The sequence below is a fragment of the Urtica dioica genome, chromosome 3 (genome assembly GCF_054948205.1).
Source record: "Urtica dioica subsp. dioica isolate 48M chromosome 3, U.dioica_male_clone48M_v1_H2, whole genome shotgun sequence".
Classification (NCBI taxonomy): Eukaryota; Viridiplantae; Streptophyta; class Magnoliopsida; order Rosales; family Urticaceae; genus Urtica; species Urtica dioica.
Genome location: NC_142758.1, coordinates 39,366,493 through 39,438,581, shown reverse-complemented (window position 1 = coordinate 39,438,581; position 72,089 = coordinate 39,366,493). Strand labels below are relative to the sequence as shown.

Sequence of the window (72,089 nt, the reverse complement as noted above, 5' to 3'; positions counted from 1 at the left end):
TAAGTAAATGACACATCATTAATGTTTACAAACAACAAGTATAACCCTCCCACTTAGTTTTTGGAGTTGGCACATCGTATCTATATGTTCGAAAATTAATTTCCTAGTTATAGAGCAATAGAGTGGACTACTAGAAAGGAATCCTAGATCTTCATGTTCAAGGAACAGCAGTGTTAGTGCAAAAAGGCACAAGGTACATACTCGGACATTTTCCTATTTTCTATTCGGGAAAGTGCATGAGGGAAGTGTGAACTTCAACTCACTTGAACACTTGAAAGTTTGAGATTACACATCATTTATTTTTCGGCTTGCCTACGAGGAGACCTCCCACTCAAATTTTCAAGATCATATAGATTTTAAACATATGTGATATATATATAGTTTTGAAAACATTTTGAAAACTTATTCGATTTGGATAACAAAATATTTTCAAGTGGTTTTTCAAAATTCAAACTAGTTTTGTAAAAATTCAATTTCAATTAAACTTTCAAAAATCAAAACATTTTAATCTTTAACATTATGTTTATTATCTTATAAAAAACAATTTTTCTCAAGGAATTTTTCTCATTAGAATTCTATAACTCATGGTAGTGGGGTTGAAAATCCGGAATTATAAAAAACTGGACTTTCAGAACAGCCGCGCACCTCGGAGTAAAATCACCATAATTGGCGGCTCCGATGTCCTTTTGACCTAAACCTAATTGCATTTGAAAGAAAACAAACATACCTTTAATTTGAGTCAAGAATCATTACATTTCAATTTCTGAGCTGAGCGTTATGACACTTTTACTGCGGATTTTCTCGAGCTCGAAGAAAACTTAAATACTGCGAAAAAAAGAATCGAGTGTAACGGAACGTTTTAGGAATTTGTTAAAGCTTTTATATGTTTTTTATTAACATGGTAATAACATTGTATAAAAGATAATAACAACAAACATAAAACGCAACGAGTAAATAAACGAAACTAGCAAGGCAATATAACTAGTCACAAAATTACTCGAAATTTTCTCAAACTTAAAAACATGTTTTTCATTATAAAAAATTAAAAACTTTTAGAACTGATTCTAATGTGTTTTAAAATCATCCCAAACTCATAGAAAATTAACATGATTTTTAATTTAAAGGCATGATCAATAAATTAAAAAAATCTAAGAAAACAGTTCTAACATGTCACAAAATTAGTAAACTTTCGAAAACGATTTTCAAGCTCATAGTTTTAATTACATGTACATGCATATCTTTTACCATAGCTCTGATACCATTTGTAGGAATTGATATAAGGTGAAGAAAAGATTTAACGCTTCGAGCAAGCGGCGGAATTTAAAATTTTTCTTTTAAACAAGTAAAACGATTTTACTATCCTAGACAAAGAGCAAGTACATATAAATAAAAAATACTAAAGAGCATTATTTATTTACTAACCTTTGTGAAGCTTGAACGTTGAGAAGCCTTAGGAAGGTTGAAACGTTCGTCTCCCCACGCAGCTCATCTCTCTTATTTCCTCGGGAACTCGAGCAACCACGAAAGTTTCAATCACAAGAATCACTCGAGAAAGAAAGGAATCAGTGTGTGTGCACTTTTAAACACGACGTCTCAAGAACAAGTCTAAGAGTCGAAGAGCTAAAACACTAGGTCAAATGTGGACCTAGGTACCATAACAAAAACAAAAATAACTAGAGAGAGATATAGAGGTTTGGGCGGCCACAATGTCTGGAGAGAGAGAAGCTCTCAATCTCTAACTTATGTGGAATGAGAAAAATGAGAAGAATAAGGGCTCTATTTATAGGAGAGGTTTTAGCTTAAATAAGGTTGTTTCCTCTTCTATAGAATATCACATATTCATGAGCAAATATTATTTCCTTATTTTCTACCTCATGGACGTCCAAGCTAGTCTTCTAGAAGACCTTGAATTTGTTTCATTTTTTGTTTGGTCATTGTTGGCCACCCAAATACATTCCTCATAGAGGAAATTTGTTCCGTCTTTTTTCTTTTGGCAAGTATCTACATACATTAATGCACAAAATAAACTCTCTTTAACACTATGGCATGATCGAAATTCAACCTTCTTTTCCTTGGGTTGGACGTGCAAGGCCTCTAGAAGGAGCTTCTAGATTTTTCTTCATTTGTTCATGACAACATAAGAAAAGCTCATTAAGAATTTTCAAATAAAATTCCATGAAATGAAATTAATCCTCAATGCCCTATAAACTGTTCATGGCCGAGTGGTTTAAGTTTCATTTGTCATCATATGACAATGTCAAAAAATTTATTGACATTCATTTCGTTCTATATCCAAAAAGACAAAAATACCCTTTAGACAATTTTCGTAAAACTTGTCTCGTTTTTATTTTGACTTAGCTTCTAGTTTAACTATTCCTACTCTATATGATTTGTGACAGTGACCTCATGGATCCAAATGAACAAAGCTTGAGCTAAAATACTTGGACTCAAAAGTTCACAAACCTTTTCCAAGTTTAGCTTAATGTCAACTGACTCCACTACAGAGTTCACATTGAGAATCTCTCGGTTCAAATGAATTTATTTTCTAATCGAGAATTCAACTAAATTGGGATGAGTGGATAACTACTACAAAACAAAGATTCTACAACGCTTAAAAACCGTTGTGGAATGATTCTACAACGCTTGTCAAGCGTTGTAGAATCCTGCGTTGTAGAAGCTTCTACAACGCTTAAATATCCGTTGTAGAATCCAAGGGGCTTCTACAACTCTTCAACATCCGTTGTAGAATACAAGAGGTTTCTACAACGCTTAAATATCCGTTGTAGAATCCAACTTTCTACAACGGATATCTAAGCGTTGTGGAACCTCCTACAACGGTATACAACCATTGTGAAATTTCTAAATAATTAAAAAATCCCCGCCGCGGCGACATATAATTTTCGCCGCGGCGAGAGTTTATACAACGGATATTATATCCATTGTAGAATCAACTCGCTGCGGCGAATATTACACTTCGCCGCGGCGGGATTTCGCCGCAGCGACGTCAAATCTTAGCCGCGGCGACATGATTCTACAACGGATAATTATGCGTTGTAGGAAGGTGGTGATTTTTTTTAAAAAAACTCGCCGCGGCGAAGAAAAAATCTCGCCGCGGCGAGACTAAGATTTCTGATTTGCCTGCTCTCGGTATCTTTTCTCGCCGCGGCGAACAATATTTCTCGCCGCGGCTCGAATTACTTGCCGCGGCGAGAAGTATAGTTCGCCGCGGCGAGACAGATTTTTTTTCAATCCAAAATCTGTTTTTACACGATATACCAGCACGTGAAAATAATCTTCAATACCAAAAATAATATCCTCATCTTCAAAACATTCAAAATCTAATATATACATCTACAACCAATCCATAATTCAATAAAAAAAACTAGCTAATCATCACAGTTAATAAATGTTTGTACATAACTTACCCATTCTTCCCTAACTCTCTCTAAATCCTCATTTGTATAGGATTTCTTATTTTCTAATTTTTCTACACCTCCTACGACTATATCACGCATATAAGAAATCACAAAATACCCGCATTCCGTGTTTCCCGTTTGTCTCGGAGCGTCCCAAGCCTTGATGTACGTTGATTTCCCGTTACTATGGGCGTTTTGATGCTCGAGCTTGAAATAAAAAAGAACCCTATATAACACGGAGATTATAAGAGAAAAAAACATCTAGAACAATTTATAATAAAAATTATTTAAGAAATCAAAATATTACCTTTTTATCAATCGATTTAAATCGATTGGGATATTATTTCTCAACGGGTCAAAGAACTGTTGTCAATGGTGCCCGAAAGAAGAGTAGTAGTGTGTATTTATGTACATTTGATGTCATATAGTCTTACGAAGACTCTTGCTTGTAATTGCTTATTCATTAATAAAGTTGAAACGTTCATTCATTCTTTCTTTGTTTGAAGCTTTATGATAAAACCTTAGTCTTTTAGTCCGTAAACAAACTTAACAACTTACGAAGAGACAAATGTAGATTTGCATGAACAAACTCTTCGTAGTTTGCTTAAAACGATATATTCGCAATCTTAGGGTCAAAGGACTATTGACCTCAGTATGATTGTTAGAAGAATCTATGATGTCTGGTTATGAGGCATTGAGAGTTGGGGACTCTATAGTTCTTCTAGGTATCTTCCGAAGGCTCTGAATTGACCAGTGCACTTCTAGAGACAATATAAGAACAAACCATTTAACCTCTTATGTCTCGAAGTCACTATGTATGAATTGCGTCATGCTTACCTTAATCCTGAAATGAGACATGCCATTTCACACCTTAGTATCCTCATTTGAGAAAGTCAAAGTTCGGACTCACTATGTGATTTCGAACAAGGCCTATTGGTGAAGTACTAAGTTGTGAGTCTGTCATGAGTAACTTTGTGAAGTTCTCATAGATATGGAATTCATGTACAAGATTGCTGAAATGCAATGTATGTCACCTCATGCTTTGTTCCTTGGAGTGTGAATAAATGAACTGGCCAGTGTCCAAATTGAGTCCTGACTCTTTTGGATGAAACAATGTGACTTGTTAGCTCCTCGTCAATACATTGTTTCTAACTTATTCACAAGCGACAAAGGAGTTGAGGAAATAACAGCTAGAAGGGTAAAATGGTAATTTAGTAAATCCCGACTAGCTGATGACATTCATGAAGGGTAAACATAGATAATATTCAGTGGATCCGCTCATCATAATTAGGTCGAATTCTTGAGTAGAAAACAAATTCATTTGAACCGAGAGATTTTCAGTGTCAGCTCTTTAGTGGAGTCAGTTGGCATTAAGCTAAACTTGGAAAAGGTTTGTGAACTTTTGAGTCCAAGTGTTTAGCTGAAGCTTTGTTCATTTGGGTCCATGAGGTCACTGTCACGAATCACATCGATAGGAATAGTTAAACTGGAAGCTAAGTCAAAACAAGAACGAGACAGTTTTACGAAAATTGTCAAAAGGGTATTTTTTGTCTTTTTGGACATAGGACGAAAAGAATGTCAATAAATTTTTTTGACATTGTCATATGATGACAAATTAAATAAATATTACTTAGCCATATTAGTGTAATTGGGCCTTGAGGATTAATTTCATTTCATAGAATTTTACTTGAAAATTCTTAATGGGCTTTTCTTATGTTGTCATGAACAAATGAAGAAACATCTAGAAGCTCCTTCTAGAAGCTCAAATTTCGTCCAACCCAAGGAAAATAAGGCTGAATTTCGTTCATGCCATAGTGGGAAAGAGAGTTTATTTTGTGCATTGATGTATGAAGATACTTGCGAAAAGAAAAAGGGGAAACAAATTTCCTTAAGAAGGAAAGTGCATTTTCGGCCAACTAAGAGGAAATCAAATGAGGAAACAAATCCTAAGCCTTCATGAGGCATGTTGGACGTGCAAGTCAATAGGAAAATAGGAAACTACCTTTTGAAGGTAATCCTCCTCCTATAAATAGGAGCCTCATTCCTCACATTTCATTCATCCTAAGTTTAAGAGATTGAGAGACTCTCTCTCTAGAACTTGGCCGAAAATCCTCTCTCTCTCTCTCTAGTTTATTTTCGATTTTTTCTTGTCTTGGCACCTAGGTCCTCACTCGACCTAGTGTTTAGCTCTGCGACTTCGAGACTCGTTCTTAAGTCGTAGTGTTTAAAAGTGCCCACTCACTGATTCCTTCTTTTCGAGTGATTTAGTGATAGAAACTTTCGTGGTTGCTCGAGGTGCCGAGGAAAGAAAGAGAGACGTGCTGCGAGGGGAGACGAGCGTTGCAAACTTTCCAAAAGCTTCTTCAAAGTTCAAGCTTCAAGAAAGGTTAGTAAACTTCTAGCTCATATTGGTTTTTAATTACATGTACTTGCACTTGTCTAGGTTAGTAAAAACTGTTTTACTTGTAAAAGAAAATTTTTAAAATTCCGCCGCTTACCGAAGCGTTAATTATTTTCTCAAACCCTAGATCGATTCCAACAAATGGTATCAGAGCTATGGTCAAAGATTAGCATGTACATGTTTTTAAAATTATGAGCTTGAAAATCGTTTTCGAAAGTTTACTAATTTTGTGACAAGTTAGAATTGTAATCTTAGATTTTTTTTTAATTTAATGCTCTTGTCTTTAAATTAAAAAGCATGTTGATTTTCTATGAGTTTGGGATGTTTTTAAAACACATTAGAATCAGTTCTAAAAGTTTTTAATTTTTTATATTGAAAAACGTGTTTTAAAGGTTTGAGAAATTTCGAGTAAAATTTTGTGACTAGTTTTGATATCTTGCTAGTTTCTTATTTTTACTTGAATCGTTTTATGCATGTTGTTATTTCTTTTATTCTATGATATTACCCTGCTAATAAAACACAAATAAAAGCTTTAAACAACATCTTAAAACGTACCGTTACACTCGATTCTTTTTCGCACCTAAAAAGGATCAAGCTTTAATTTATTTCTTTTTCTTCGAGCTGGAGTAAACCCGCATTAAAAGTGGCATAACTCTCTGTTCCGAAATCGAAATTTAATGATTCTTGAATCAAATTAAATCTCTGTCTGTCCTCTGTCCAATGCCACCAGTTTCGGCTCAAAAGGACATCGGAGCCGCCAGATATGGTGATTTTACTCCGAGGTGCGCGGCTGTTCCGAAACTCCAGTTTTTTAGAAATCCGGATTTTCAAACCCCACTACCATGAGTTATAGAACTCTAATGAGAAAATTTTCTTGAGCAAAAATGTTTTTCATATGATTATAAACATGATGTGTAAGATTAAAAGTTTTGATTTTTGAAAGATTAATTGAAATTGAATTTTTACAAAACTAGTTTGAATTTTGAAAAACCGTTTTCACTTTCAAACTTGAAAAATATTTTGTCATTCAAATCAAATAAATTTTCAAAATGTTTTCAAAACTATATCTATATCACATATGTTCAAAATCTATATGCTCTTGAAAATTTGAGTGGGAGGTCTCCTTGTAGACAAGCCGAAAAATAAAAAGATGTGTAATCTCAAACTTTCAAGTGTTCGAGTGAGTTGAAGTTCACACTTCCCTCACGCACTTTCCCGAAATAGAAAATAGGAAAAGATCGAGTATGTACCTTGTGCCTTTATGCACTAATACTACTCTGAACATGTCGATCTAGGATTCTCTTCTAGTTGTCCGCTCTGTCGCTCTCTAACTAGGAAATCTGTTTCCGAACTTATAAGAGTCGATGAACCAACTCCAAAAACTAAGTGGGAGGGTTATACTTGTTGTTTGTAACCCACGATCCCCAACACTAATGAAAAGTGCAAGTGTCGCCAGACTAAGAGTCACCCTCGTGGCCCTCTCTTAAATGAGAGTACTCAAGGGCGCTTTGCTCTGATCATTGCTCAATGAGCTACGTCCGAGAGTGAGACGATGATGGCAAGGCCTCCCCTCGGTGGATTGTTTTTCAAAGTCGATCTCTTGGACTAAGTGGTTGGTTACACACTTAGACTCAATCCCTAGTAATCCTCCCTCGAGGCCCTACGAAAGGATGTGAGTGATCAAACCAATTTACAAGGTGGCTAGTCAATATTGATGTATTGACATCTTGGCTAAGCATTAATGATGTGTCATTTACTTATAAATGGAGATTTTTTGCGGCCTTCCCTCGAAGGAGTAAATTATCGTTTGGTTTATAACACCTTTGGATTTTATAAAGTCTTAAACAAACTTAAATCCTAAACCAAAGACTAATCATAAACTTGTTTCAACTTTTCTAGGCAATATGTCTCCCAACTCTCTCTCTTTCATTCTTTCCTCGAACAAACTCGAAAACGAAAACTACATAGACTCGAAACGTAACCTCGACATAATACCTACCGTTAACAAGCACAAATAGGTACTCACCACCCCATGACGAATAATGATTCAACTCAAGAGGACAATGACGCCTTAGCGGCCTGGCTTCGATCCGATGAGATTGTGAGGTGCTATATCTTGGCATCTATGAACAATATGCTGAAAGAGCAACATCGTGACTTCGAGACTGCCGCTGACATGCTCTACAATCTCCTTGAGATGTTTGGAGGGCAAAGGCGTCAAACAAGGCTACAAGCAGTCCAACAGTTTATGAACTGTCATATGCAGGCTAGGACTCCTATTGGAGACTTTATGATATTGATCATTAGTCATCTGAGTAAAATGGAAATCCTAGGATCTGAGATTGATGGGAAGAATGTCATAGATGTGATCTTAGAAACTCTCCCCGCATCTCTTGATACCTTCAAGATGAACTACTCCATTAACAAGCTAGAGTACACTGTTACCAAGCTTATGGAGGACCTTCACACTGCTGTAGGTTTCACTAAGAGAAATAGGAATCAAGGAGAGGCACATGCTACTGAGCAAAAAGCCTCCGCCTCTGGAACTGTGAAGAGACCTTACAAGGCCGATAAAAAGAACTGTCCCGCCTATCTCAAAGCAAAGGAACATAGTATTGTACTAGTTACCGAAGCATGCTTAGTAGCTGATAATGTATCATCGTGGATTATTGACTCCGCTGCTACTAACCATATTTGTTGTTCCTTGAATGGTTTCAAGAAAACCAAAAGCTTAGAGGAAGGCGAGTTCTGTTTCAAATGGGGTGATGGGAGCCTGGTGTCTGCAAAGGCTGTGGGATCCGTGACGCTGTCTTTTGAAGACCGCACTTTAAACTTGAATAATGTTTATTTTGTTCCTACCTTTGGGAAGAACTTAATATCCGTTGCTCGTCTTCGTGAGCAAGATTATTGTTTAAAGTTCATTAAGAATGGAATTCGTATTTCGTTTCCTGATAATTCTTTTGTCACTGATGCATGTATGAAGAATGCTCTTTTCTACATCTATCCCACTCAACCTTCTGGTTTAGACACCGAAATAGACAATGATCTAATTAGGGAGCCAAAGAGGATCAAACTTTCTGAATCCTCCGATCTAACAAAATCAACACACCTATGGCACTTAAGACTTGGTCATATCAGTCTAGAAAGGATTAAGAGACTTGTGAGGGATGGTCCACTCCAAGCCTCTGCAATAGGTTCACTACCTACTTGTGAATCCTGCATAGAAGGAAAAATGACTAAGCGGCCTTTCTCTGATAAAGGTCGAAGAGCCACTGAGTTGCTGGAACTAATACATTCTGATGTATGTGGTCCGCTCAGCCAACAGGCACGTGGAGGCTACGAATACTTCGTTACCTTCACTGATGATTACTCACGATATGGGTTTGTCTATTTGCTCAAACACAAATCCGAGACCTTTAACGTATTTAAGGTCTTTAGGGCTTTAGTGGAAAAGCAAACTGGCAAAGTGATCAAAACCCTTCGATCTGATCGAGGTGGTGAGTATATGTCTGGAGAGTTCGATGACTTTCTTAAAGAAGAAGGTATTGCTTCTCAGCTTACCGCACCTGGCACACCTCAACAAAACGGAGTGTCAGAGAGAAGAAACCGAACTCTTATGGAGATGGTTAGATCGATGATGAGTTACTCATCACTCCCGCTTTCCTTTTGGGGATATGCCCTCGAAACAGCCGCTTACATTCGGAACCAAGTTCCGTCTAAAACGGTTCCTGGTACTCCTTATGAAAGATGGACTGGCCGTAAAGTAAGTTTGGGCCACATCCGAATTTGGGGTTGCCCTGCACATGTGCTAAGGCAAAAGACTAGCAAGTTGGCTAGTAGGTCAGAATTGTGCCTGTTTGTGGGATATCCAAAGGAAACTAAAGGTTTTACTTTCTATAGTCCCGAGGACGATAAGACTTTCGTTAGCACGAATGCTCGTTTCCTTGAGGAGGACTTTATGAAGGATGCGAAACCTAGAAGCAAAATTATGCTTGAAGAAAAGTTGGGTGAGGAAGCTTCTACCTCATCTGTAAGAACTGTTCTTACCCCAACTGAAACACAACCTAACTCATCAGAATCTCGTCAAGTAGTACTTCGACGTAGTGGGAGGGCTACTCAAAAGCCTGACAGGTACATGTCTTATGGAGACTCTCTTGTAGCCGTCTCCGACATGGATGACCCTGTTTCCTATAGCCAAGCGATGGCTTGTTCTGAATCAAACCTTTGGCTTGACGCCATGAAAGTTGAAATGCACTCGATGTATGTCAACAAAGTCTGGAAACTTGTAGACCTTCCTGAAGGGATTAAACCCGTAGGGTGTAAGTGGATATACAAGAAGAAAAGGGGTCCTGATGGGAACGTCGAGACGTTCAAAGCACGACTTGTGGCGAAGGGTTATACCCAACAAGAAGAGATTGACTATGAAGAAACCTTCTCGCCAGTCACGATGCTTAAATCCATCCGCATACTCCTATCCATAGCTGCAGCTCTCGACTATGAGATCTGGCAAATGGATGTCAAGACAGCCTTTCTGAATGGCAATCTTGACGAGCGCATTTACATGGCTCAACCAGACGGTTTCGTGGATAAAGGTCAAGAGACCAAGGTTTGTGAGTTGCTTAAATCCATTTATGGACTAAAGCAAGTGTCTAGGTGATGGAATATTAGATTCGATGAAACTGTAAAGAGCTTCAGCTTTGAACAATCAATAGATGAGCCTTGTGTTCACAAGTTAATACACGAAGGCAAAGTTGTGTTTCTGGTACTATATGTCGATGATATACTACTCATTATGGGAATCCGATATGAAGGATCTAGGAGAAGCCGCATACATTATGGGAATCCAAATCTTTCGAGATAGGAAAAACCGGACCCTGTCGCTCTCTCTCAAGCATCTTATATTGATAAGGTTATGGATCGCTTCTCGATGCAAGACTCCAAGAAGCGCCAAACACCCTTTAGGCATGGAGTTTCACTCTCTAAGGACCAGTCTCCCAAGACTGCACAAGAGATTGAAGACATGATGAAAATTCCTTACGCCTCTGCCGTAGGAAGCCTCATGTATGCTATGCTTTGCACTAGACCTGACATTTGTTTCGCCGTTGGCGTAGTTAGCCGTTTCGAATCCAACCCTAGACCCGAGCACTGGATTGTTGTTAAGCATGTTCTTAAGTATCTTCGAAGAACTAGGAACTTGATGCTTACATACTCAGGTACTGACCTGACTATGACGGGATATACCGACTCCGATTTTCAAGCGGATAAGGATTCCAGGAAATCCACTTCGGGATCTGTGTTCATCCTTAATGGTGGAGCTGTTGTGTGGAGAAGTATTAAGCAATCTTGCATTGCTGACTCCACAATGGAAGCAGAATATGTGGCTGCTTGTGAAGCATCCAAAGAGGCTGTATGGCTTAGAAAATTCCTTAAGTATTTGGAAGTTGTTCCAAACGTCGACGAGCCCATGACCCTTTATTGTGATAATAGTGGGGCTGTCGCTAACTCAAAGGAACCTAGAAGCCATAAGCGCTCTAAACATATTGAGAGGAAATACCATTTGATTCGAGAGATCGCACAACGCGGAGACGTGGAGGTGAAGTAGATCTCTGGCAGATCCATTCACCAAGGCCCTAGCGAACATGGTCTTCGACCAACTTCGAGAGGGATTAGGCATGTAGGACTACTCACATCTTCTTTGAGTCAAGTGGGAGTTTGTTGTCAATGGTGCCCGAAAGAAGAGTAGTAGTGTGTATTTATGTACATTTGATGTCATATAGTCTTACGAAGACTCTTGCTTGTAATTGCTTATTCATTAATAAAGTTGAAACGTTCATTCATTCTTTCTTTGTTTGAAGCTTTATGATAAAACCTTAGTCTTTTAGTCCGTAAACAAACTTAACAACTTACGAAGAGACAAATGTAGATTTGCATGAACAAACTCTTCGTAGTTTGCTTAAAACGATATATTCGCAATCTTAGGGTCAAAGGACTATTGACCTCAGTATGATTGTTAGAAGAATCTATGATGTCTGGTTATGAGGCATTGAGAGTTGGGGACTCTATAGTTCTTCTAGGTATCTTCCGAAGGTACTGAATTGACCAGTGCACTTCTAGAGACAATATAAGAACAAACCATTTAACCTCTTATGTCTCGAAGTCACTATGTATGAATTGTGTCATGCTTACCTTAATCCTGAAATGAGACATGCCATTTCACACCTTAGTATTCTCATTTGAGAAAGTCAAAGTTCGGACTCACTATGTGATTTCGAACAAGGCCTATTGGTGAAGTACTAAGTTGTGAGTCTGTCATGAGTAACTTTGTGAAGTTCTCATAGATATGGAATTCATGTACAAGATTGCTGAAATGCAATGTATGTCACCTCATGCTTTGTTCCTTGGAGTGTGAATAAATGAACTGGCCAGTGTCCAAATTGAGTCCTGACTCTTTTGGATGAAACAATGTGACTTGTTAGCTCCTCGTCAATACATTGTTTCTAACTTATTCACAAGCGACAAAGGAGTTGAGGAAATAACAGCTAGAAGGGTAAAATGGTAATTTAGTAAATCCCGACTAGCTGATGACATTCATGAAGGGTAAACATAGATAATATTCAGTGGATCCGCTCATCATAATTAGGTCGAATTCTTGAGTAGAAAACAAATTCATTTGAACCGAGAGATTTTCAGTGTCAGCTCTTTAGTGGAGTCAGTTGGCATTAAGCTAAACTTGGAAAAGGTTTGTGAACTTTTGAGTCCAAGTGTTTAGCTCAAGCTTTGTTCATTTGGGTCCATGAGGTCACTGTCACGAATCACATCGATAGGAATAGTTAAACTGGAAGCTAAGTCAAAACAAGAACGAGACAGTTTTACGAAAATTGTCAAAAGGGTATTTTTGTCTTTTTGGACATAGGACGAAAAGAATGTCAATAAATTTTTTTGACATTGTCATATGATGACAAATGAAATAAATATTACTTAGCCATATTAGTGTAATTGGGCCTTGAGGATTAATTTCATTTCATAGAATTTTACTTGAAAATTCTTAATGGGCTTTTCTTATGTTGTCATGAACAAATGAAGAAACATCTAGAAGCTCCTTCTAGAAGCTCAAATTTCGTCCAACCCAAGGAAAATAAGGCTGAATTTCGTTCATGCCATAGTGGGAAAGAGAGTTTATTTTGTGCATTGATGTATGAAGATACTTGCCAAAAGAAAAAGGGGAAACAAATTTCCTTAAGAAGGAAAGTGCATTTTCGGCCAACTAAGAGGAAATCAAATGAGGAAACAAATCCTAAGCCTTCATGAGGCATGTTGGACGTGCAAGTCAATAGGAAAAGAGGAAACTACCTTTTGAAGGTAATCCTCCTCCTATAAATAGGAGCCTCATTCCTCACATTTCATTCATCCTAAGTTTAAGAGATTGAGAGACTCTCTCTCTAGAACTTGGCCGAAAATCCTCTCTCTCTCTCTCTAGTTTATTTTCGATTTTTTCTTGTCTTGGCACCTAGGTCCTCACTCGACCTAGTGTTTAGCTCTGCGACTTCGAGACTCGTTCTTAAGTCGTAGTGTTTAAAAGTGCCCACTCACTGATTCCTTCTTTTCGAGTGATTTAGTGATAGAAACTTTCGTGGTTGCTCGAGGTGCCGAGGAAAGAAAGAGAGACGTGCTGCGAGGGGAGACGAGCGTTGCAAACTTTCCAAAAGCTTCTTCAAAGTTCAAGCTTCAAGAAAGGTTAGTAAACTTCTAGCTCATATTGGTTTTTAATTACATGTACTTGCACTTGTCTAGGTTAGTAAAAACTGTTTTACTTGTAAATGAAAATTTTTAAAATTCCGCCGCTTACCGAAGCGTTAATTATTTTCTCAAACCCTAGATCGATTCCAACAAGAACATAGCGCTATTTCTCCAAAGGTCGAGGACAACGAGCATCCAATGCGCACCTTTGTTATACGGCATCAAAACTAGTTCACCAAATTTGCAATGTCGTACCACGTTTCCAACGTCCTTGACTCGTTTTGACAAATAAGCCTCCTCGTCGTCATTTTCGATGTACGAACTTAAGCTCAGATTTATAAAAAAATAATTTCGAGTCTTCTTCGCCTTTTCTAGCCTCGAGCGTAGATAGCTATGACAAACGAATATTTACTTGATCAAAACACTAAATATTGAATATTGATATAAAGAAACGCATATAAAGAAAACTCTTACTCCATATAAACCGTTATGCTCCCCGCGCCAATTTCCAAGTATTGCCAAAAATCGGAAACGTCTTCAAATGACACCGGAATCGGGATAGCCGCGAGACTTGGACTAACATCGACCATAATCACATCCCCTTCCGGTAACATTACTTTGTTGGCATGTTGAGCGAGCAATCGATACTTGGGATTAATCACCTTGTACGGAATCTTCTTAGCATCATCGATGCTAGCTTCACTCTCAAAACCGAGCTTTGAGAGTTGTTTGACAACCGGACCGCGACTCTCTATTCCCGTGTCCATTTCCATGAGTCTCTTCGGCCACGAGACAAACCTGCCTATAGCATCTTCAATGGTTTGAGCTTCTTCGGTGGGAATTGGCAATTATTCTTTTTTAATCAAAACCCCCAAAACGGCCACGCGTAAATTTCCTTCCTCCAAAGGTGAGAAATGAACTACGCCTCCATTCATGTACGCTCGCCCATTTGCAACATGAATTGTGCCTCCTTTCACAACATCATCAATGAAAAGAAGACACTCGACGCTTTCATCCGAACTCGGTGTCACCGGCGTGGTTGGATTCAAAGAGCAACTAGAACGAACACTATTGGGTTTTTCCACAACGACATGATCGGTCTTCGGACAATCATCAACGATGTTAGGATCGATCTTCGGACGATCGCCAACATCGTCGTGTTCTAAGCAAATCACGAATATATATCAATATCTTAATACCAAAATATTTAACTTTCTAGATAAAAAAAAATAATGAACATACCTAAAGAGACCGCGTCATTAACGTGTTCTTCAACGTTTGCCATCTCTTCATCATCAACAACCTTGTCCTTGAGATTCTCTTCCACACGCTCGACACTAGGCGACTCGATATTAGCATCTCCGACATTAATGCTACCATTTCCACTGAAGGCTTTCATCACCAAAGATTTCAACTTGCTCATCTCCCGACGCATCCTAATTAATTCTTCGTTCGGCGTTGGAGGAACAAAGTACTTGAAACGCGAAGTGTGTTTGGATTGACCACAAACTCGCGACGTTCCCAAAGCTTCTTGCAAAATGTTCTTTCCCGATTCCGGCACCCATGTCCCTTGCGTTGCTTGTTGTGATAACGTTTTCTACACAAAATTATTTTCAAATAAAATTACAAGATTAATTGTTATAACAAATGTAAAGTACTTACGATTTTTTCTGCCATTAGTTTGTCTTTCTCATCCTTGTAGTTATCTACGTCTTTCATTCGCGAGTCAATCCAAAGTTCCTCTTTCGTAGGCCATTCCCCCGTTTCTTCGTGCTAGTAAGAAATAATTATACAATAATTGATAAACAATGGCAAATTTGGAATAACTAAAAAAAATAAATGAACCTAACCTTTTCTTGATCAAGCTTTCGATATCCATTTCGGCCCGTTCGAGATTTGTACACACTTTTTCCGGTATTTGCTTTCCCATGTTCCGATGTTTGTTTGAACACTTCGGATCGTCTATACTCAACAAATGCTATCCAATCTTCTTCGGTGACACTTGTGTAGAATTTCAAAACACAAGCCGGTCTCTTTAAGGCGATTGGATCGTTGATGATATCTTTGAGTAGATCGTTGTATAGCTCATGAATAAATAACCTTGCCGCTTCTCGGACTCTCATAAGGCAGCCATGCTTTTGTTCAATAGGAATCGTAAATCCTTCTAACATTTCGTTCCAAATCCGTTCTTTAATTTGATTATTCTCTTTAGATCTCCAATCGCGCATCAAAAGTGAAACGTATTCTCTCGCTAGCACGCCAAAGTAACTCGACAACTCATCACCCTCCTTACCAATTGGTTGTCCCTTTTCATCAAATTGTACCGGAATTTTTTTACCTAGAGTTTTGGCCTTATTAACCCGACTCATAAGAGTGTTTCTTCTTTTTCCTTTTTCATCGGAATTTAGTGCTAGTTGTCTTCTAATTTTTCTTTTACCACTATCACTAGAAGTAGTAGTAGTGGACGACATTAAATCTAATAAACAAAATTCAAAACATAATCTCAATTTCTAACTCAATCCAATCCGATTCCAACTTAAATACAACTTCAAATCAATATCAAACTCAAATACAACGAATTCAAATCCAATATACTAAAATCCAATAACATAAATCAAATTAAATTCAAAACAAGTTGGGAAATAACATACCCGGTGAAGGCAAGGACGTGGCGAGCGAGAGGCGAGGTCGAGGCCGGGCTGGGCGAGGTGGAGGCGGGGCTGGGCGACGTGGAGGCGGGCATGGCGAGGTGGAGGCGGGGCTGGGCGAGGTGGAGGCGGGGCAGGGCAAGGTGGAGGCGGGCTCGACGAGGTGGAGGCGGAGCTGGACGAGGTGGAGGCGGGGCTGGGCGAGGTGGAGGCGGGGCTGGGCGACGTGGAGGCGGGCTGGGCGAGGTAGAGGTGGGGTAGGGGCGAGGTGGAGGCCGGGCTGGGCGATGTGGAGGCGGGGCAGGGGAGAGGTGGAGGCTGGGCGGGGTCAAGGCTGAGGCAATGAGTGAGGGTGAGGACCGGAGAGAGAGGGGCGGGAAAAAGAGAGTATGAGGGCCGGCGAGAGAGGGGCGGCGAGAAGAAAGGGTGGTGGCCGGAGAGAGAGCGACGGCGAGAAGAGAGAGGGGCCGAGAGAGAGTGTGGTGGCGAGAGAGGGGCGGGGCGGCAAGAGAGTGGCGGAGAGAGAGAGAGGGACGAGAGAGATGAGTAGTGGAGAGAGAGATGAGAAGAAATGAAGTAGAATAAGGAATGAGAATGAGGGAGATTAGAAGAAAATTGAAAAAAAAGCGCTAAGTATAGAATATGAAATGGGCGGGTAGTTAAAAAAATTTGAAATGTCCTCAGCGGCGAAAATTGAAAAAAAAAGCGCTAAGAATATAATATGAAATATGAATGAGGAATGAGAATGCGAGTTACCCAGAAAAGTCTCGCCGCGGCGAAAATGTGCCATCGCCGCGGCGAGGTAACCCTAGATGTCCTCGCCGCGGCAGTATACAATTTTCGCCGCGGCGACACCTTTCTACAACGCTTAAACAAGCGTTGTAGAATCCTCGCCGCGGCGAAAGAGAATTCTCGCCGCGGCGAGGAGTACATTCGCCGCGGCGTAAAATGTATGATGCCGCGGCGAGACTATATGTCTGGAACATGGTGCTCTCGGTAAGATTTTCGCTACGGCGACGACGTGTTCCCGCCGCGGCGCATGACATTCTACAACGGTTATGGAAGCGTTGTAGAATGTTCTCGCCGCGGCGAAGTAGAAATGTCTCCGCGGCGAGTGACACGAGACTGGTTATATAAATTCTCATTTCTCGTCTTTTTCACTTTGAACTCTCTCATAACCTCACTCGAAAAAATATTTCAAGTACCTTTCCTACTCATTCTAGAGCGTCCTCGTTTACTAGTCTCATCTACACATTCAAATCTTGTAAGTTCTTCTTTAACTTGTTCTAATTGTTGTTCTCTTGATAGTTTACTAATTAGAATGGGCAATTTTTTTGTATAATTAGGGTTTTTATATGAAGATGAGAAAGTGGATGTGGGAGAATAGATTGAATGAGATATATCGGAAAGGTGTAGATGAGTTTTGTGATTTTGCTAGAGAGAACATGGTAGATGTGAAATCTATTCGTTGTCCTTGTATTAAATGTGGAAATCATACACATTTTTCGATTGATGTCGTTCGGACCCATTTGTTTGCATATGGAATAATGACCTCGTATCAAAGATGGTTCTACCATGGTGAGGTTTTTCGTTCTACGGCAAATGAGGATGATGTTGAAGATGATATTGATGATATGTGCGGAATGATGAATGATTTGGAGGACGATTTTGTTGAGCGACCGGAATTGTTTGAGTCCATGATGAATGATGCGGAGACACCATTATATGAAGGGTGTACAAGCAATTCTAAGTTCTCATTTTTAGTTACATTATTTCATTTGAAGGGGTCAGGGGGTTGGACAAACACTAGTTTTACTCTATTGTTGGAAACACTGAAAGAAGCATTTCCGAAAGACAATAAAGTACCTTTAAGTATGTATGAAGCAAAGAAGACTTTGGGTACATTAGGCATGAAGTACGAGAAATTCCATGTGTGCCCAAATGATTGTGTTTTATATAGACACGAGTATGAAGATCTAGATGAATGTCCGACGTGCAAAGAGTCACGGTGGAAGAAGGGTAAAATTCCATGTAACGGGGTTTAAGGAGTTCCAGTTAAGGTACGTACATTTTCATCACTTGATTAGGAAATACATGTAGCTCATATTCATTATTTATTACTGATTTTCGTTAAATATATTTCAGTCGTTATGGTACATTCCTCCAATGCCGCGCTTTCGTCGAATGTTTAATAGTGTCAAACACGCGAAGAACATGGTTTGGCACTCCGAAAAACGTATCGATGATGGTATGTTGAGACATCCTGCTGATGCTGCACAGTGGAAATCATTCGATTTAGAGTATAAGGATTTCAGTTTTGATACTCGAAATTTGCTCCTTGGTCTAGCTTCTGATGGAATGAACCCGTTCAGCATGATGAGCAGTAAATACAGTGTTTGGTCGGTTATACTTGTGAACTACAATCTCCCTCCAAAGCTATGTATGAAGAGAAAGTTCTTGATGTTAACGCTTTTGATTTCAGGACCAAATCAACCAGGAAATGATATTGATGTCTATTTGGCACCGTTGGTCGATGATTTGAAGATGTTATGGGAGAAAAGGATGGAAGTTAAAGACGCTTACCGTGGAGATTCGTTCAACTTAAGGGCAATGTTAATGTGGACTATTAACGATTTTCCGGCCTATGGAAACTTGTCAGGATACTCTGTGAAATGCTCGATTGGTTGTCCAATTTGCATGAAAGACACATCTTCCATCCGTTTGAAGCATGGTAAGAAAACTGTTTTTCTGGGTCATAGAAGATTCTTACCAAGAGATCACTCGTATAGAAGATTGAAACAAGCATTTGATGGAAATTCAGAAGAACGACCCCCTCCTAGAATTTTGTCTGGTGAAGATGTCTATGAGATGGTTTAAAACGTCAATGAAGTGCTTGGGAAAAGAAAGTGGAGTGCTAGTACTAAAGAATCGTTCAAAGAGAATCCTTGGAAGAAGAAATCGATTTTCTACGACCTTCCTTATTGGAAGACACACTACGTCCGGCATTGTCTGGATGTTATGCACATCGAGAAAAATGTTTGCGAATCGCTTATTGGTACACTTCTCGATGATCCAAATAAATCGAAAGACGGAATAAAATCTCGATTGGATCTCAAAGAGATGAATATAAGAAGCATTTTGCAGCCCGAGGAGGGGGGTGAGAAAAAAACAAAATTACCACCGGCAAAGTACACTCTAGATCGAAAGGAGAAAAAGAAATTGTGTAACTGGTTTGCTTCTATTAAAGTCCCCGAAGGTCATTCGTCAAACTATAAGAGGTTCGTGTCTTTGAAAGATTTGAGACTTATTGGAATGAAGACGCATGACTGTCATGTGCTGCTACAACAAATGTTGCCTCTTGCTTTGCGAGGAATTGTGCCAAAAGATGTGAGGTTTGCAATATCAAAGATATGTGTATTCTTTAACTCGATTTGCTCGAAGGTCATCGATCCAACTCGATTGGATTTAATGCAATCAGAATTGGTGAAAACTCTGTGCTTGCTCGAAAAGATCTTTCCACGTTCGTTTTTCGACATAATGATCCACTTAACCGTCCACTTGGTACGTGAAGTGAAATTAGGAGGGCCCGTGTTTTTACGGTGGATGTATCCAATCGAACGTTGTATGAAAGTGTTGAAAAGCTACGTGAAGAACTACAATAGGCCGGAAGGAAGCATAGTTGAAAATTACATAGCAGAAGAGTCGGTTGAGTTTTGTTCTGAGTATTTAGCTAAAACAGACGAACTTGGGTTACCCAAGAATACCAATTTTGATTCAAAAGCTCTATCTACAGGTATTTTTTTAACACTTTATCTGTTTATTTAAATTATATATGAACATTATTTTTAAGTGTTTTTTTCATTATAGGTACTTATTCGATCGTCAACCGAAAAGAATGGGAGCAAGCAAGTCTCCATGTGCTACACAACGTTTCCAAGGTCGCGCCATTTGTGGATATTCATTTGAATGAGTTGAGAGTGAATAATCCAAAGAAGGGTAGAAATGAAAAATGGTTGCAAGAAGAGCACAACCGTTTGTTTCAAAACTGGCTTGGAAAACGCTTATTTAAAGAGGCAGGACATTCATCTACGTTGAGTAAACTATCTGGCGAGCCTTCCTCAATGGTTACAAGGTACACTGCTTGGTCTGTTAATGGTTTTACATTTTACACAAGAGAACGAGACAACAAGCATCCCGTACAAAATAGTGGTGTTACATTGTTTGCCGAAGCTTTACATGTTTCGTCAGCAAAAGATAAGAATCCAAAACATGCTTTTATGAAGTATTACGGATACATTGAAGACATTTGGGAACTTGATTATTGCGGGTTGCGAGTCGCATTATTCAAGTGCAAACGGGCAGACAATAATCACGTTAAAGTTGATAATGAAGGAGTTACAATTGTCGACTTTAGACGGATTGGCTACGAGAATGATTCATTTATTTTGGCTTCGCAAGGAAGTCAAGTGTTTTATGTTTAGGATCCTGCAAATCCTGAGTTATCGTTAGTGGTTCATATGAAAGCGAGAAACGGTAACGAAGAAGAAGACGAAGACATGTCTAGCATTCCTTCGTTCACATCAGGATTACCGCCAATTGATCAAGAGATGGATGATTTTGATGATGACGATGTTTCACATCTACTTCGTAAGGATATAGATCCTATTTTTGTTTGATATTGAACATTTAGATAATGTATTTTAATTTTAGATTTTATGTTATTCTCCTGTGGACAACGTTATTTTTCATTCAAAATTTCTTTATACAATGTCATTTACATTTCTCCGACCTCGCCGCGGCTGAGTACAACTCTCGCCGCGGCAGGATAATCTCGCCGCGGCAGTATACAAATCCTGCCGCGGCGAGGACCTTTCTACAACGCTTAACAAGCGTTGTAGAAACCTCACCGCGGCAACGTATAGTCCATGTCGCGACGAGGATAGTTCGCCGCGGCAAGAATATCACCTCGCCGCGGCGAGACAAGTTCTTAAAAAACACACTCTCGGTATAAAAAAATCAAAATCTCGCCGCGGGAGTATACAAATCCTGCCGCGGCGAGGACCTTTATACAACGCTTAAACAAGCGTTGTAGAAACCTCGCCGCGGCAACGTATAGTCCATGCCGCGGCGAGGATAGTTCGCCGCGGCGGGAATGTTACCTATCCGCGGCGAGATAAGTTCTTAAAAAACACAGACCCTCGGTATAAAAAAATCAAAATCTCGCCGCGGCGAATTAATATTTTAGCCGCGGCGTAGACCACTCGCCGCGGCGGGGACTATACGGTGCCGCGGCGAGAAGAGTCACACCGCGGCGAGAAAGGTACCTAGCCGCGGCGAAGAAGCACTCTACCACCTAATCATTCACTTTTTTTCCAATATTTAACCTGTTCTCCAACTAAAAATGATCATTCAATTAAAATTTCTACAATCAATAAAACAAACCAAACTAGTCTTAAACATATAACATCAAGTTTCAAACATATATGAAATAAAACACACCAAACGAGTCTCAAACAAAGACTGAAGTCTCAAACACACAAATAAAACACAGTAATCTAGTCATAAACACAAACAAACCAAGCGAGTCTTAAACTGAAACTTAAATTTAAAAAGAGTTTGAAATTTCTATGGAAGAGTTGGTGTTGTTGGTTCTTGAAATTTACTCGTCATTCGGTGGTGGTGGTGGTGGGTTCGCCGGATATTGAGGAGGCATATGCGGTGGCCACTGTGGTGGTGCGTACGGATAGTCGGAGTACTGAGGATATGGAGGAAATAACACCTGATTCTCTTGGTTGATGTCCCACCGAGAGTAGAGATCGTTCAATTGATTGATGTGAGAGGCGCCATACTCCGCTTGTTGGTGCATGTACTGTGGCGTGTGTTGGAACCCGCCGACGAGATAGTAGGAGCAATGAGCAATGTAGTCGATGGTGGCGGGGTCGATTACCGGAGGTGCTGGTAAGCGCAATAGGGGCTCCGCTACCCCCTCTTCCCCTTCTTCCTCTGCTTCCTCCGCTTCTTCCGCTTCCTCCGCTTGTGGATCGTCCCTAATCTTGTACCGCTCGATAATGGAATCCGTAATAGGCCCCATTGGACTGTTGATCGTATCCCTTTTCGAGCGTGGTACCCTCGCATTTGTACAAAGGCCGGTAATGATCGACGGATATGGCAAACTGTGTCGTTCATTAGTATAGTCGAGTTTCTTCATCCAATTATAGATGAATCGACCGACGTTAATGGAAAGGCCTTTAACAATGCAGAACAACACCTGTATACGATCATCGTCGAGAGTGGTGAAGTGCTTGATCGGATAGAGACGAGCGCAAACAAAGAAAATCCACGCTTTAGCGATCCTGGTGAGTTGGTCACGCTTGAGTACCCGTTTTCCTTTTTCAGTGACCCAATCATCTCCCGGAATGCACAACGCCTGCGACATCTCCTGATGGCTGCAACTTCTTAGCCATTCTCGATAGCCCTCGTTCTCGAAAGGCACATCTGGGATCCCAAGAAGATCGTTGATAGCTTCGACACTCATATCGACCGTTTTCCCACGGACCGTCACAACATAACCTTGGGAGTCCGGCAAGTTTGCGTAGAATTCGTACACGAAGTTGACGTTCGAATCGACCTCGGGTATAGCACAGTACCTCCCCCAATCATGACCAACTATGCTGTTGCGGATTTGCTTTCCTATATCCGACGTATTGCTTACATTGAATCCTCTCTCATGGATGATGTTATGCGGCAAGATTCTGTCGTAGCGTTCCTCCGCGACCTTGCTAGTAAAGATACTCGAGTTGTATTCCTCTTCGGGAGACTGTTGACGAGGTCGCTGCTTTTTCCTTTACTCTGACCCCTGGAAGAGCTCGGAGACTTGGAGCCCGCTGTGTTTTTAGTTCGATGCATTTTCAAGCTCCTACAAAACATAATCATAACAATTCTACAATTAACCTATGTAACAATATGTCAAACACAATCCGGACATTTCAATTTAACTCAAATTCTCATTCAAATTCATTCTAAAATAAATTCATTCATTCAAATTCCACTAACCTAAATTCACTCATTCAAATTCCACTAACCTAAACCCTAATTTCTTGTTCTAAAAAGAGAAAATCAAACAAAACCCTAAATTTGTTAATTAAAAAAATTAAACTATATGCATATCGGGTAAACAACAAGAAATCCATATCAACAACACGAAATTAAATCAATAACTACCTTAAAAAACTTTTAAAATCATACCTTACAATGAGGCGGCAAGAGAGAGAGAGAGAGAGAGGCACGAGAGGAAGCACGGCGAGGACTCGGCGAGGACAAGGCGAAAGAGAGTTGGCGGCGAAGACAAGGCGACGGCGAGATTTTGGGGCGGCGATGATGTGGCGAGGGCTTTTGGAAGAAAAAAACTGGAGAGATGCGGCCGAAAATGGTTGTCTCGTGTGTGGGTATTGGAAAAATGAGAAAAAAAACTGAAAACGGCCTTTTATAGTGAAAACCTAAAAAACCTCGCCGCGGCGAAAATATGTCGTCGCCGCGGCGAGGTGTTCCTACAACGGATATTATGACCGTTGTAGGAAAGTCTCGCCGCGGCGAGGATCCTCACTAGCCGCGGCGAGACAGTTTCTAAAAAAACTGCTTGGGCGATGTCGAGGCCGGGCTGGGCGATGTCGAGGCGGGCTGGGCGAGGTGGAGGCGGGCTGGGGCGAGATGGAGGCGGGCTGGGCGAGGTGGAGGCGGGTTGGGCGAGGTGGAGGCGGCTGGCGAGGTGGAGGCGACTGGACGAGGTGGAGGCGAGGACGTGGCGAGGTGGAGGAGGGCTGGGCGTGGTGGAGGCGAGGACGTGGCGAGGTGGAGGCGAGGTGGAGGCGGGCTGGGCGAGGTGGAGGCGCGCTAGGCGAGCGAGGTGGGGCGGGCTGGGCGAGGTGGGGGCCGGGCTGGGCGAGGTGGAGGCCGGGCTGGGCGAGGTGGAGGCGGGCTGGGCGAGGTGGGGCGGGCTGGGCGAGGTGAGGGCCGGGCTGGGCGAGGTGGAGGCCGGGCTGGGCGAGGTGGAGGTGGGGTGGGCGAGGTGGAGGCCGGGCTGGGCGAGGTGGAGGCGGGGCGGGGTAAGGTGGAGGCGGGCTGGGCGAGGTGGAGGCGGCTGGCGAGGTGGAGGCGGCTGGGCGAGGTGGAGGCGAGGACGTGGCGAGGTGGAGGCAGGCTGGGCGAGGTGGAGGCGAGGACGTGGCAAGGTGGAGGCGGGCTGGGCGAGGTGGAGGCAGGCTGGGCGTGCGAGGTGGAGGCGGGCTGGGCGAGGTGGGGCGGGCTGGGCGAGGTGGGGGCCGGGCTGGGCGAGGTGGAGGCCGGGCTGGGCGAGGTGGAGGTGGGGTGGGCGAGGTGGAGGCCGGGCTGGGCGAGGTAGAGGCGGGGCGGGGCGAGGTGGAGGCGGGCTGGGCGAGGTGGAGGCGGCTGGCGAGGTGGAGGCGGCTGGGCGAGGTGGAGGCGAGGACGTGGCGAGGTGGAGGTGGGCCGGGCGAGGTGGAGGCGAGGACGTGGCAAGGTGGAGGCGGGCTGGGCGAGGTGGAGGCAGGCTGGGCGTGCGAGGTGGAGGCGGGCTGGGCGAGGTGGGGCGGGCTGGGCAAGGTGGGGGCCGGGCTGGGCGAGGTGGAGGCCGGGCTGGGCGAGGTGGAGGCGGGCTGGGCGAGGTGGAGGCCGGGCTGGGCGAGGTGGAGGTGGGGCGGAGCTGGGCGAGGTGGAGGCGGGCGAGGGCGAGATGTTCCTACAACGGATATTATAACCGTTGTAGGAACGTCTCGCCGCGGCGAGATTCCTCACTCGCCGCGGCGAGTTAGTTTCTTAATAAAGTGCTGGGCCACGGTTTACACCTCGCCGCGACAAGAATATTTCTAGCCGCAGCGAGATATATTCGCCGCGGCGAGATATATACCTCGCCGCGGCGACACGTTTCTACAACGCTTTTGTTTAGTGTTGTAGAAGCCACCCGCCGCGGCTAGGTATGAATTTCGCCTCGGCGGATTACATTTTTCTACAAGCCTTCACTGTGCGGCGTGGATTCTACAACGGCTTTTTAAAGCGTTGTTTGAAATATTAAACACCAGGTTTCTACAACGCTTAACTATATGCGTTGTAGAATCTCCAAGTTTCTACAACGCTTAACCATATGCGTTGTAGAAACACGAAGTTTCTACAACGCTTATCCATAAGCGTTGTAGAAACACCAAGTTTCTACAACGCTTGTCATAAGCGTTGTAGAATCACTAGTTTCTACAACTCTTGTCATAAGCGTTGTAGAAAGTGGGTTGTATAATCCAACATTTGTAGTAGTAGATCCACTTACTTTTATCTACGTTTACACTACGTGAATATCATCAGCTAGTCGGGATTTTCAAAATTACCATTTTACCCTTCGAGCTGTTATTTCCTCAACTTCTTTGTCGCTTGTGAATAAGTTAGAAACAATGTATTGACGAGGAGCTAACAAGTCACATTGTTTCATCCAAAAGAGTCATGACTCAATTTGGACACTGGCCAATTCATTTATTCACATTCCAAGGAACAAAGCATGAGGTGATATACATTGTATTTCAACAATCTTGTACATGAATTCCATATCTATGAGATCTTCACAAAGTTACTCATGACATCTTCATAACTTAGTACTTCACGAATAGGTCTTGTTAAGAATCACATAGTGAGTCCAAACTCTGACTTTCTCAAATGAGAATACGTAACCTATGAAATGGCATGTCTCATTTCAGGATTGAGGTAAGCATGATGCAATTTATACGTAGTGACCTCGAGACATAAGAGGTTAAATGGTTTGTTCTTATCTTGTCTCTAGAAGTGCACTGGTCAATTCAGTACATTCGGAAGTTACCTAGAAGAACTATAGAGTCTCCAACTCTCAATGTCCCAAAATCAGACATCATAGATTCTCCTAACAATCGTACTGAGATCAATCGTCCTTTGATCCTTAGATTGTGAATATATAGTTTTAAGCAAACCATGAAGAATTTGTTAATGCAAATCTACATTTGTCTCTTCATATGTTGTTAGGTTTGTTTATGGACTAAAGACTAAGGTTTTATCATAAAGCTTCAGACAATGAAGAATTAATGAACGTTTCAACTTTTATTAATAAATAAGCAATTACAAGCAAGGGTCTTTATGAGACTTTACACTACTACAAATGTTGGATTATACAACCCACTTTCTACAACGCTTAACATAAGCGTTGTAGAAACTAGGGATTCTACAACGCTTTACATAAGCGTTGTAGAAACATAGTGTTTCTACAACGCTTATGGATAAGCGTTGTAGAATCTGATGGTTTCTACAACGCTTAAAGCTAAGCGTTGTAGAAACTTAGTTATTCTACAACGCTTTTGTTAAGCGTTGTAGAAGTACATAAATTTCAGATTTTCCACAACGTTTACACTATCCGTTGTAGAATCCTCGCCGCGGCACCACGTGATTTATGCGTCGGCGAGAACTTTCTACAACGCATGGTAAAAGCGTTGTAGAAGGATGGGCCTCGCCGCGGCACAATTTCAACATCGCCTCGGCGACACTTTCTACAACGCTTTTTACAAGCGTTGTAGAATCTATTCGCCACGGCGATAAATATTTCTCGCCGCGGCGAAATATCCTCCGCCGCGGCGAGGTGGATACCGTGGCCAAGCAGTTTTTTAAGAAACTGTCTCGCCGCGGCGAGACGTTCCTACAACGGTTATAATATCCGTTGTAGGAACTCCACGCCGCGGCGAAGACATATGTTCGCCGCGGCGAGGGTTTTTAGGTTTTCACTATAAAAGGCCGTTTTTAGTTTTTTTTCTCATTTTTTCCAATACCCACACACGAGACAACCATTTTCGGCCGCATCTCTCTAGTTTTTTTCTTTCAAAATCCCTCGCCACGTCCTCGCCGCCCAAAAATCTCGCCGTCGCCTTGTCCTCGCCGCTAACTCTCTCTCGCCTTGTCCTCGCCATCATTTATCTCTCGCCGAGTCCTCGCCGTGCTTCCTCTCGCGCCTCTCTCTCTCTCTCTCTTGCCGCCTCATTGTAAGGTATGATTTTAAAAAAATTTTAAGGTGTATATTGATTTAATTTCGTGTTGTTGATATGGATTATTGCATATAGTTTGATTTTTTTAATTCACAAATTTAGGGTTTTGTTTGATTTTCTCTTTTTAGAACAAGAAATTAGGGTTTAGGTTAGTGGAATTTGAATGAGTGAATTTAGGTTAGTGGAATTTGAATGAGTGAATTTAGTGAAATTAGGGTTTTGTTGATATGAATGAATTTGAATGAGAATTTGAGTTAAATTGAAATGTCCGGATTGTGTTTGACATATTGTTACATAGGTTAGTGGTTAAAATGGTTATGTATATTAATGTTGAGATTGAATTGTTTATGAATTTGTGATTGATCGAATTGTTCATGAATTTGTGATTGGTCGAATTGTTTATGAATTATTTGTGAATGTTGGAATTGTTTTAATTTGTTATGTTTAAATATATATTCTTGGAATTGATATATAATTTGTTATATGTTAATTATAGAATTGTTTATGATTATGTTTTGTAGGAGCTTGAAAATGCGTCGAACTAAAAACACGGCCTCCAAGGCTCCGAGCTCTTCCAGAGGTCAGAGTAAAGGAAAAAGCAAGCGACCTCGTCAACAGTCTCCCGAAGAGGAATACAACTCGAGTATCTTTACTAGCAAGGTCGCGGAGGAACGCTACGACAAAATCTTGCCACGTAACATTATCCATGAGAGAGGATTCAATGTAAGCAATACGTCGGATATGTTGTCAATGGTGCCCACAAGCAGGGTTGTAGTGTGTATTTATGTACATTTGATGTCATATAGTCTTACGAACACTCTTGCTTGTAACTGCTTATTTATTAATAAAATTTGAAACGTTCATTCAATCTTCCTTGTCTGATGATTTATGATAAAACCTTAGTCTTTTAGTCCATAAACAAACTAAACAACTTACGAAGAGACAAATGTAGATTTGCATGAACAAACTCTTCGTAGTTTGCTTAAAACGATATATTCGCGATCTAAGGGTCAAAGGACTATTGACCCCAGTATGATTGTTAGAAGAATCTATGATGTCTGGTTATGAGGCATTGAGAGTTGGAGACTCTATAGTTCTTCTAGGTATCTTCCGAAGGTACTGAATTGACCAGTGCACTTCTAGAGACAAGATAAGAACAAACCATTTAACCTCTTATGTCTCGAAGTCACTACGTACGAATTGCATCGTGCTTACCTTAATCCTGAAATGAGACATGTCATTTCACACCTTAGTATTTTCATTTGAGAAAGTCAGAGTTCGGACTCACTATGTGATTCCAAACAAGGCCTATTGGTGAAGTACTAAGTTATGAGTATGTCATGAGTAACTTTGTGAAGTTCTCATAGATATGGAATTCATGTACAAGATTGCTGAAATGCAATGTATATCACCTCATGCTTTGTTCCTTGGAGTGTGAATAAATGAACTGGCCAGTGTCCAAACTAAGTCCTGATTCTTTTGGATGAAACAATGTGACTTGTTAGCTCCTCGTCAATACATTGTTTCTAACTTATTCACAAGCGACAAAGGAGTTGAGGAAATAACAGCTAGAAGGGTAAAATGGTAATTTTGTAAATCCCGACTTGTTGATGATATTCATGAAGGGTAAACACTGATAATATTCTGTGGATCCACTCATTACGATTAGGTTGAATTCTTGAGTAGAAAATAAATTCATTTGAACCGAGAGATTTTCAGTGTCAACTCTTTAGTGGAGTCAGTTGACATTAAGCTAAACTTGGAAAAGGTTTGTGAACTTTTGAATCCAAGTATTTTAGCTCAAGCTTTGTTCATTTGGATCCATGAGGTCCCTGTCACTAATCGCATCGATTAGGAATAGTTAAACTGGAAGCTAAGTCACAACAAAAACGAAAATTGTCAAAAGGGTATTTTTGTCTTTTGAGACATAGCATGAAATGAATGTCAATAAATTTTTTGACATTGTCATATGATGACAAATGAAGTTAAAACCTCACGGCCAAGTTAAAGAATTTGGGCCTTGAAGATTAATTTCATTTCATGGAATTTTATGTGAAAATTCTTAATGGGCTTTTCTTATTTTATCATGAACAAATAAAGAAACATCTAGAAGCATGTTCTAGACTCAAAATTTCGTGCATACCATAGAGAGAAAGAGGAAATTATTTGCTGCATTGATGTATGAAGATACTTGCCAAAAGAAAAAGAGGAAACAAATTTCCTATGCATGGTAATGGGAATTTCGGCCAAGTAAGGAAGGGAACAAAAGAGGAAACAAATCCAAGGGCTTCTAGAAGCCTATTTTGCCGAGTGACTCTAAGGGAAGGAGAGCAATATTTGCTCATGAATATGTGATATTCAATGAAAGAGGAAACTACCTTATTGAAGGTAAAACCTCCCCTATAAATAGAGGCCTCATTCCCTTCATTTCATTCATTCAACATAAGTTAGAGATTGAGAGACTCTCTCTCTAGACATTGTTGGCCGCCCCTCTCCTCTCTCTCTCTAGTCAATTTCGTTTTATTGTTTTGGCACCTAGGTCCTCATTTGACCTAGAGTTTAGCTCTGCGACTTCAAGACTCGTTCTTAAATCGTAGTGTTTAAAAGTGCCCACTCACTGATTCCTTTTATTTCGAGTGATTTAGTGATAGAAACTATCGTGGTTGCTCGAGTTGCCGAGGAAAGAAAGAGAGACGTGCTGCGAGGGAGACGAGCGTTGCAACTTTCCAAAAGCTTCTCAAAGTTCAAGCTTCGAGAAAGGTTAGTAAACTTCTATGCTCATATTAGTTTTTATTTACATGTACTTGCTCTTTGTCTAGGTTAGTAAAAACCGTTTTTACTTGAAAAGAATTTTTTTAAATTCCGCCGCTTAACGAAGCGTTAAACTTTTTCTTAAACCCTAGATCAAATCCAACAAATGGTATCAGAGCTATGGTCAAAGATATGCATGTACATGTATTTAAAAATATGAGCTTGAAAATCGTTTTCGAAAGTTTACTAATTTTGTGACAAGTTAGAATTGTTATCTTAGATTTTTTTTAATTTATTGCTCTTGCCTTTAAATTAAAAATAATGTTGATTTTCTATGAGTTTGGGATGATATTAAAACACATTAGAATCAGTTCTAAAAGTTTTTAATTTTTTATATAGAAAAACGTGTTTTAAAGGTTTGAGAATTTTCGAGTAAATTTTGTGACTATTTTTCTTGTCTTACTAGTTTCTTTTATTTACTTGTATCGTTTTATGCATGTTGTTATTTCTTTTATATCATGTTATTACCTTGCTAATAAAACACCAATAAAAGCTTTAACAACATCCTAAAACGTTCCGTTACACTCGATTCTTTTTCGCACCTAAAAAGGACCAAGCTTTAATTATTTCTTTTTCTTCGAGCTGGAGTAAAACCCGCAGTAAAAGTCGCATAACTCTCTGCTCAGAAATCTAAATTTAATGATTCTTAAAACAAATTAAATCTCTGTCCGTCCTCTATCCAATGCCACCGGTTTCAGGTCAAAAGGACATCGGAGCCGCCAGTTATGGCGATTTTACTCCGAGGTGCGAGACTGTTCCGAAATTCCAGTTTTTTAGAATTCCGGATTTTCAGCCCCACTACCATGAGTTATAGAACTCTAATGAGAAAAGTTTCTTGAGCAATAATGTTTTTCATAAGATTATAAACATGATGTGTAAGATTAAAATGTTTTGATTTTTGAAAGTTTAATTGAAATTGAATTTTGACAAAACAAGTTTGAATTTTGAAATACCGTTTTTGCTTTCAAACTTGAAAAATATTTTGTCATCCAAATCAAATAAATTTTCAAAATGTTTTCAAAACTATATCTATATCACATATGTTCAAAATCTATATGCTCTTGAAAATTTGAGTGGGAGGTCTCCTTGTAGACAAGCCGAAAAATAAAAAGATGTGTAATCTCAAACTTTCAAGTGTTCGAGTGAGTTGAAGTTCACACTTCCCTCACGCACTTTCCCAAAATAGAAAATAGGAAAAGATCGAGTATGTACCTTGTGCCTTTATGCACTAATACTGCTTTGAACATGAATATCTAGGATTCTCTTCTGGTTGTCCGCTCTATCGCTCTATAACAAGGAAAACCGTTTCCGAACTTATAAGAGTCGATGTACCAACTCCAAAAACTAAGTGGGAGGGTTATATTTGTTGTTTGTAACCCACGATCCCCAACACTAATGAAAAGTGCAATTGTCGCTAGACTAAGAGTCACCCTCGTGGCCCTCTCTTAAATGCGAGTACTCAAGGGCACTTTGCACTGATCATTGCTCAATGAGCTAAATCCGAAAGTGAGACAATGAGACAAGACCTCCCCTCGGTGGATTGTTTTTCAAAGTCAATCTTTTGGACTAAGTGGTTGGTTACACACTTAGACTCAATCCCTAGTAATCCTCCCTCGAGGCCCTGCGAAAGGATGTGAGTGATCAAACCAATTTAAAAGGTGGCTAGTCAAAATTGGTGTATTGACATCTTGGCTAAGCATTAATGATGTGTCATTTACTTATAAATGGAGATTTTTTGCGGCCTTCCCTCGAATGAGTAAATTATCGTTTGGTTTATAACACCTTTGGATTTTATAAAAGTCTTAAAGAAACTTAAATCCTAAACCAAAGACTAATCATAAACTTGTTTCAACTTATATAGGCAATATGTCTCTCAACCATCTCTCGTTCATCCTTTCCTCGAACAAACTCGAAAACAAAAACTGCGTAGATTCGAAACATAACCATAATCCTTACCAAGCACAAATGGGTAATCACCACCCCGTGTCCTCCTCTGACGAATAATGATTCAACTCAAGAGGACAAAGACGCCTTGGCGGCCTGGCTCTGCTCCGATGAGATTGTGAGGTGCTATATCTTAGCATCAATGAACAATGTGTTGCAACAACAACATCGTGACATCGAGACTGCCGCCGACATGCTCACCAATCTCCGTGAGATGTTTGGAGGGCAAAGGCGTCAAGCAAGGCAATAAGCAGTCCGACAGTTTATGAACTGTCATATGAAGGCTAGGACTCCTGTTGGAGACTTTATGATACTGATCATTAGTTTTCTGAATAAAATGGAAATCCTAGGATCTGAGATTGATGGGAAGAATGTCATAGATATGATCTTAGAAACTCTCCCTGCATCTCTTGATAGCTCCAAGATGAACTACTCCATAAACAAGCTAGAGTACACTGTTACCAAGCTTATAAAGGAACTTCACATTGCTGTAGGTCTCACAAAGAGAAAGAGGAATCAAGGAGAGGCACATGCTACTGAGCAAAAATCCTCTGCCTCTGGAACTAAGAAGAGACGTCATAAGGCCGATAAAAAGAACTGTCCTGCCTATCTCAAAGCAAAGGAACATAGTATTGTACTAGTTACCGAAGCATGCTTAGTAGCTGATAATGTATCAATGTCGATTCTTGACTCCGCTGCTACTAACCATATTTGTTGTTCCTTAAATGGTTTTAAGAAAACCAAAAGCTTAGAGGAAGGCGAGTTCTGTTTCAAATGGGGTGATGGGAGCCTGGTGTCTGCAAAGACTGTGGGATCCGTGACGCTGTCTTTTGAAGACCGCACTTTAAACTTCGATAATGTTTATTTTGTTCCTACCTTTGGGAAGAACTTAATATCCGTTGCTCGTCTTCTTGAGCAAAATTATTGTTTAAAGTTCATTAAGAATGGAATTCGTATTTTGTTTCCTGATAATTCTTTTGTCACTGATGCATGTATGCAGAATGCTCTTTTTTACATCTATCCCACTCAACCTTTTCTTTTAGACACCAAAATAGATAATGATCTAATTAGGGAGCCAAAGAGGATCAAACTTTCTGAATCCTCCGATCTAACAAAATCAACATACCTATGGCACTAAAGTGTTGTCAATGGTGCCCACAAGAAGAGTTGTAATCTTTATTTTGTACATTTGATGTAATAAAGTCTCATGAAGACTCTTGCTTGTAATTGCCTATTCATTCATTAATAAAGTTGAAACGTTCATTCATTCTTTCTTTGTTTGAAGCTTTATGATAAAACCTTAGTCTTTTAGTCCATAAACAAACTTAACAACTTACGAAGAGACAAATGTAGATTTGCATGAACAAACCCTTCGTAGTTTGCTTAAAACGATATATTCGCAATCTGAGGGTCAAAGGACTATTGACCTCAGTACGATTGTTAGAAGAATCTATGATGTCTGGTTATGAGGCATTGAGAGTTGGAGACTCTATAGTTCTTCTAGGTATCTTCCGAAGGTACTGAATTGACCAGTGCACTTCTGGAGACAAGATAAGAACAAACCATTTAACCTCTTATGTCTCGAAGTCACTATGTATGAATTGCATCATGCTTACCTTAATCCTGAAATGAGACATGCCATTTCACAGCTTAGTATTCTCATTTGAGAAAGTCAGAGTTCGGACTCACTATGTGATTCCGAACAAGGCCTATTGGTGAAGTACTAAGTTGTGAGTATGTCATGAGTAACTTTGTGAAGTTCTCATAGATATGGAATTCATGTACAAGATTGCTGAAATGCAATGTATGTCACCTCATGCTTTGTTCTTTGGAGTGTGAATAAATGAACTGGCCAGTGTCCAAATTGAGTCCTGACTCTTTTGGATGAAACAATGTGACTTGTTAGCTCCTCGTCAATACATTGTTTCTAACTTATTCACAAGCGACAAAGGAGTTGAGGAAATAACAGCTAGAAGGGTAAAATGGTAATTTAGTAAATCCCGACTAGCTGATGACATTCATGAAGGGTAAACATAGATAATATTCAGTGGATCCGCTCATCATAATTAGGTCGAATTCTTGAGTAGAAAATAAATTCATTTCAACCGAGAGATTTTCAATGTCAGCTCTTTAGTGGAGTCAGTTGGCATTAAGCTAAACTTGGAAAAAGTTTGTGAACTTTTGAGTCCAAGTGTTTAGCTCAAGCTTTGTTCATTTGGGTCCATGAGGTCACTATCACGAATCACATCGATAGGAATAGTTAAACTGGAAGCTAAATCAAAACGAGAACGAAAATAGTCAAAAGGGTATTTTTGTCTTTTGAGACAAAGGATGAAATGAATGTCAATAAATTTTTTGACAAGTTCATTTGATGACTTAATGTCACTCGGCCATGACTTGATCATTGGGCCTTGTGAATTAATTTCATTTCATAAGAGTTTTATTGAAAATTCTTAATGGGCCTTTTTCATGTTCTCATGAATAAATGAAGAAGCTTCTAGAAGCTCCTTCTAGAGACATGTTGGGCGCCTACCCTATAGAGAAATAGGAGAGTTTATTTTGTGCATAAATTTATTTAGATACTTGCCAAAAGAACAAGAGGAAACAAATTTCCCACACATGCTTGTAGGGAATCGGCCAAGTTGAGAAAAAGGAAGGCAAGGAACAAAAATGGAAACAAATCCAAGCCTTCTAGAAGGCATCCTTGGCCGAGTATCTCAAAGGGAAAAAGAGGAAATTGGCTCATGAATATGTGATATTCTATAGAAGAGGAAACTACCTTATTGAAGGTGAGACCTCTCCTATAAATAGGAGCCTCATTTCCTCGCATTTCAATTCATCCAAGTTTAAGAGATTTGAGAGACTCTCTCTCTAGAACTTTGGCCGAAACTCCTCTCTCTCTCTCTCTAGTTTATTTTCGATTTTTCTTGTTTTGGCACCTAGGTCCTCACTCGACCTAGTGTTTAGCTCTGCGACTTCAAGACTCGTTCTTAAGTCGTAGTGTTTAAAAGTGCCCACTCACTAATTCCTTTATTTCGAGTGATTTAGTGATAGAAACTTTCAGTGGTTGCTCGAGGTGCCGAGGAAAGAAAGAGAGACGTGCTGCGAGGGGAGACGAGCGTTGCAAACTTTCCAAAAGCTTCTTCAAAGTTCAAGCTTCAAGAAAGGTTAGTAAACTTCTAGCTCATATTAGTTTTTAATTACATGTACTTGCTCTTTGTCTAGGTTAGTAAAAACTGTTTTTACTTGTAAAGAAATTTTTTAAAATTCCGCCGCTTCCCGAAGCGTTTAATCTTTTTCTTAAACCCTAGATCAATTCCAACAAATGGTATCAGAGCTATGGTCAAAGAGATGCATGTACATGTTTTTAAAATTATGAGCTTGAAAATCGTTTTCGAAAGTTTACTAATTTTGTGACAAGTTAGAATTGTAATCTTAGATTTTTTTTAATTTATTGCTCTTGCCTTTAAATTAAAAACCATGTTGATTTTCTATGAGTTTGGGATGTTTTTAAAACACATTAGAATCAGTTCTAAAAGTTTTTAATTTTTTATATTAAAAAACGTGTTTTAAAGGTTTGAGAAATTTCGAGTAAAATTTTGTGACTAGTTTTGTTATCTTGCTAGTTTCTTATTTTTACTTGAATAGTTTTATGCTTGTTGTTATTTCTTTTATATCATGTTATTACCTTGCTAATAAAACACAAATAAAAGCTTTAACAACCTTCATAAAACGTTCCGTTACACTCGATTCTTTTTCGCACCTAAAAAGGACCAAGCTTTAATTATTTCTTTTTCTTCGAGCTGGAGTAAACCCGCATTAAAAGTGGTATAACTCTCTGCTCAGAAATCTAAATTTAATGATTCTTGAATCAAATTAAAGTTCTGTCTGTCCTCTGTCCAATGCCACCGGTTTCGGCTCGAAACGACATCGGAGCCGCCAGATATGACGATTTTACTCCGAGGTGCGCGGCTGTCTGAAACTCCAGTTTTTTAGAAATCCGGATTTTCAAACCCCACTACCATGAGTTACAGAACTCTAATGAGAAAATTTCCTTGAGAAAAAATGTTTTTCATATGATTATAAACATGATGTGTAAGATTAAAATGTTTTGTTTTTTGAAAGTTTAATTGAAATTGAGTTTTTACAAAACTAGTTTGAATTTTGAAAAACCGTTTTTCACTTTCAAACTTGAAAATATTTTGTCATCCAAATCAAATAAATTTTCAAAATGTTTTCAAAACTATATCTATATCACATATGTTCAAAATCTATATGCTCTTGAAAATTTGAGTGGGAGGTCTCCTTGTAGACAAGTCGAAAAATAAAAAGATGTGTAATCTCAAACTTTCAAGTGTTCGAGTGAGTTGATGTTCACACTTCCCTCACGCACTTTCCCGAAATAGAAAATAGGAAAAGATCGAGTATGTACCTTGTGCCTTTATGCACTAATACTACTCTGAACATGTCGATCTAGGATTCTCTTCTAGTTGTCCGCTCTGTCGCTCTCTAACTAGGAAATCTGTTTCCGAACTTATAAGAGTCGATGAACCAACTCCAAAAACTAAGTGGGAGGGTTATACTTGTTGTTTGTAACCCACGATCCCAAACACTAATGAAAAGTGCAAGTGTCGCCGGACTAAGAGTCATCCTCGTGGCCCTCTCTTAAATGAGAGTACTCAAGGGCGCTTTGCTCTGATCATTGCTCAATGAGCTACGTCCGAGAGTGAGACGATGATGGCAAGGCCTCCCCTTGGGGGATTGTTTTTCAAAGTTGATCTTTTGGACTAAGTGGTTGGTTGCACACTTAGGCTCAATCCCTAGTAATCCTCCCTCGAGGCCCTGCGAAAGGATGTGAGTGATCAAACCAATTTACAAGGTGGCTAGTCAAAATAGATGTATTGACATCTTGGCTTAGCATTAATGATGTGTCATTTACTTATAAAAGGAGATTTTTTGAGGCCTTCTCTTGAGGGAGTAAATTATCGTTTGGTTTATAACACCTTTGGATTTTATAAAAGTCTTAATAAAACTTAAATCCTAAACCAAAGACTAATCATAAACTTGTTTCAACTTATATAGGCAATATGTCTCTCAACCATCTCTCTATCTTTCTTTCCTCGATCAAACTCGAAAACGAAAACTACGTAGATTCGAAACATAACCTCGACATAATACCTACCGTTAACAAGCACAAATGGGTACTCACCACCCCGTGTCCTCCTCTGACGAATGATGATTCAACTCAAGAGGACAATGACGCCTTAGCGGCCAGGCTTCGATCCGATGAGATTGTGAGGTGCTATATCTTGGCATCTATGAACAATATGCTGAAAGAGCAACATCGTGACATCGAGACTGCCGCTGACATGCTCTACAATCTCCTTGAGATGTTTGGAGGGCAAAGGCGTAAAACAAGGCTACAAGCAGTCCGACAGTTTATGAACTGTCATATGCAGGCTAGGACTCCTTTTGGAGACTTCATGATACTGATCATTAGTTTTCTGAATAAAATGGAAATCCTAGGATCTGAGATTGATGGGAAGAATATCATAGATATGATCTTAGAAACTCTCCCCGCATCTCTTGATACCTCCAAGATGAACTACTTCATAAACAAGCTAGAGTACACTGTTACCAAGCTTATGAAGGGACTTCACACTGCTGCAGGTCTCACTAAGAGAAAGAGGAATCAAGGAGAGGCACATGCTACTGAGCAAAAAGCCTCCGCCTCTGGAACTAAGAACAGACCTTACAAAGCCGATAAAAAGAACTGTCCTGCCTATCTCAAAGCAAAGGAACATAGTATTGTACTAGTTACCGAAGCATGCTTAGTAGCTGATAATGTATCAACGTGGATTCTTGACTCCGCTGCTACTAACCATATTTGTTGTTCCTTGAATGGTTTCAAGAAAACCAAAAGCTTAGAGGAAGGCGAGTTCTGTTTCAAATGGGGTGATGGGAGCCTGGTGTCCGCGAAGGCTATGGGATCCGTGACGCTGTCTTTTGAAGACCGCACTTTAAACTTGAATAATGTTTATTTTGTTCCTACCTTTGGGAAGAACTTAATATCCGTTGCTCGTCTTTGTGAGCAAGATTATTGTTTAAAGTTCATTAAGAATGGAATTCGTATTTCGTTTCCTAATAATTCTTTTGTCACTGATGCATGTATGAAGAATGCTCTTTTCTACATCTATCCCACTAAACCTTCTCTTTTAGACACCGAAATAGATAATGATCTAATTAGGGAGCCAAAGAGGATCAAACTTTCTGAATCCTCCGATCTAACAAAATCAACATACCTCTGGCACTTGAGACTTGGTCATATCAGTCTAGATAAGATTAAGAGACTTGTGAAGGATGGTCCACTCCAAGCCTCTGCAATAGGTTCACTACCTACTTGTGAATCCTGCATAGAAGGAAAAATGACTAAGCGACCTTTCTCTGATAAGGGTCGAAGAGCCACTGAGTTGCTGGAACTAGTACATTCTGATGTATGTGGTCCGCTCAACCAACAGGCACGTGGAGGATACGAATACTTCGTTACCTTCACCGATGATTACTCACGATATGGGTTTGTCTATTTGCTCAAACACAAATCCGAGACCTTTAACGTATTTAAGGTCTTTAGGGCTTTAGTGGAAAAGCAAACTGGCAAAGTGATCAAAACCCTTCGATCTGATCGAGGTGGTGAGTATATGTCTGGAGAGTTCGATGACTTTCTTAAAGAAGAAGGTATCGCTTCTCAGCTTACCGCACCTGGCACACCTCAACAAAACGGAGTGTCAGAGAGAAGAAACCGAACTCTTATGGAGATGGTTAGATCAATGATGAGTTACTCATCACTCCTGCTTTCCTTTTGGGGATATGCCCTTGAAACAGCCGCCTATATTCTGAACCAAGTTCCGTCCAAAACGGTTCTTGGTACTCCTTATGAACGATGGACTGGCCGTAAAGTGCATCTTGGCCGCATCCGAATTTGGGGCTGCCCTGCACACGTGCTGAGGCAAAAGACTAGCAAGTTGGCTAGTAGGTCAGAATTGTGCCTGTTTGTGGGATATCCAAAGGAAACCAAAGGTTTTACTTTCTATAGTCCCGAGGACGATAAGACTTTCGTTAGCACGAATGCTCGTTTCCTTGAGGAGGACTTTGTGAAAGATGCAAAACCTAGAAGCAAAATTGTCCTTGAGGAAAAGTTGGGTGAGGAAGCTTCTACCTCATCTGTAAGAATTGTTCTTACCCCAACTGAAACACAACCTAACTCATCAGAATCTCGTCAAGTAGTACTTAGACGTAGTGGGAGGGCTACTCAAAAGCCTGACAGGAACATGTCTTATGGAGACTCTCTTGTAGCCGTCTCTGACATGGATGATCCTGTTTCCTATAGCCAAGCAATGGCTTGTTCTGAATCAAACCTTTGGCTCGACGCCATGAAAGTTGAAATGCACTCGATTTATGTCAACAATGTCTGGAAACTTGTAGACCTTCCTGAAGGGATTAAACCCGTAGGGTGTAAGTGGATATACAAGAAGAAAAAAGGGTCCTGATGGGAACGTCGAGACGTTCAAAGCACGACTTGTGGCGAAGGGTTATACCCAACAAGAAGGGATTGACTATGAAGAAACCTTCTCGCCAGTCGCGATGCTTAAATCCATCCGCATACTCCTATCCATAGCTGCAGCTCTCGACTATGAGATCTGGCAAATGGATGTCAAGACAGCCTTTCTGAATGGCAATCTTGACGAGCGCATTTACATGGCTCAACCAGACGGTTTCGTGGAAGAAGGTCAAGAGACCAAGGTTTGTGAGTTGCTTAAGTCCATTTATGGATTAAAGCAAGCATCTAGGTCATAGAATATTAGATTCGATGAAACTGTAAAGAGCTTTGGCTTTGAACAGTCAATAGATGAGCCTTGTGTTTACAAGTTAATACACGAAGGCAAAGTTGTGTTTCTGGTACTATATGTCGATGATATACTACTCATTGGTAATGACGTGGGTAAGTTATCTGAGGTTAAGGTTTGGCTGGCAAAGCAATTCGATATGAAGCATCTTATATTGATAAGGTGATGGATCGCTTCTCGATGCAAGACTCCAAGAAGGGCCAAACACCCTTTAGGCATGGAGTTTCACTCTCTAAGGACCAGTCCCCAAGACTGCACAAGAGATTGAAGACATGAGGAAAATTCCTTACGCCTCTGCCGTAGGAAGCCTCATGTATGCTATGCTTTGCACTAGACCTGATATATGTTTCGCCGTTAGCGTAGTTAGCCGTTTCCAATCGAACCCTGGACCCGAGCACTGGATTGCTGTTAAGCATGTTCTTAAGTATCTTCGAAGAACTAGGAACTTGATGCTTACATACTCAGGTACTGACCTGACTATGACGGGATATACCGACTCCGAATTTCAAGCGGATAAGGATTCCAGGAAATCCACTTCGGGATCTGTGTTCATCCTTAATGGTGGAGCTGTTGTGTGGAGAAGTATTAAGCAATCTTGCATTGCTGACTCCACAATGGAAGCAGAATATGTGGCTGCTTGTGATGCATCCAAAGAGGCTGTATGACTTAGAAAATTCCTTAAGTATTTGGAAGTTGTTCCAAACGTCGACGAGCCCATGACCCTTTATTGTGATAATAGTGGGGCTGTCGCTAACTCAAAGGAACCTAGAAGCCATAAGCGCTCTAAGCATATTAAGAGAAAATACCATTTGATTCGAGAGATCGTGCAGCGCGGAGACGTGGAAGTGAAGAAGATCTCAACGGTGGACAACCTCGCAGATCCATTCACCAAGGCTCTAGCGAACAAGGTCTTCGACCAACATCGTGAGGGATTAGGCATGAAAGACTACACACATCTTCTTTGAGTCAAGTGGGAGTTTGTTGTCAATGGTGCCCACAAGAAGAGTTGTAATCTTTATTTTATACATTTGATGTAATAAAGTCTCATGAAGACTCTTGCTTGTAATTGCCTATTCATTCATTAATAAAGTTGAAACGTTCATTCATTCTTTCTTTGTTTGAAGCTTTATGATAAAACCTTAGTCTTTTAGTCCATAAACAAACTTAACAACTTACGAAGAGACAAATGTAGATTTGCATGAACAAACTCTTCGTAGTTTGCTTAAAACGATATATTCGCAATCTTAGGGTCAAAGGACTATTGACCTCAGTACGATTGTTAGAAGAATCTATGATGTCTGGTTATGAGGCATTGAGAGTTGGAGACTCTATAGTTCTTCTAGGTATCTTCTGAAGGTACTGAATTGACCAGTGCACTTCTAGAGACAAGATAAGAACAAACCATTTAACCTCTTATGTCTCGAAGTCACTATGTATGAATTGCATCATGCTTACCTTAATCCTGAAATGAGACATGCCATTTCACAGCTTAGTATTCTCATTTGAGAAAGTCAGAGTTCGGACTCACTATGTGATTCCGAACAGGGCCTATTGGTGAAGTACTAAGTTGTGAGTATGTCATGAATAACTTTGTGAAGTTCTCATAGATATGGAATTCATGTACAAGATTGCTGAAATGCAATGTATGTCACCTCATGCTTTGTTCCTTGGAGTGTGAATAAATGAACTGGCCAGTGTCCAAATTGAGTCCTGACTCTTTTGGATGAAACAATGTGACTTGTTAGCTCCTCGTCAATACATTGTTTCTAACTTATTCACAAGCGACAAAGGAGTTGAGTAAATAACAGCTAGAAGGGTAAAATGGTAATTTAGTAAATCCCGACTAGCTGATGACATTCATGAAGGGTAAACATAGATAATATTCAGTGGATCCGCTCATCATAATTAGGTCGAATTCTTGAGTAGAAAATAAATTCATTTGAACCGAGAGATTTTCAATGTCAGCTCTTTAGTGGAATCAGTTGGCATTAAGCTAAACTTGGAAAAAGTTTGTGAACTTTTGAGTCCAAGTGTTTAGCTCAAGCTTTGTTCATTTGGGTCCATGAGGTCACTATCACGAATCACATCGATAGGAATAGTTAAACTGGAAGCTAAATCAAAACGAGAACGAAAATAGTCAAAAGGGTATTTTTGTCTTTTGAGACAAAGGATGAAATGAATGTCAATAAATTTTTTGACAAGTTCATTTGATGACTTAATGTCACTCGGCCATGACTTGATCATTGGGCCTTGTGAATTAATTTCATTTCATAAGAGTTTTATTGAAAATTCTTAATGGGCCTTTTTCATGTTCTCATGAATAAATGAAGAAGCTTCTAGAAGCTCCTTCTAGAGACATGTTGGGCGCCTACCCTATAGAGAAATAGGAGGGTTTATTTTGTGCATAAATTTATTTAGATACTTGCCAAAAGAAAAAGAGGAAACAAATTTCCCACACATGCTTGTAGGGAATCGGCCAAGTTGAGAAAAAGGAAGGCAAGGAACAAAAATGGAAACAAATCCAAGCCTTCTAGAAGGCATCCTTGGCCGAGTATCTCAAAGGGAAAAAGAGGAAATTGGCTCATGAATATGTGATATTCTATAGAAGAGGAAACTACCTTATTGAAGGTGAGACCTCTCCTATAAATAGGAGCCTCATTTCCTCGCATTTCAATTCATCCAAGTTTAAGAGATTTGAGAGACTCTCTCTCTAGAACTTTGGCCAAAACTCCTCTCTCTCTCTCTCTAGTTTATTTTCGATTTTTCTTGTTTTGGCACCTAGGTCCTCACTCGACCTAGTGTTTAGCTCTGCGACTTCAAGACTCGTTCTTAAGTCGTAGTGTTTAAAAGTGCCCACTCACTAATTCCTTTATTTCGAGTGATTTAGTGATAGAAACTTTCAGTGGTTGCTCGAGGTGCCGAGGAAAGAAAGAGAGACGTGCTGCGAGGGGAGACGAGCGTTGCAAACTTTCCAAAAGCTTCTTCAAAGTTCAAGCTTCAAGAAAGGTTAGTAAACTTCTAGCTCATATTAGTTTTTAATTACATGTACTTGCTCTTTGTCTAGGTTAGTAAAAACTGTTTTTACTTGTAAATAAATTTTTTAAAATTCCGCCGCTTCCCGAAGCGTTTAATCTTTTTCTTAAACCCTAGATCAATTCCAACATAAAGACTTGGTCATATCAGTCTAGATAGGATTAAGAGACTTGTGAGGGACGGTCTACTCGAAGCCTCTGCAATAGGTTCACTACCTACTTGTGAATCCTGCATAGAAGGAAAAATGACTAAGCGACCTTTCTCCGATAAGGGTCGAAGAGCCACTGAGCTGCTGGAACTAGTACATTCTGATGTATGTGGTCCGCTCAACCAACATGCACGTGGAGGATACGATTACTTCGTTACCTTCACCGATGATTACTCACGATATGGGTTTGTCTATTTGCTCAAACACAATTCCGAGACCTTTAACGTATTTAAGGTCTATAGGGCTTTAGTGGAAAAGCAAACTGGCAAAGTGATCAAAACCCTTCGATCTGATCGAGGTGGTGAGTATATGTCTGGAGAGTTTGATGACTTTCTTAAAGAAGAAGGTATCGCTTCTCAACTTACCACACCTGGCACACCTCAACAAAACGGAGTGTCAGAGAGAAGAAACCGAACTCTTATGGAGATGGTTAGATCAATGATGAGTTACTCATCACTCCCTCTTTCCTTTTGGGGATATGCCCTCGAAACAAGCGCTTATATTCTGAACCAAGTTCCGTCCAAGACGGTTCCTGGTACTCCTTATGAACGATGGAATGGCCGTAAAGTGAATCTTGGCCACATTAGAATTTGGGGTTGCCCTGCACACATGCTAATGCAAAAGACTAGCAAGTTGGCTAGTAGGTCAGAATTGTGCTTGTCTGTGGGATATCCAAAGGAAACCAAGGGTTTTACCTTCTATAGTCCCGAGGACGATAAGATTTTCGTTAGCACAAATGCTCGTTTCCTTGAGGAAGACTTTATGAAGGATGCAAAACCTAGAAGCAAAATTGTGCTTGAAGAAAAGTTGGGTGAGGAAGCTTCTACCTCATCTGTAAGAACTGTTCTTACCCCAACTGCAACACAACCTAACTCATCAGATTCTCGTCAAGTAGTACTTTGACGTAGTGGGAGGGCTACTCAAAAGCCTGACAGGTACATGTCTTATGGAGACTCTCTCGTAGCCGTCTCTGACATGGATGATCATGTTTCCTATAGCCAAGCGATGGCTTGTTCTGAATCAAACCTTTGGCTTGACGCCAAGAAAGTTGAAATGCACTCGATGTATGTCAACAAAGTCTGGAAACTTGTAGACCTTCCTGAAGGGATTAAACACGTAGGGTGTAAGTGGATATACAAGAAGAAAAGGGGTCCTGATGGGAACGTCGAGACGTTCAAAGCACGACTTGTGGCGAAGGGTTATACCCAACAAGAAGGGATTGACTATGAAGAAACCTTCTTGCCAGTCGCGATGCTTAAATCCATCCGCATACTCCTATCCATAGCTGCAGCTCTCGACTATGAGATCTGGCAAATGGATGTCAAGACAGCCTTCCTGAATGGCAATCTTGACGAGCGCATTTACATGGCTCAACCAGATGGTTTCGTGGAAGAAGGTCAAGAGACCAAGGTTTGTGAGTTACTTAAGTCCATTTATGGACTAAGGCAAGCATCTAGGTCATGGAATATTAGATTCGATGAAACTGTAAAGAGCTTCGGCTTTGAACAGTCAATAGATGAGCCTTGTGTTTACAAGTTAATACAAGAAGGCAAAGTTGTGTTTCTGGTACTATATGTTGATGATATACTACTCATTGGTAATGACATGGGTAAGTTATCTGAGGTTAAGGTCTGGCTGGCAAAGCAATTCGATATGAAGGATCTAGGAGAAGCCGCGTACATTCTGGGGATCCAAATCTTTCGAGATAGGAAAAACCGGACCCTGTCGCTCTCTCAAGCATCTTATATTGATAAGGTAATGGATCGCTTCTCAATGCAAGACTCCAAGAAGGGCCAAACACCCTTTAGGCATGGAGTTTCACTCTCTAAGGACCAGTCTCCCAAGACTGCACAAGAGTTTGAAGACATGAGGAAAATTCCTTACGCCTCTGCCGTAGGAAGCCTCATGTATACTATGCTTTGCACTAGACCTGACATCTGTTTCGCCGTTGGCGTAGTTAGCCGTTTCCAATCCAACCCTGGACCCGAGCACTGGATTACTGTTAAGCATGTTCTTAAGTATCTTCGAAGAACTAGGAACTTGATGCTTACATACTCAGGTACTGACCTGACTATGACGAGATATACCGACTCCGATTTTCAAGCGGATAAGGATTCCAGGAAATCCACTTCGGGATCTGTGTTCATCCTTAATGGTGGAGCTGTTGTGTGGAGGAGTATTAAGCAATCTTGCATTTCTGACTCCACCATGGAAGCAAAATATGTGGCTGCTTGTGAAGCATCCAAAGAGTCTGTATGGCTTAGAAAATTCCTTAAGTATTTGGAAGTTGTTCCAAACGTCGACGAGCCCATGACCCTTTATTGTGATAATAGTGGGGCTGTCGCTAACTCAAAGGAACATCGAAGCCATAAGCGCTCTGAACATATTGAGAGGAAATACCATTTTATTCGAGAGATCGCGCAGCGCGGAGACGTAGAGGTGAAATAGATCTCTGGCAGATCCATTCACCAAGGCCCTAACGAACAAGTCTTCGACCAAAATCGAGAGGGATTAGGCATGAACTACTACACACATCTTCATTGAGTCAAGTGCGAGTTTGTTGTCAATGGTGCCCACAAGAAGAGTTGTAGTGTGTATTTATGTACATTTGATGTCATATAGTCTTACGAAGACTCTTGCTTGTAACTGCTTATTTATTAATAAAATTTGAAACGTTCATTCTATCTTCCTTGTCTGATGATTTATGATAAAACCTTAGTCTTTTAGTCCATAAACAAACTAAACAACTTACGAAGAGACAAATGTAGATTTGCATGAATAAACTCTTCGTAGTTTGCTTAAAACGATATATTCGCAATCTAAGGGTCAAAGGACTATTGACCCTAGTATGATTGTTAGAAGAATCTATGATGTCTGGTTATGAGACATTGAGAGTTGGAGACTCTATAGTACTTCTAGGTATCTTCTGAAGGTACTGAATTGACCAGTGACTTCTAGAGACAAGATAAGAACAAACCATTTAACCTCTTATGTCTCGAAGTCACTACGTATGAATTGCATCGTGCTTACCTTAATCCTGAAATGAGACATGTCATTTCACACCTTAGTATTCTCATTTGAGAAAGTCAGAGTTCAGACTCACTATGTGATTCCAAACAAGGCCTATTGGTGAAGTACTAGGTTGTGCGTATGTCATGAGTAACTTTGTGAAGTTCTCATAGATATGGAATTCATGTACAAGATTGTTGAAATGCAATGTATATCACCTCATGCTTTGTTCCTTGGAGTGTGAATAAATGAACTGGCCAGTGTCCAAACTGAGTCCTGATTCTTTTGGATGAAACAATGTGACTTGTTAGCTCCTCGTCAATACATTGTTTCTAACTTATTCACAAGCAACAAAGGAGTTGAGGAAATAACAGCTAGAAGGGTAAAATGGTAATTTTGTAAATCCGGACTAGTTGATGATATTCATGAATGGTAAACACTGATAATATTCTGTGGATCCACTCATTACAATTAGGTTGAATTCTTGAGTAGAAAATAAATTCATTTGAACCGAGAGATTTTCAGTGTCAACTCTTTAGTGGAGTTAGTTGACATTAAGCTAAACTTGGAAAAGGTTTGTGAACTTTTGAGTCCAAGTATTTTAGCTCAAGCTTTGTTCATTTGGATCCATGAGGTCGCTGTCACGAATCGCATCGATTAGGAATAGTTAAACTGGAAGCTAAGTCACAACAAAAACGAAAATTGTCAAAAGGGTATTTTTGTCTTTTGAGGCATAGCATGAAATGAATGTCAATAAATTTTTTGACATTGTCATATGATGACAAATGAAGTTAAAACCTCACGGCCAAGTTAAAGAATTTGGGCCTTGAAGATTAATTTCATTTCATGGAATTTTATGTGAAAATTCTTAATGGGCTTTTCTTATTTTATCATGAACAAATAAAGAAACATCTAGAAGCATGTTCTAGACTCAAAATTTCGTGCATACCATAGAGAGAAAGAGGAAATTATTTTGTGCATTGATGTATGACGATACTTGCCAAAAGAAAAAGAGGAAACAAATTTCCTATGCATGGTAATGGGAATTTCGGCCAAGTAAGGAAGGGAACAAAAGAGGAAACAAATCCAAGGGCTTCTAGAAGCTTATTTGGCCGAGTGACTCTAAGGGAAGGAGAGCAATATTTGCTCATGAATATGTGATATTCAATGAAAGAGGAAACTACCTTATTGAAGGTAAAACCTCCCCTATAAATAGAGGCATCATTCCCTTCATTTCATTCATTCAACATAAGTTAGAGATTGAGAGACTCTCTCTCTAGACATTGTTGGCCGCCCCTCTCCTCTCTCTCTCTAGTCAATTTTGTTTTATTGTTTTGGCACCTAGGTCCTCATTTGACCTAGAGTTTAACTCTGCCACTTCAAGACTCGTTCTTAAATCGTAGTGTTTAAAAGTGCCCACTCACTGATTACTTTTATTTCGAGTGATTTAGTGATAGAAACTATCGTGGTTGCTCGAGTTGCCGAGGAAAGAAAGAGAGACGTGCTGCGAGGGAGACGAGCGTTGCAACTTTCCAAAAGCTTCTCAAAGTTCAAGCTTCAAGAAAGGTTAGTAAACTTCTATGCTCATATTAGTTTTTATTTACATGTACTTGCTCTTTGTCTAGGTTAGTAAAAACCGTTTTTACTTGAAAATATTTTTTTTTAAATTCCACCGCTTAACGAAGCGTTAAACTTTTTCTTAAACCCTAGATCAAATCCAACAGGATATAGGAAAGCTAATCCGCAACAGCTAAGATTTTACGTCGCCGCGGCAAGATTTTGATTTTTTAATACCGAGAGTCTGTTTTTTTTAAGAACTTGTCTCGCCGCGGCGAGGTGATATTCCCGCCGCGGCGTAATAACCTCGCCGCGGCATGGAATATACGTTGCCGCGGTGAGGTTTCTACAACGCTTGTTTAAGCGTTGTAGAAGGGTCCTCGCCGCGTCAGGATTTGTATACTGACGCTGCGAGATTATCCTGCCACAGCGAGAGTTGTACTCAGCCGCGACGATGTTGGAGAAATGTAAATGACATTGTATAGAGAAATTTTGAATGAAAAATAACGTTGTCCACAGGAGAATAACATAAAATCCAAAATGAAAATACATTATCTAAATGTTCAATATCAAACAAAAATAGGATCTATATCCTTACGAAGTAGATGTGACACATCGTCATCATTAAAATCATCCACCTCTTGATCAATTGGCGGTAATTCTGATGTGAACGGAGGAATGCTAGACATGTCTTCGTCTTCTTCTTCGTTACCGTTTCTCGCTTTCATATGAACCACTAACGATAACTCGGGATTTGCTGGATCCGAAACATAAAACACTTGACTTGCTTGCGAAGCCAAAATAAATGAATCATTCTCGTAGCCAATCCGTCTAAAGTCGACAATTGTAACTCCTTCATTATCAACTTTAACGTGATTATTGTCTGCCCATTTGCACTTGAATAATGCGACTCGCAACCCGCAATAATCAAGTTCCCAAATATCTTCAATGTATCCGTAATACTTCATAAAAGCATGTTTTGGATTCTTATCTTTTGCCGACGAAACATGTAAAGCTTCAGCAAACAATGTAACACCACTATTTTGTACGGGATGCTTGTTGTCTCGTTCCCTTGTGTAAAATGTAAAACCATTAACAGACAGAGCAGTGTACCTTGTAACCATTGAGGAAGGCCCGCCAGATAGTTTACTCAACGTAGATGAATGTCCTGCCTCTATAAATATGCGTTTTCCAAGCCAGTTTTGAAACAAACGGTTGTGCTCTTCTTGCAACCATTTTTCATTTCTACCCTTCTTTGGATTATTCACTCTCAACTCATTCAAATGAATATCCACAAATGGCTTGACCTCGGAAACGTTGAGTAGCACATGGAGACTTGCTTGCTCCCATTCTTTTCGGTTGACGATCGAATAAGTACCTATAATGAAACAAATACTTAAAAATAATGTTCATATATAATTTAAATAAACAAATAAAGTGTTAAAAAAATACCTTTAGATAGAGCTTTTGAATCAAAATTGGTATTCTTCGGTAACCCAATTTCGTCTGTTTTAGCTAAATACTCAGAACAAAACTCAACCGACTCTTCTGCTAAGTAATTTTCAACTATGCTTCCTTCCGGCCTATTGTAGTTCTTCACGTAGCTTTTCAACACTTTCATATAACGTTCGATTGGATACATCCACCGTAAAAACACGGGGCCTCCTAATTTCACTTCACGTACCAAGTGGACGGTTAAGTGGATCATTATGTCGAAAAACAAAGGTGGAAAGATCTTTTCGAGCAAGCACATAGTTTTCACCAATTCTGACTGCATTAAATCCAATCGCGTTGGATCGATGACCTTCGAGCAAATCGAGTTAAAGAATACACATATCTTTGATATTGCAAACCTCACATCTTTTGGCACAATTCCTCGCAAAGCAAGAGGCAACATTTGTTGTAGCAGCACATGACAGTCGTGCGTCTTCATTCCAGTAAGTCTCAAATCTTTCAAAGACACGAACCTCGTATAGTTTGACGAATGACCTTCGGGGACTTTAATAGAAGCAAACCATTTACACAATTTCTTTTCTCCTTTCGATCTAGAGTGTACTTTGCCGGTGGTAATTTTGTTTTTTTCCCACCCCCCTCCTCGGGATGCAAAATGCTTCTTATATTCATCTCTTTGAGATCCAATCGAGATTGTATTCCGTCTTTCGATTTATTTGGATCATCAAGAAGTGTACCAATAAGCGATTCGCAAACATTTTTCTCGATGTGCTTAACATCCAGACAATGTCGGACGTAGTGTGTCTTCCACTAAGGAAGGTCGTAGAAAATCGATTTCTTCTTCCAAGGATTCTCTTTGAACGATTCTTTAGTACTAGCACTCCGCTTTCTTTTCCCAAGCACTTCATTGACATTTTTAACCATCTCATAGACATCTTCACCAGACAAAATTCTAGGAGGGGGTCGTTCTTCTGAATTTCCATCAAACGCTTGTTTCAATCTTCTATACGAGTGATCTCTTGGTAAGAATCTTCTATGACCCAGAAAAACAGTTTTCTTACCATGCTTCAAACGGATGGAAGATGTGTCTTTCATGCAAATCGGACAACCAATCGACCATTTCACAGAGTATCCTGACAAGTTTCCATAGGCCGGAAAATCGTTAATAGTCCACATTAACACTGCCCTTAAGTTGAACGAATCTCCATGGTAAGCGTCTTTAACTTCCATCCCTTTCTCCCATAACATCTTCAAATCATCGACCAACGGTGCCAAATAGACATCAATATCATTTCCTGGTTGATTCGGTCCTGAAATCAAAAGCGTTAACATCAAGAACTTTCTCTTCATACATAGCTTTGGAGGGAGATTGTAGTTCACAAGTATAACCGGCCAAATACTGTATTTACTGCTCATCATGCTGAACGGGTTCATTCCATCAGAAGCTAGACCAAGGCGCAAATTTCGAGTATCAACACTGAAATCCTTATACTCTAAATCGAATGATTTCCACTGTGCAGCATCAGCAGGATGTCTCAACATACCATCATCGATACGCTTTTCGGAGTGCCAAACCATGTTCTTCGCGTGTTTGACACTATTAAACATTCGACGAAAGCGCGGCATTGGAGGAATGTACCATAACGACTGAATATTTAACGAAAATCAGTAATAAATAATGAATATGAGCTACATGTATTTCCTAATCAAGTGATGAAAATGTACGTACCTTAACTGGAACTCCTTTAACCCCGTTACATGGAATTTTACCCTTCTTCCACCGTGACTCTTTGCACGTCAGACATTCATCTAGATCTTCATACTCGTGTCTATATAAAACACAATCATTTGGGCATGCATGGAATTTCTCGTACTTCATGCCTAATGTACCCAAAGTCTTCTTTGCTTCATACATACTTAAAGGTACTTTATTGTCTTTCGGAAATGCTTCTTTCAGTGTTTCCAACAATAGAGTAAAACTAGTGTTTGTCCAACCCCCTGACGCCTTCAAATGAAATAATGTAACTAAAAATGACAACTTCGAATAGCTTGTACACCCTTCATATAATGGTGTCTCCGCATCATTCATCATGGACTCAAACAATTCCGGTCGCTCAACAAAATCGTCCTCGAAATCATTCATCATTCCGCACATATCATCAATATCATCTTCAACATCATCCTCATTTGTCGTAGAACGAAAAACCTCACCATGGTAGAACCATCTTTGATACGAGGTCATTATTCCATATGCAAACAAATGGGTCCGAACGACATCAATCGAAAAATGTCTATGATTTCCACATTTAATACAAGGACAACGAATAGATTTCAAATCTACCATGTTCTCTCTAGCAAAATCACAAAACTCATCTACACCTTTCCGATATATCTCATTCAATCTATTCTCCCACATCCACTTTCTCATATTCATAGAAAAACCCTAATTATACAAAAAAATTGCCAATTCTAATTAGTAAACTATCAAGAGAACAACAATTAGAACAAGTTAAAGAAGAACTTACAAGATTTGAATGTGTAGATGAGACTAGTAAACGAGGACGCTCTAGAATGAGTAGGAAAGGTACTAGAAATATTTTTTCGAGTGAGGTTATAGTGAAAAAGACGAGAAATGAGAATTTATATCACCAGTCTCGTGTCACTCGCTGCGGCAACATTTGTACTTCGCCGCGGCGAGAACATTCTACAACGCTTACATAAGCGTTGTAGAAGCATCTCGCCGCGGTGAGAAATATACATCGCCGCGGCGAGATCCTACACACTTCCAATTTTAAGAATGAAAGCCTCGAATTCGGAATTCCTTTATATCGGAAAGCTATCACACTTCCAATTTTAAGAGAGTAAAACTCCACAAACTTTGACCAAGCCGTATCTTCTAGCCACATTATTTCTTTGTGCTTCTTCAAACCAAACTTCCATTCCGAGCCACACGGGAGCTTAACGCCTATTTGATTCGCCAAGCTCTCTCCGTGCCTTTCAAGAAAATTTCTCGGAATGAACTGCCACATTTAAATAGGGAAAGTGATACTTATATATAAATAAAGATATAATAGCTTCTATGTTTCTTGCAAATCATCAGGGGCTTTGTGACATGAATGTGTATGTGACTAACGACAAAGAGTAGAGTTTTTCATATGAGTATAATATAAAGCATATGACTAGATGATTCTGAACACTCCATATCACGAAAGAAACGTTCTTTAAAGAAAGAAAGAAAAAGCTATTAAAAAAAGGAACAAAGAAAAAGGTGTCAACTTTGTGTGTGAGTGTATGAAGTAAGTAGAACAATGAATAAATATATCACTCACAAGCTCGTTGTGTTGGAGAGTTTCCTCGAGAAGCATTTTGAAGAAGAAAGGAGTAGTGGGAGAGAACATTCTGACGTCTTTTTGTCTGCTAAGCTTCAAAGAAAATCGGCAAGTTCGTGTATATTATAAAGAAAGTATCATTGTTAGACAGCAAAAATATGCGTTCGCCGCGGCGAATAAATCACGCCGCGGGGACGTACAAATCTCGCCGCGGCAGGAGTCCTGCGCCGCGGTGGGAACACGTCGTCGCCGCGGCGACAATCTTACCGAGAGCACCATGTTCCAGACATATAGTCTCGCCGCGGCATCATACATTTTACGCCGCGGCGAATGTATTCCTCGCCGCGGCGACAATTCTCTTTCGCCGCGGCGAGGATTCTACAACGATTGTTTAAGCGTTGTAGAAAGGTGTCGCCGCGGCGAAAATTGTATAATGCCGCGGCGAGGACATCTAGGGTTACCTCGCTGTGGCGATGGCACATTTTCGCCGCGGCGAGAATTTTCTGGGTAACCCTCGCTGCAGCGAAAATTTGTTTTCGCCGCGGCGAGGCTCCTACAACGCTTATTATAAGCGTTGTAGAAGCATCTCGCCGTGGTGAGAAATATACATCGCCGCGGCGAGATCCTACAACGCTTATAATAAGCGTTGTAGGAGCGTCTTAAAATCTGAAAATTTCAAATTTTTTTAACTACCCGCCCATTTCATATCTATACTTAGCGTTTTTTTTTTCAATTTTCCCTCATTTCTCATTCCTTTCATTTCTTCTCATCTCTCTCTCCACTACTCATCTCTCTCGTCCCTCTCTCTCTCTCCGCCACTCTCTTGCCGCCCCGCCCCTCTCTCCCCACCACTCTCTCTCTCTCGGCCCCTCTCTCTCTCTCTCCGTCCCTCACCTCGCTGAGCCCCCGCGTCCTCACCCCGCGCGCTCTCTCCCTATCTCCGACCCTCACCTCACTCATCTCTCTCGGTGCCCCCGCCCCCTCCCTCACCTCGCCGTGCGCCCACGCTGCCCTCCGGCCCTCACCTCGCTCACGCCCACCCTCGCCGCGCGCCCTCACCTCGCCGCCTTCGGCCATTACCTCTCCGGCCCTCATCTCACCACCTTCTCTTCGCCACCCTTGTGCTCGTCCAACTCCGGGTAATGTTTTTGAACATTTTTACATGGACTTATTTAGTGTGAATTCGATATTGATCTGAAATTAGGAGATATTGTATTAGATTTGAGTTTATTGAATTTAAGTTTGATATTGATTTGATTTGAGAAATATATTTGATATTAGATTGAATTGGGATTGAAATTGTGTTTTTGTTTAGAATCGGATTGGATTTGTGTTTATATTGTGATTGGAGTTGAGTTTATATTGGATTTTTGTTACATTTGAGTTGAAATTTTGATTACATTTGAGTTGAAAATTGAAATTATGTTTTGAATTTTGTTTATTAGATTCAATGTCGTCCACTACTACTACTTCTAGCGGTAGTGGTAAAAGAAAAATTAGAAGACAACTAGCGCTTAACTCCGATGAACAAGGAAAACGAAGAAACGCTCTTATGGGTCGGGTTAATAAGGCTAAAACACTCGGGTAAAAAAATCCCGGTACAATTTGATGATAAAGGGCAACCAATCGGTAAAGAGGGTGATGAGTTGTCGAGTTACTTTGGCGTGTTAGCAAGAGAACACGTTCCACTTTCGATGCGTGATTGGAGATGTAAAGACAACGCCCAAATTAAAGAGCGGATTTGGAACGAAATGCAAGAAGGATTTACGATTCCTATCGAACAAAAACACGATTGCCTTATGAGAGTCGGAGAAGCCGCAAGGTTATTTCGTCATGAGATATACAACGATCTACTCAAAGACATAATCAACGAACCAATCGCCTTAAAGAGACCAGCTTGTATTTTGAAATACTATACAAGTATCACCGAAGAAGATTGGATAGCATTTGTTGAGTATAGACGAACCGAAATGTTCAAACAAACATCGGAACATGGGAAATCAAATATCGGAAAAAGTGTGTACAAATCTCGAACGGGCCGAAATGGATATCGAAAGCTTGATCAAGAAACGGTTAGATTCATTTTTTTCTTTTAGTTATTTCAAATGTTGCAATTATTTTTTAATTTATTATATAATTACTTCTTACTAGCATGACGAAACGGGGGAATGGCCTACGAAAGAGGAACTTTGGATTGACTCGCGAATGAAAGACGTAGATAACTACAAGGATGAGAAAGACAAATTGATGGGAGAAAAAATCGTAAGTTCTTTACCTTTGTGATAACAATTAACCTTGTAATTTTATTTTCAAATAATTTTATGTGTAGAAAACGTTATCACAACAAGCATCGCAAGGGACATGGTTGCCGGAATCGGGAAAGAGTGTTTTGCAAGAAGCTTTGGGAACGTCGCGAGTTTGCGGTCAATCCAAACACACGTCGCGTTTTAAGTACTTTTTTCCTCCAACGAAGAAGTAATGAAGATGCGTCGGGAAATGAGCGAGTTAAAGTCTTTGGTGATGAAGGCCTTCGGTGGAAATGGTAGCATTAATGTCGAGTCGCCTAGTGTCGAGCAAGTGGAAGAGAATCTCAACGCGAAGGTTGTTGATGATAAAGAGATGGCAAATGTTGAAGAACACGTCAATGAAGCGGTCTCTTTAGGTATGTTTAATTTTTTTTTTATCTAATTATTAAAGATAAATGTTTTGGTATTAAGTTATTGATAAAATTCTTGATTCGCTTAGAACACGAAGATGTTGATGATCATCCGAAGATCGATCCTATCATTGTTGATGATCGTCCGAAGATCGATCCTATTGTTGTGGAAAAACCCAATAGTGTTCGTGCTAGTTGCTCTTTGAATCCAACCACGCCGGTGACACCGAGTTCGGATGAAAGTGTCGAGTGTCTTCTTTTCATTGATGACACCGAGTTCGGAGGCACAATTCATGTTGCAAATGGGCGAGCGTACATGAATGGAGGCGTAGTTCATTTCTCACCTTTGGAGGAAGGAAATTTACGCGTGGCCGTTTTGGGGGTTTTGATTAAAAAAGCAAAATTGCCAATTCCCACCGAAGAAGCTCAAACCATTGAAGATGCTATAGGCGGGTTTGTCTCGTGGCCGAAGAGACTCATGGAAATGGACACGGGAATAGAGAGTCGCGGTCCGGTTGTCAAACAACTCTCAAAGCTCGGTTTTGAGAGTGAAGCTAGCATCGATGATGCTAAGAAGATTCCGTACAAGGTGATTAATCCCAAGTATCGATTGCTCGCTCAACATGCCAACAAAGTAATGTTACCGGAAGGGGATGTGATTATGGTCAATGTTAGTCCAAGTCTCGCGGCTATCCCGATTCCGGTGTCATTTGAAGACATTTCCGATTTTTTGCAATACTTGGAAATTGGCGCGGGGAGCATAACGGTTTATAGGGAGTAAGAGTTTTCTTTATATGCGTTTTTTAATATCAATATTCAATATTTAGTGTTTTGATCAACTAAATATTTGTTTGTCAAAGCTATCTACGCTCGAGGCTAGAAAAGGCGAAGAAGACTCGAAATTATTGTTTTATAAATCCGAGCTTAAGTTCGTACATCGAAAATGACGACGAGGAGGCTTATTTGTCAAAACGAGTCAAGGACGTTGGAAACGTGGTACGAGATTGCAAATTTGGTGAATTAGTTTTGATGCCGTATAACAAAGGTGCGCATTGGATGCTCGTTGTCCTCGACCTTTAGGGAAATAGCGCTATTTTCTTTGACCCGTTGAGAAATAAAATCCCAACCGATTTAAATCGATTGATAAAAAGGTAATATTTTGATTTCTTAAATAATTTTTATTATAAATCGTTCTAGATGTTTTTTCTCTTATAATCTCCGTGTTATATAGGGTTCTTGTTGATTTCAAGCTCGAGCGTCAAAACGCCCATAGTAACGGGCAATCAACGTACATCAAGGCTTGGGACGCTCCGAGACAAACGGGAAACACGGAATGCGGGTATTTCGTGATTTCTTATATGCGTGATATAGTCGTAGGAGGTGTAGGAAAATTAGAAAATAAGAAATCCTATACAAAGGAGGATTTAGAGAGAGTTAGGGAAGAATGGGTAAGTTATGTACAAACATTTATTAACTGTGATGATTAGCTAGTTTTTTTTATTGAATTGTGGATTGGTTGTAGATGTATATATTAGATTTTGAATGTTTTGAAGATGAGGATATTTGAAGATGAATGTATATATTAGATATTTTTTGTATTGAAGATTATTTTCAGGTGCTAGTATCGTGTAAAAACAGATTTTGGATTGAAAATAAATGATTCTCGCCGCGGCGAACTATACTTCTCGCCGCGGCGGGAAATATTATTCGCCGCGGCGAGAAAAGATACCGAGAGCAGGCAAATTAGAAATCTCAGTCTCGCCACGGCGAGATTTTTTATTCGCCGCGGCGAGTTTTTTAAAAAAAATTCATCGCCTTCCTACAACGCATAATTATCCGTTGTAGAATATGTCGCCGCGGCTAAGATTTGACGTCGCCGCGGCGAAGTGTAATATTCGCCCCGGCGAGTTGATTCTACAATGCTTGACAATCCGTTGTAGAATGTTGTCGCCGCGGCTAAGATTTGACGTCGCCGCGGCGAAGTGTAATATTTGCCGCGGCGAGTTGATTCTACAACGCTTGACAATCCGTTGTAGAATGTTGTCGCCGCGGCTCGGAACGTACCTCGCCGCGGCAAATAACTCGCCGCGGCGACGTATATTTCTCGCCGCGGCGACGTGATTCTACAACGGATTGAAGATCCGTTGTATATTATGTCGCCGCGGCGAGAAATATACTTCGCCGCGGCGAGATGTTTGAAAATATTTAAAAATTACACAATGGATTCTAACCGTTGTAGAAGCTTCTACAACGCTTAAAAATCCGTTGTAGAATCTTAGTTTCTACAACGGATAATTAAGCGTTGTAGAAAGCTGTTGGATTCTAAAACGGATTTTTAAGCGTTGTAGAAGCTTCTACAACGCAGGATTCTACAACGCTTAAGAAGTGTTGTAGAATCATTCTACAACTGTTTTTAAGCGTTGTAGAATCCTAGTTTTGTAGTAGTGTTATTACATCAAATGTAGAAAAGTAAATACTACAACTCTTCTTGTGAGCACCATTGACAACATTTTCGTTATGGTTGATTGTGATGTTCAACCATGTCCATCCTCTTATATGTGAAAATAAGAAGGAAGTGGGGTCTAGACGAGGTACATCTAATGCCAAGAATGTTTTAGATGCGGATCTCACAGAGATTAGACGCATCCTGAAAAATATGAGTTGGCGTTGCTCGATGAGACGATCATAAGGAGCGTCGATATCAAGGTCTGCTCAACGGATAGAGCAGCATAGCCGCACGATCGCGGATGTCTTGACGAGATTGAACACGCCACCTCAGCCAAACCCTTAAACCTCCAGCTCAAGATGAACGACGCGAGAAGCCACCACAAGTGCATGCAGATCCTCAAGAAGAATTGAACTTCCAGATACCAGACGTCGTCCCTCCTATAGGTAAGCCGATGTATGAGAGGTTTCAAAAGCAAAAGCCTCCGATCTTTGATGGCAATGTTGATCGGGCTGCAGCTGAGAAGTGGCTTAAGAAGATCCAACAGGTCTGTAGCTAATGCAGCTGACGGACACAGAGAAAGTGGCCTGTGCCGTAAACCAGCCGGAGGATGAGGCCTTGAGTTGGTGGGAGATAGTGGCGTCATACGAGGATGTTCATGCAATGATGTGGGCACACTTCCTTAAGCTGTTTCATAGGAAGTATCTTAACGTAACTAACCTATCGAACAAGGTATGCGAGTTTATGACCTTGAGCCAAGTTTGATTCATTGGCATTGTTTGCTCCTTCCCTGGCACCCACAGACCAAGCTCGTAAAATGAAGTATATACATGGGCTTAACGTGAATGTTATGAATCACGTGGACAGTGGAGATATTGGGCCCGCACTTATGCAAATATCGTGCATAGAGCTTTGCGCGTCGCAGGTTGGAATGGCAATGAGCAGGCCATTACTCTGAAATCAGCTTCCACAACACCTTCAGAGTCCGCTGATGCGAGTCAAGATGGTTCGCGGAAAAGAGCCAAATTTTAGCAGAACTGGTAGGATCGGTAGCAGCAGGGAAGTGGAACTAGGTCGCAGCAAGGCTCTAGTAATCGGTTCCAAGTGAGTTCGGGGAACTGTTCACATTCGGTGAAACAGGAAAGGAACCGTGGGAACTACAAACTAAATGTTTTGCCTGTAATATGGAGTGCTACAGTTGCGGTAAAGAGGTTCACCTATCGCGAGCATGCAAACCTCCTGAAGAAAAGATCCCCGCCTGGAAAGAGCAATCGAAGGCTAATGCAAGAGTGTTCTCTATACGTGAAGATGAAGTCCGAGCAGGATCATGGAATACAGTCGCAGGTCAGATTTTCGTAGACTCCTTCTCTGCATACGCATTGATAGATTCAAGAGCCACAAACTCATTTATTGCATCTAGAAGATTTGACTTACTAAGTAAAAGTAGAGAAACATTCCCGAATCTGTTTGTTACGGTTACGCCTTCGGGGGATAGATATCAGTCACACTGGTATAAAGGCGTGCCTATCCAAATTTGAGATCATATTCGCGAAGCGGATTTAATCAAACTAGAGATGATGGACTATGACGTAATCCTCATAATGGATTGGTTGGACAAACATTATGCGGTTATTGATTATCAAAAGAATTCTGTTTCATTTCAGAAACCGGGACTTAAACCATTCCAATTCAAGGCTCATCTCGAAAATCGAGTCGTCCGGTCATATCGGCGTTGAGGGCACTGAAGTGAAAATCTTATTGGGCTTAGCATGCTATTATAGAAAGTTTGTGGATGGATTTTCTAAATTAGCCATGCCTTTGACCCAATTGACTCGTAAAGAACATAAGCTTAACTTGTCCGAGACGTGTGAGTAAAGCTTTCAAGAACTGAAAAATCGGCTGACAACAGCGCCAGTGCTCATAATTCCACAGGGAGATGATGGATTTGCTATCTACTATGATGCGTCTAAGAAAGGTTTAGGCGCAGTATTGATGCAGCATGGGAAAGTCATCGCATATGCCTCTCGACAACTGAAAGATTATGAGTTTCGGTACCCTACGCATAATCTAGAGGTTGCAGCTGTTGTTTTTGCGCTGAAGATATGGAGACATTATTTGTATGGAGTTCATTGCGACATCTATACGGACCATAAGACACTTAAATATATCTTTACTCAAAAAGAGTTGAACATGCACCAAGGACGTTGGATGGAACTTCTGAATGACTATGACTTTGATTGCATTATCATCCTTGTAAGGCAAATAAAGTCGCAGATGCGCTTAGCCGCAAATCTGTAGCGTCCTTAGCAAGTTTGGTTGATACGTCTCTTCATTTAAAAGGTGATGTTCCGCAGCTAGAACTTCAGCTGATCATTGGAAGATTAGCTGCTCTCAGCGTACGTCCGATGTTGCTAGAACAGATTAAAGATGGTCAGTACGCAGACGAATATCTTCTTGGGAAAATGTTTGAGGCTCAAAATGGTAAAGAAGGTGACTTCAAGTTAGATGAGAACGATGTTTTAAAATGCAATGGAAGCATTTATATACCGTCCAATGAGGAGATCAAGAGACAATTGATAGAAGAAGCTCATGGAACACCATATTTTATACATCCAGGTGTGACAAAGATGTATCAAGACTTGAAGAAAGTCTAGTGGTGGCCAGGAATGAAGAAAGATGTAGTTGAATTTGTTCAAAGATGTCTTACCTATCAACAAATTAAGGTGGAACACCAAAAACCAGCGGGAATCCCAACCTTTAGAGATTCCGCACTGGAAATGGGAGCAGATAACGATGGATTTTGTGTCTGGTTTACCTAAAACCACCACTGGTCAGGATTCAGTTTCGGTTATTGTTGACAAATTGACCAAATCAACGCATTTTCTACCTATAAAGGCCACTCACACCATGGCTAAACTTGTTGTGCTCTACATTAAGGAGATTGTACGCCTACATGGAGTTTCTAGCTCAATCGTCTCTGACCGTGATGCTCGTTTCACGTCCAAATTTTGGATGAGTTTACAACGTTATTTGGGGACCCGACTGAAATTCAGCAATGCATTTCATCCCCAAACTGACGACTAGAGTGAACGCACGATCTAAGTGTTAGATGATATGCTCTGAGCGTGTGTTTTGGAGTTCCACGGCTCGTGGAGTCGTTATATTCCCTTGGTCGAGTTCTCGTACAACAACAGTTATCAAGCGACGATTGAGATGGCACCCTATGAAGCTCTTTATGGGCGGAATTGTCGCTCTCCAGTTAATTGGGATGAAGCTGGTGAGATCAAGTTCATCGGGCATGAATTGCTCGAGCAGACCACCGACGCAATCAAGAAAATTCAAGCCCGAATGATGACAGCACAATGTCGTCAAAAAAGCTACATAGAAAAGCATAGAAGACCTCTAGAGTTTGAGGCAGGAGAGAAAGTCTTCCTAAATGTCCCACTGATTTGAGGCGTGATGAGGTTTGGAAAGAAAAGAAAGCTCAATCCAAGGTATGTCGGACCTTTTGAGATCCTTGAGGGTGTAGGCAAGACAGCTTATCGCTTAGCGTTATCGTCATCCATGTCCAACCTCCATGATGTGTTCAATGTATCCATGCTACGAAAGTATGTGCCTGATCCATCGCATGTTCTACAAGAGCAAGATGTTGAGATCTCTCCTGAAGTTAGGCATGAAGAGCCAACCATTGCGATTCTTGATCGCAAGGATAACGTTTTGAGAGACAAGACCATCCCTTTGGTCAAGGTGTTATGGAAGAGACATGTTGTAGAAGAAGCTACCCAGGAGCTCGAGAGCGAAATGCAAAAGAAGTACCATGCGTTGTCCTAAGTTTCGAGGATGAAACTCTTCTAAGGGCGTAGGGATTGTAATATACAAACTTTTGTAATGCTCGACTTCTGAATTTGAATAAATAAATAAAGTCGACAAAAGGAACTTCTCGAAGAACTAGGAACTTGATGCTTATATATTCAGGTACTGACCTTACTATGACGGGATATACCGACTGCGATTTTTAAGCGTATAAGGATTCAAGGAAATCCACTTCAGGATCTGTGTTCATCCTTAATGGTGGAGCTGTTGTGTGGAGGAGTATTGAGCAATCTTGCATTGCTGACTCCACAATGGAAGCAGAATATGTGGCTGCTTGTGAAGCATCGAAAGAGGCTGTATGGCTTAGAAAATTCCTTTAGTATTCGGAAGTTGTTCCAAACGTTGACGAGCCCATGACCCTTTATTGTGATAATGGTGCGGCTGTCACTAACTCAAAGGAACCTCGAAGCCATAAGCGCTCTAAACATATTAAGAGGAAATACAATTTGATTCGAGAGATCGTGCAGCGCGGAGACATGGAGGTAAAGAAGATCTCAACGGTGGACAACCTGGCAGATCCATCCACGAAGGCCCTAGCGAACAAGGTCTTCGACCAGCATCGGGAAGGATTAGGCATGAAGCACTACACACATCTTCTTTGAGTCAAGTAAGGGTTTGTTGTCAATGGTGCCCACAAGATGAGATGTAGTCTTTACTTATGTACATTTGATGTAATAAGTCTCACGAAAACTCTTGCTTATAATTGTTTATTTATTAATAAAAGTTGAAACGTTCATTCATTCTTCCCTGTCTGAAACTTTATGATAAAACCTTAGTCTTTAGTCCATAAACAAACCTAACAAAATATGAAGAGACAAATGTAGATTTGCAAGAACAAACTCTTCATGGTTTGCTTAAAACAATATATTCGCAATCTAAGGATCTAAGGACTATTGATCTCAGTACGATTGTTAGGAGAATCTATGATGTCTGATTATGGGACATTGAGAGTTGGAGACGCTATAGTTCTTCTCGGTATCTTCTGAAGGTACGGAATTGACCAGTGCACTTCTAGAGACAAGATAAGAACAAACCATTTAACCTCTTATGTCTCGAGCTCACTACGTATGAATTGCATCAGGCTTACCTCAATCCTAAAATGAGACATGCCATTTCATAGCTTACGTATTTTCATTTGAGAAAGTCAGAGTTCGGATTCACTATGTGATTCTTAACAGGACCTATTGGTGAAGTACTGAGTTATGAAGATGTCATGAGTAACTTTGTGAAGTTCTCATAGATATGTAATTCATGTACAAGATTGCTAAAATGCAATGTATATCACATCATGCTTTGTTCATTGGAATGTGAATAAATCAACTGGCCAGTGTCCAAATTTAGTCATGACTCTTTTGGATGAATCAATGTGACTTGTTAGCTCCTCGTCAATACATTGTTTCTAACTTATTCACAAGCGACAAATGAGTTGATGAAATAATATCTAGAAGGGTAAAATGGTAATTTTGTAAATCCCGACTAGCTGATGATATTCATGAAGGGTAAACATAGATAATATTCAGCTGATCCACTCATCACAATTTAGTTGAATTTTTTAGTAGAAAATAAATTCATTTGAACCGAGAGATTCTCAGTGTCAACTCTTTAGTGGAGTCAGTTGACATTAAGCTAAACTTGGAAAAGGTTTGTGCACTTTTGAGTCCAAGTATTTTAGATCATGCTTTGTTCGTTTGGATCCATGACGTCACTGTCACAAATCATATCGAGTAGGAATAGTTAAACTAGAAGCTAAGTCAAAACAAGAACGAGACAAGTTTTTTGAAAATTGTCTAAAGTTTATTTTTGTCTTGTTGGAAATAGGATGAAATGAATGACAATAAATTTTTTTGACATTGTCATATGATGACTTATTCCACTCGGCCATAATAAGATTTTTGGGCCTTGAGGATCAATTTCATTTCATGGAATTTTACTTGAAAATTCCTAATGGGCATTTTTCTTATGTTGTCATGAACAAATAAAGAAAAATCTAGAACACCTTCTAGAAGGCTTGCACGTCTAACATGGCAAGAGAGAGACCAATTTTGTGCATTAATGTATGAAGATACTTGCCAAAAGAAAAAGAGGAAACACATTTCCTCTAGAAGGAAAGAGTGGTGGCCGGGAATTAAAGGCAAGAGAGAAGCAAAATAAAAGAGGAAACATATCCAAGGACTTGCTTGGCAAGTCTTGGTTGTGTGACTCTAAGTGAATAAGGGCAATATTTGCTCATGAATATGTGGTATTCTATAGAAGAGGAAACTACCTTATTGAAGGTAAACCCTCTCCTATAAATAGAGCCCTCATTCCTCTCATTTTAATTCATCCCACATAAGTTAGAGATTGAGAGCTTCTCTCTCTAGACCTTGTGGTGACCGCCCCTCTCCCTCTCTCTCTCTAGTTTTCTTTCGTTTTTTTTTTTGGCACCTAGGTCCACATTTGACCTAGTGTTTTAGCTCTTCGACTTTGAGACTTGTTCTTGAGTCGTCGTGTTTAAAAGTGCCTACACACTAATTCCTTTCTTTCTCGAGTGATTATTGTGATAGAAACTTTCGTGGTTGCTCGAGTTCCCAAGAAAGAAGAGAGACGTGCTGCGAGGCGAGACGAACGTTTCAACCTTCCTTAGGCTTCTCAACGTTCAAGCTTCTCAAAGGTTAGTAAACATATAATGCTCATTAATAGTTTTAATTTATATGTACTTGCTCTTTGTCTAGGTTAGTAAAAACGTTTTACGTGTTTTAAAGAAATTTTTTGAATTCCGCCGCTTGCTCGAAGCGTTAAATCTTTTCTTAACCCTGGATCAATTCCAACAAGAAGAATAAACCATAATAAAAAAACTGAATTGTAATTAAAATACGGGAGTTCAAGACTAAAGGAGAGGAAGAAAACTGTAATTGACGCGAATTGATGAAGAACGGCTCTCCTCTATTTCTCTATCTCTCCCAAGAACTAAGTAAAAACAATTAAAAAAAAAGAACTAAGATCTTAAACAAGAGGTTAAGAGGTGTATTTATTGGCCTAGGTCAAAATCCTTCGGTTTCTCCTAATTTTCGGAGCAGACTAGGTAATTAAAAGTGATCCAACGGCTCAGATCGACTCTAAATCCGCGTTTCCTCTTTTTGTCTCGGCTCACCTCGCGGCGTGTGGTGTAAGGGTCGCGGCGCCACGTTGATATCTTCGGGACTTCGCGTTCCGCGCCTCACACTCGGAGATTTTCGGCACCCAAATTTCTTTACCTCGCGGCGCGCAGTATGAAGGTCGCGACGCGAGGTAAACATTTCCACAGCCTCGCGAAACGCGCAAGACGCTTAGAGTTTGACTTGGGACGAATCTCCAGACCTCGCGGTGCACAATAGGCACGTCGCGGCGCGAGGTTGCCCTGTTTCTTGACTCCTCCTTCATTTTTTACTCATATTCGATCCCGGATGCCTCATTTTGTACAGATTTGCCCAGAGTATCAAAAAAATCCCATCTTGACCTGAAAGCCCTCAAAACACACGAAAAACCTCAAAACTACACAAGAATAAGCTCGGATTTAGTCGGGATTATAGGAGTTTTCTACATACGACACGCACCTATCAAATACCTTCAAACTTAAACCGTTGCTTGTCCTCAAGAGACAAAACAATAAACACAACATTAAACACACAAAAGAAGTTACCTACACTAAAATGGTAAATTTCAATGCTTTAAGTAGAATAACTGACTCATATTTTCCTCAATTTCAAACCTCTCGACTTACATCGACATGGAAATCCATGGTTTTAAACACTAAGTCAACTACCAAATGTAAAAGAATCCATAGTTCGTGTTAGCTCCAGCCGTTTGCAATGTTCTTTTGTCTCGATTAGCTTTCGATTCCCAAGCCTCGTAACCTTTCCAATCCTAATACGCGACCACAAGAATCAATTCATTTGAATGATAATTTATTCGATTCGATACACCATAAGTCTTCTCTTCACCCTTGATCTCCACTAATTCGCACACGTCCTTCCTAGCTCGTCAATAGGTCTTAAAGGCTTGTAATGTTTTAGGCTCGAGTCAAAGGTATGGAATGGAATTTTTGAATGGCTCAAACACAAACCTTAGCGACTCAGTTTCTCACCAAAATCACAACCCTTATACAAAGCTCACTCACTCACCCCTTTTACACTTAGTCTTACTTTTCCCGTGTTTTCCCCCCAAAATTCAATCAAGCATAGACAAGTCTCTAAACTTAACTTAACAGAACACCACCAAAACAAATCACATAAAGAATTAAGAAATTAAACAAAACAAAAGTACACGCTTTTTTTATTGATGTTGTTTTTTCTTTTTCTTTTTTTCTTTTTCTTTTTTTCTTTTTTTTTTCTCTCTTTTTCATATTTTTATTATTAGATACTGAAGATCACCGGCGTGGTGTCTAATGATCTAATGGACATGTAGAGACTAGTCAACAAACGTATCACAAAATCGTAGAAAAAAAATCATTCATGTTGACACTCAAGAGTCGCTAACGTTACTGGGGTTCTTTAAGGGATTTCAAAATTATTTTGGCTCGGCTTTTTCTGACTAAGTATCGAGAAAGGTAAATTGTTCGGCTTTTTGTGAATGGGTTCTAATTGATGCATATTCTTAGGTAGGCTTTCTAGCTAGACGGGTTATTCCTAGTGCCTATATCATTCTTACTAGATCAATGTACACTCACTTTCGCTTCGACTAGGGATCCGAAGAGGTTCTTAGTGTGTTCGGTGGTCACTTTTCAGAACTTAGTTAGACTACTACTCAAGGTCATCTAAGTATCCAGATAAACATTATTCGGGCTTAAGTGATAACATAAAACTCAACAAGATTCTTTTTCACTCTGTAATTCACAGATTTTTAGCCATATCATCGACAAACATTTATTGAGTCAGTTAAAGCACACAAAACCCCAATTTCTATAAATTATCCTAAAACAAAACCAAAACAACCTAGAAAATAAACTACTAATGTACAAAAATCCCCCACAAGAAAAGAGACGATGATGCAGCTCGATGCATCTACAAGACAAATATACCCGAAATTAGTCGACCAACATTCAATCATAGAATATGTTTGAAATGACCCGCTCCCCCAAACTTGAATCCTGACCTTTTCCTCTTATTGCTACACGTGAATTCAAACCCCAAGTGATCAAAATTTCAAGTTCGATTTTGTTTAGACATTTCATCGAACACATGGTGGGAGAGCCAAACTAACTAAACAATGAACAAAGTGGGCACAAATTTACTCGACCCTAAGCATCAAAATCACTCTAACCAATCATCTAAACATGAGTCTAACACCAATTCATCAAAGAAAATGAGTTTGAAGAATTTTTACCTTGTTTTCTGCAAGTGGTAGTGAAGAACACACAAAGGTAAAACAAGAATGAAGGAGAAATTTAAGCAATGTGATGAACAATGGAATTAACGTGTTAGTTCAAGTGTTGTGCTGCCAAAAATCTCGAAAAAAAAACTTTTTACTCTACAGAAAGTCAAAGAAAAGAGGAGAGAAGGGTTTGTTACAATGAAGTTGTGTTTGAAGCTGCGGTTTTTAATTTGAAATAATTCGGGACCTCGCACCGCGCGGTACTTGGGTCGCGGCGCGAGGTAGCAGATAAAAACACAGCACATTCCGCGCATGTTGCTCGGAGATGAAAATTTCGAAAACCCACGCAGGGGTCTCGTGGCGCGCGAGATAGGAAATTTTCACTCCTTATATATATCAAATGTAACGAATGAAATAAAGACAAAACAAAAAAATATAACTAAAATGCAACGAAATAAACCACGGGTTGCCTCCCGCGAAGCACTTTAGTTAACGTCAATAGCTTGACGAGTTACCGCTTTTTATTTCTAGACGAGGTCGAGATAGGCCACCACTTTCTCACTCTCAAAAATCGCTCCGAAATACGGTTTCACGCGCTGCCCGTTCACCTTGAATCTTTCTCCACTCGTACTTTCTAACTCGAAAGTTCCCGACAGGAAGGCTTGCGTAATTTTAAATGGCCCGGACCATCGCGACTTGAGCTTTCCAGGGAAGAGTTTCAACCGGGAGTTGTAGAGTAGAACTTGCTGTCCTGGTTGGATCTCCTTGGGCTTGATGTGCTTGTCGTGCCACGCCTTTGTCTTCTCTTTGTAAATCATCGCATTCTCGTACGCTTCTTGTCGGAGTTCGTCGACCTCGTTGAGTTGAAAGAGCCTTTGCTTTCCCGCGGCTTTGTGGTCGAAGTTGAGTGTCTTCAGCGCCCATACTGCCTTGTGCTCGAGTTCCACCGGGAGATGACATGCTTTGCCGTAGACGAGTCGATATGGGGACATTCCAAGCGGCGATTTAAAGGCCGTTTGGTATGCCCATAATGCGTCGTCAAGCTTACGGGCCCAATCTTTGAAGGAGCTTCCCACCGTCTTTTCCAGAATTTTCTTGATTTCACGGTTTCAGACTTCAGCCTGTCTGTTGGCTCGCGGGTGGTAGGCGAGAGCTTTCCGGTGTGTGACACTATACTTGGTGAGGAGAGCGGTGAATTGTCAATTGCAGAAATGTGAGCATCCGTCGCTTATGATTGCTCGGGGAGTGCCATGGCGCATGAAGATGTTGTGCTTTAGGAAATTGAGGACCACATTGCCATCATTCGTTGGAGACACCTTTGCTTCGACCCACTGTGTCACGTAATCGACCGCAAGAAGAATGTATCTGCTGCCGTACGAGGATGGGAAGGGTCCCATGAAGTCAATCCCCAATACGTCAAATGGCTCTATCCCCACGACATTCTTCAATGGCATCTCGTCTCGTTTCGGGATGTTCCCCGCTCTTTGGCACATATCGCATGATTCGACAAATTTTCGGCTATTGCGGATTAGATTAGGCCAAAAGTAACCGCATTGAAGTACCTTTGCTGCGTGCGATCGGGCCCAAAATGTCCTCCGCATTCCAAAGTGTGGCAGTGGTAGAGCACCGAGAGTATTTCTTCGTCAGGCACACATCGTCGGATCACCGAGTCCGCACAATGGCGATACAAAATAAGTTATTCCCAATAGTAGCGGCGCACGTCGGAGAGGAACTTCTTTCGGCGTTGATGATTGAAATCCGGGGGAATTTCGTTGCACACCAAGTAGTTGACGAAGTCGTCGTACCATGGCGGTGCGATTCCCTTCGAGGCTAGCACCTTCTTGTCCCTAAAGTCGTCGTCGATGAACATGTGATGGTCGGGGACGTGTGAGAGATCTTCTAGGCGTGAGAGATGGTCGGCGACAAGGTTCTCCATTCCCTTATTGTCTTTGATCTCCACGTCAAACTCTTAGAGGAGAAGCACCCACCGGATAAGTTGAGGTTTCGCATCCTTCTTGGCCATCATATAGACGATGGTTTTGTTGCCGATGACATAGGGCCGGAATTTGTCAAAGGCAAAAACTACGGCAATGAGCTCCTTTTTGGTGGTGGTGTAGTTGACTTGCGCATCGTTGAGAGTGCGGCTCGCATAGTATATCGTGTGGAATGACTTGTCTCGATGTTGTCCTAGGAACGCACCCACGGCGTAATCACTCGCGTCCGTCATGATCTCGAATGGTAGAGTCCAATCAGGAGTGGTGATTATGGGAGCCTTGTTTAGCTTCTCCTTTAGAATGTTGAACGCCTTCATACACTCGTCGGTGAAGATAAACTTTGTGTCCTTCTCAAGCAGGCCGCAAATGGGCTTCATGATCTTCGAGAAGTCCTTGATGAATCGCCGATAGAAACCCACGTGCCTGAGGCAGCTTCTTACGCCTTTGACCGAGACCGAGGGTGGCAATTTCTCGATCGTTTCTATCTTGGCTCGATCCACCTCCAGCCCTTGTGGTGACACTAGATGTCCCAAAAACGATCCATTCCTTGACCATGAAGTGGCATTTCCCCCAATTAAGCACCAGATTCGTCTCCATGCACCGCCCTAATGCCTTAGACAAATTCTCGAGACAAACGTTGTAAGTGGAACCAAAAATAGAGAAGTCATCCATAAATACCTCAATGGTTTTCTCGATCATGTCGGAGAAGATTGCCATCATGCATCGCTGAAAGGTGGCAGGGGCGTTGCACAAGCCGAAGGACATTCACTGGAAAGCGAAAGTGCCATACGGACACGTGAACGTGGTCTTGTCTTGGTCTTCGGGGGCGATGGCGATTTGATTGTACCCCGAGTAGCCATCAAGGAAGCACTAATACTCGTGGCCGACGAGCCCATCGAGCATTTGGTCAATGAATGGGATGGGAAAGTGATCTTTTCTCGTGGCGGAGTTGAGCTTGCGGTAGTCCATGCAAATCCGGTATCATGTGACGATGCGTCTTGAGATAAGTTCATTATTGTTGTTCTTGATCACCGTCATGCCTCCTTTCTTCGAGACGCATTGAACCGGGCTCACCCATGCACTATCGGAGATTGGGTAGACCACCCATGCGTCAAGCCACTTCAAGATCTCCTTGCGCACCACCTCCTTCATTGTTGGATTGAGTCGCCTTTGGTGCTCCACAGACGGCCGAGAATTATCTTCCATGAGGATGCGGTGCTCGCAATAGGATGGATTTATTCCCTTGATGTCGGAAAGAGTCCATCCTATTACGGGCATATGACTCCGCAACACTCACAACAACTTGTCTTCTTCCTCGGCGTTGAGTTGTGCAGAGATGATGACGGGCAGTGTCTTCTTTTCACCTAGGAACGCGTAGCAGAGATGTACGAGTAGTTCCTTGAGTTCGATCTCCAGTGGCTCCTCTATCAATGATTTGACTCATTTTTTGCTTTTCCCGAGCTCCTCAAAGTATCTTCTCGTGTTTGCTTCCAAGCCGTTCATGTGATTTGAATATTCTACGGCTGCACATGTGACAAACGCATTAGTGAAATCAGAGTCGTTTAACACTAGTACAAAAAACAGCATTGGGTGCGACTTTTTTCGCACCCAAAGGTCGAAAGTCGCACCCATTGATACCTTTAGGTGCGACAAAGTCGCACCCGAAAGTTCGCACCTAAAGGTCATGGGTGCGACTAGTCGCACCCGAAGGTCATGATTTTTAGGTGCGACTTTTAGGTGCGGATATTCGCACCCATATTCGCACCCATAAGTCAGAAAAAATGTGCGAAAAAGTCCGCGCGAAAGCCATTGGGTGCGACTAGTCGCACCCATAAATTTGGTGGGTAGGCCAACGGGTGCGACTAGTCGCACCCAAATTCATTCGCGCCAAATCTTTGGGTGCGACTAGTCGCACCCAAATTCATTCGCGCCAAGTCTTTGGGTGCGACTACCTTCTTATCTTCAATATACCTTGCAATGAACGTTAGAGCTTCTTCTACAACATAAGCTTCAGCAATAGAGCCTTCTGGTCTAGCTCTGTTTTTGACAAAATGTTTTAACGTCCCAAGGTATCTCTCAAAAGGGTACATCCACCGCATATGCACCGGGCCGCCGTGCAACGCTTCCTCTGGTAGATGGATCGCCACGTGAACCATGATCGTGAAAAAAGTAGGTGGAAATATCATCTCAAGCTTACATAAGATCTCGACGATAGACTCTTGCGCTCTTTCGAGATCTTCAGCTCTTAATGTTCTCGAACTTATCAACTTGAAAAAGTTGCAAAGCTCAGTGATCGTATCATGTATTGGTTGTGGCACAAAAGGACGAATACCAACAGCCAACAATCTTTGCAAGATCACGTGGCAATCATGCGCCTTCAAACCTGTGAGCTTTCCATCAGTTGTCACATTTTTTTTTAAATTCCCAGCGAGACCATCGGGAAATTTGACAGATTTTAAGTACTCTGTAAATCGCTGTCTCTGCTCAAGGGTCAAAACGTACGACGCTCGCGGTTTGTAATACCCACTCCCATTTGGTTCCAAGTGCAAAGCGGTCTTGATGCCCAAGTCCATCAAGTCAAGCCTCGCCTTCTCGGTGTCATAGTTCTTCTTTTCCAAGCTGAGCATCGTCCCGAGAAGATTCTCACACACGTTCTTCTCTACGTGCATCACGTCCATGTTGTGTTTCAACTGCGACTCAGACCAGTACGGCAACTCGTAAAAGATGCTTTTCTTGGTCCAATTCAGTTCGCTCTCAGCTCGCTTTCGTTTTTTGCCTACAGAGGCAGCGTGTTTGCCAGTAGTCGTGCAAGAAACACCAGCCAACTGAGCGAGTATGTCTTGCAAAGTCAACTTCTCGGGTTTATTTCGTTTCTCGTGCTTATCTTTGTAGTGATCGTTGCTTTTCCTCAATCGGTGACGCCTTTTTAAGAACCGACGATGGTCGTAGTAGACGATCCTGTTTCTGATTTTTAGGGACGGCGTGTCAAAGTCGCACGTAGGGCAAGCGAGATACCCCTGGCCGCTCCATCCCGATAAATACGATCTAGCCGGAAAATCGTCTATCGTCCAAAGTAACGCGGCACGCAACCGAAACACTTCATCTCTGGCTCCATCACGAACGCGGACTCCATTCTCCCACAGTTCTTTCAACTCTTCAACCACAGGCTGCAAAAAAACGTCCATATCTTTTCCTGGTGAATGGGGCCCCGGGATCAGAAGCGTTAGCATCAGGTACTCTTTCTTCATGCACAACCAAGGCGGCAAGTTGTACGTCGTAAATA

The 72,089-nt window shown here is 40.8% G+C and overlaps 2 protein-coding genes across 2 annotated transcripts; one reads left to right on the top strand and one right to left on the bottom strand.

Annotated features, from left to right (window-relative positions):
* Positions 1-61,070: 61,070 nt before the first annotated feature.
* LOC149402758 (uncharacterized) lies at positions 61,071-61,442 on the top strand. Its single transcript, XM_089608516.1, has one exon. It carries the CDS (start codon positions 61,071-61,073, stop codon positions 61,440-61,442), a length of 372 nt encoding a protein of 123 aa, XP_089464642.1.
* Positions 61,443-67,339: 5,897 nt separating this feature from the next.
* LOC149402757 (uncharacterized) lies at positions 67,340-68,413 on the bottom strand. The gene is made up of 2 exons (XM_089608515.1): positions 68,129-68,413; positions 67,340-67,891 (listed from the first exon to the last, which is right to left on the bottom strand). Exons 1-2 carry the CDS (start codon positions 68,411-68,413, stop codon positions 67,340-67,342), a joined length of 837 nt encoding a protein of 278 aa, XP_089464641.1.
* Positions 68,414-72,089: the final 3,676 nt, after the last annotated feature.

Excerpts from the sequence above, each read along its gene's own strand:
- LOC149402758 (XM_089608516.1), top strand. The coding sequence starts at position 61,071 with ATGAGGTTTGGAAAGAAAAGAAAGCTCAATCCAAGGTATGTCGGACCT.
- LOC149402757 (XM_089608515.1), bottom strand. The coding sequence starts at position 68,413 with ATGCGGAGGACATTTTGGGCCCGATCGCACGCAGCAAAGGTACTTCAA. Across the intron at positions 67,892-68,128 it reads CACAGTGGGTCGAAGCAAAG|ACGGTGGGAAGCTCCTTCAA; the intron begins GTGTCTCCAACG and ends ATTCTGGAAAAG.